The following is a 67,096-nucleotide window of genomic DNA, read 5'->3' as shown; positions in this document are numbered from 1 at the left end:
AGAGATCACAAGCAGGCAGAGAGGCAGGCAGAGAGAGAGGGGCAAGCAGGCTCCCCGGAGCAGAGAGCCTGATGCGGGCTCGATCCCAGGACCCCGAGACCACCCCAACCCTAAGGCAGAGGCCCAACCCACTGAGCCACCCAGGCACCCTGGGTTGTGCTTTTAAAGGATGTTTGGGTCTGTTAGTAAAAAATTGTGGTGATTTTAATCTGTTTCAAAGTTTTCATGGGTAATCATTAAAGATAGCTTTCAAAGTCTCTAGTAGAGGATATTTGGGTCTGTTGGTAAACAGGATGCAAACTGTTAACCCAAACTCAGGAAGAAAACACCAACCATTTTCTTAGGAAGATTCAGAGAGTCTCTCATTAAATACATAGCTATCTCCCCTGGTTCTCCTGAGGCCAAGATCATTCTTTTTTTTTTTTTTTTAATATTTTATTTATTTATTTGACAGAGAGAAATCACAAGTAGATGGAGAGGCAGGCAGAGAGAGAGAGAGAGGGAAGCGGGCTCTCTGCTCAGCAGGGAGCCCGATGCGGGACTCGATCCCAGGACCCTGAGATCATGACCTGAGCCGAAGGCAGCGGCTTAACCCACTGAGCCACCCAGGCGCCCGAGGCCAAGATCATTCTTAAAGACCCAATTGGCTCCAGTCACTTGGAAAAAAATGCAGAAGTTGGCTGTTGGCCCCTGGGGGACCCAAGAAGAGCTCTAATAAGCTGCCAGCAGGTCATTTAAAACTGGGACCAAGTGAAGAATAGAAACTAAAGAAAATGTCTAAGGCTTTAGTTGCCATCTTGCCTGCTGTTGCCAGCTTGACCTTCTGAGGCTCTGGCCTCCGTGGCCACCCAGGACACTGGACTTGAGAATGCCCCCAGCGGCAAAAAGCAAGGCCCAGTAACCCTTGTCTGGCTGGTGGAGAACACCAGAAATCTGAATGCCCTTGGGGAATTCAATCTGCAAGGGCTCAGGTGGCCAGTACCCCTGATCAGTACTGATGGGGCCCCGGGGTTCTGCATGGTGGCTCCTCTGAACCGCTCACCATAGGGAACCAAGAGCCTCAGGTGATTTTTGGAAATAGAAGGAAAACCAGTCAATTTCTTTCTTGATACTGAAGCCACCTTTTCTCTTCTACTCTCCACTGTGGGCCTACTGTCCAACTGCAGTGCTGCCATTAAGGGCATCACTGGGGGCACCCAATAGTCAAACTTTTTTCTCGCTTTCTGGGATACACCTGGGGAGATCCAATTTTCTCTTATGCTTTCTTAATGCCTGAGAGCCCCACACTTCTCAATTAGAGATACTGATGAAGTTCTAGAACCTAGGTGAGGTTCGGTGGGCTGAGGTCCGGAGCCGATGACCAAGAATGAATTCTTGAGACATCTTTGGTGCAAAATGGTGGTTTATTAAAGCACGGGGACAGGACCCATGGGCAGGAAGAGCTGCTGCCCTGGGTTGTGAGAGATGGCAGGTTATATACCTTGCCGTTGAGGAAAGGTGAGGGGAAGGGAGGTTTCAACGGAGCTTTCATATGCTAAAGAGGGCCTACAAGGTGTCGGGATACAAAGGCCTTGCGGCTTGATTAGTGTTGTCTTTTGGCAAGCCATTCACATTTCTGCTATCAAGCGTCTTTGTTAGTGAGATTTAGGTTTAGAAGAGATTTAACTATATTTACATTTCCTCCTACCTCAGCCTCCTCGGTTTTGTTTATGGTGGGGAGGGAGACATTAGGGTTTGAGGAACTGAGTTATTTGCCTCTGGAAATTCTGCTATTGATAAGGTAAATTCTTTGTTTGTAGATCTCTAGGATATTTGTAAACCTAGGGAGACTCCTGTCTTACAGGATTGTGATCTCTGCAAGTTAACTATTTGTTTATCGTTTATGGCAGTCAGGGGTGCCTGAGGAATGCTACACGTATTACCGAGGGGGAGCGGATAGAGAGGGGGTGCAAGGTGTCAGCTTTTGCTTTGTCTTCAGCCAGCCTCCTGCTCCCTCATCAATACCAAGTCTTATATGTTTAGTCCCTGGGCAGACTAGCAATTGCCTCCCCTTAATAGAGACTAATATTAATTCCCAGGTCTGGGCAACTTAGGCTGAAGTGGCTTGGGCCTTAAGAGCAGGGCCCATTCCCATACCTCTTAAGGACCCCACAACTTTCCCTTGTTGGAAAGGATTTTTAGGCTTCACAGGACACTGTCACTGTTGGAACATGGATACCAGGATATGAAGAAATAGCACACCCCCTCTATCAGTTTATCAAGAACACCCAGGCAGCCAGTACCTGTCTAGTAATGTGGGATCCAGAGTCAGAAAAAGCTTTTTAAAAATTTCAGGAGGACCTTACTCCGTGTCCCAGCTTTAGAGGGAATGGTTTTGGGTGTCCTAACCCAGGCGCTGGGGGCCAGTGCAACAGCAAGTGGGGTATTTACCAAGTGCTTGTTAGAGCCTTTCTGGGAAGACCCACATACAGTGAATGCAGCCACTCCAACAGCAATCAAAGTGCCTCAATTTGAAGCCCAGATCCACCATTCCAGAGTCAAACCCTGGTGCCCAAGGGGGGCTAAAAAAACAAGGAACTGAAATCACTCTCTGAACCCAGAAAGGACCTCAAACAAGACATGGGTAATTCTTCTTAAATGTTACTTTCCCTATATCCCATCAAAATCATAATCCTTATTGCATTCCTTTTGCCCGCCCCCTAGGAGTTCACTAAAACATCCTGTGTCTCTTGGGACACCTGATTGGCTCAGCCAGTTAAGTGTCTGCCTTCAGCTCAGGTCATCATCTCAGGGTCTTCATCAGGCTCCTTGCTGAGCATGGAGCCTGCTTCTCCTCACCCTCTGCCTGCTTCTCTCCCTGCTTGTGTTTCCTCTCTGACAAGTAAGTAAAATCTTTAAAAACAAAACAGCCTTGGGGCGCCTGGGTGGCTCAGTGGGTTAAGCCGCTGCCTTCGGCTCGGGTCATGATCTCAGGGTCCTGGGATCGAGTCCCGCATCGCGCTCTGTGCTCAGCAGGGATCCTGCTTCCCTCTCTCTCTGCCTGCCTCTCTGCCTACTTGTGATTTCTCTCTGTCAAATAAATAAATAAATAAATAATCTAAAAACAAAAACAAAAAAAAACAAAACAGCCTTTATCTTTCCTTGGACTCCTGACTGTACTCTATCTTGCATCGTGTTTTGAGCCTTGCCTCCTAAATCCCCTAACCTTTGTATCTTCCAGAGTAAAGGTCATCAAACACCAAATTGTGGTTAGGATGAAGTCTCACATAGAGGTCAAGCCTGTCATCTACAGGAGACCCCTGGATAGATCAGAACGTGAGGGCCCAGTCCAATGCCCTGGCCCCTGGCGAGCAGGAAGTAGTTTTGATGAGGGAGCAGGAGTCTGGCTAAGGACAAAGCAAAAGCTGGCGCCTTGCACCCCCCCTCACCCCACTCTCCATCCGCTCCCCCTCTGTCATATGTGTAGCATCCCTCAGGCAGCCCTGACTGCCATGAACAATAAGCAAATAGTTAACTTGCAGAGCTCACAATCCTGCTAGACAGGAGTCTCCCTTGGCTTACAAATGTCCTAAATCTCACTAACAAAGACGATTGGTAGCAGGATTGTGACACCCCACCAAAAAGTCTCCCAACTATCTTAATGTTAATGGCTGGTCTAAAGACAACATTGATCCACATCCTGGCACCTTGTAAGCCCTCTTTAGCATGTGAAAACTCCACTGAAACCTCCCTTCCCCTCACCTTCCCCCAACCGCAGGGTATATAACATGCCTACCCTCACAACCCAGAGCAGCCGCATCTCCGCCTGCCCCGTGCTCTAATAAATCACCTTTTGCACCAACGACATCTTAAGAATTCTTTCTTTAGGGGTGCCTGGGTGGCTCAGTGGGTTAAAGCCTCTGCCTTCGGCTCAGGTCATGATCCCAGGGTCCTGGGATCGAGTCCCGCATCGGGCTCTCTGCTCAGCAGGGAGCCTGCTTCCTCCTCTCTCTCTCTGCCTGCCTCTCTGCCTACTTGTGATCTCAGTCTGTCAAATAAATAAAATCTTTAAAAAAAAAAAAAAGAATTCTTTCTTTAGTCGTCAGCTCTGAACCTCCTCATCCCACCGAACCTGACTTAGGTTCTGGGACTTCATCAGTTTGATCAATCGTTGCCCTTCTTCCCAATAGCAGTTAGGATTACCTTTTGGGGTGGGGGGGTGGTAAACAAAGAAGGATAGTTTGAAGGCAGGCAGGGACCAACTCCCAAGGCCCTAAGGGGAACCACCCTTAAGAGGATTTTATACCACCTTGGAAGGAGCCCTCCACCCTGTCCCTCATGACAAAGATCTGATTGGATGAGAGGCTCAAGGTGGGTTAATCAGGTTAATCAGATTAAAACAGCCCACCAACAAGCCCATAAAACCCCCTAGACTTTGCTATAGATCACTTAGTAAACATGACTTTGCTGCCCACCACTCTAAAAATAAATAATAATAGCTCCTGAGTCTATTACTGATTCTTTAAAATATTCACATGATATGTGGAATTTAAGGGAAAAAAACCCAGATCAACATATGGGAAGGGGGAAAAAAGAGAGGGAAATAAATCATAAGAAATTTTTAAGGATAGAGAATAAACTGAGGGTTGAGGGAGGGAGGGTGGAGGATGGGATAAATGGGAGATGGGCATTAAGGCATTTGTTATGATGAGCACAGGGTGTGACATGTAAGATGAATCACTAAATTCTACTTCTGAAATCAGTATTACACTATATGTTAACTAGAATTTAAATAAAAATTGTAAAATAGAAAACTCATGATAAATTTTCATTCTATGCAGTCACATAGAATTTGCATATACGTTCTTAGAGAATTTGCTTATTTTTTGTAAGCCCATCAATGCAACAAAAACTGTGTTTCAGGGGACCTGGGTGGCTCAGCTGGTTAAGCCTTCGACTTTTTTTTTTTTTAAGATTTTATTTATTTATTATTTATTTATTTTTAAAGATTTTATTTATTTATTTGACAGAGAGAGATCACAAGTAGACAGAGAGGCAGGCAGAGAGAGAGAGAGGGAAGCAGGCTCCCTGCTGAGCAGAGAGCCCGATGCGGGACCCTGAGATCATGACCTGAGCAGAAGGTAGCGGCTTAACCCACTGAGCCACCCAGGCCCAGGCACCCAAGCCTCTGACTTTTGATTTCAGCTCCCGTAATGATCTCAGGGTCATGAGATCAAGTCCCACATCCCGATTCTCTCTCTTCATTTCCCTCTGCTCCTTCTCCCCCTGCATTCGTTTCCTCTCTCTCTCTCTCTCTTTTTAAAATATTTTATTTATTTATTTAACAGAGACACAGCAAGAGAAGGAATGCAAGCCCAGGGGCAGCGGGAGAGGTAGAAGCAGGCCTCCCGCTGAGTAGGGAGCCGATTCAGGGTTTGATCCCAGAGCCATCCTGACCTGAGCCCAAGGCAGACTTAACAACTGAGCCACCCAGGCGCCCCATTCTTTCTCTCTCTTAAAAAAAGTGTTCATTCAAGAGGACCTAATAGTGAGTCCTATAGAGTGACGCAGTGGTTAAATGCATGCCTCTAGAACCAGACTATCTGGGTTCAAATATGAGTTCTTTTACCTATTAGCAGTGCAACATTAGGAAGTTATTTAACTTTGTACATGTCAGTTTCCTCAACTATAAACTTGAGAAAAATACTTTATGGAGCTGTTATGGGGATTATTCAAACACACACATGAACATAGTATATATTAGCTACTGGCAAATAGTAACCACTATAAATGTTTGTTATTACTGTGTACCACACAGTATAAATTTTCAGGAAGTGGAAAAGCCCAAAAGCTTGTAAGATTTAACAAGGTGATGCTTCATTTTTTGTGGTATCAGGAAATTCAGTTGTTCTACAAAAGTAGTTTCCAGAAAATTCAATTTTATTACCTCTACTTAAGCTCCCAAAATTAACATATTAACATTTTGATCTATTTTGAGTAGAAATCTTCATAAGAAAGTATATAGTCTATCTTTTTTTTTTTTTTAAAGATTTTATTTATTTATTTGACAGAGAGAGATCACAAGTAGGCAGAGAGGCAGGCAGAGAGAGAGAGGAGGAAGCAGGCTCCCTGCTGAGCAGAGAGCCCGATGTGGGACTCGATCCCAGGACCCTGAGATCATGACCTGAGCCGAAGGCAGCGGCTTAACCCACTGAGCCACCCAGGCGCCCCTATAGTCTATCTTTTTAAAAAACAGAAATAACACAATTCAATTTCTTTTTTAGATGTATCGGGAATGCAATTATGAACACCAATGATTATGGTAGTATAATAAAATGGCAACCAGGGTTAATACAATATATAAGAAATCTGAGCAATACCAAATAAATTTAGACTATATACTTTCGTTGAGTTCCTGGTTCCATTTTTCTCTTTCCTCCTTTTTTGTCTTAGGATACCCTTGAGCTGTGGTTAATTTGCCTGTTTCAAGTGCCTTTCTCCTTTCCAATATACTCCCTAGTGGAATGGGGATACAAATGCGTAAATACTCTGAGTGAGATTCTGAAGGCCTAGGTAAGAACAAAGTACATGAACTTTGATGTGCCAGCTTGGCAACATCTATTTTGGTCTTTTCTTCTTATTTCGTCATTATTCATTAATTTATCAATTACTGATTTACTACTTTACACACAAAGCCCCGTCGGTGCTTGTGAATAAATAAATATTGCTTGAAAGGAATAAATGGTTACAATCATTCCTGAAGTAAATATCACTCTAGATAATAATATTATGGCTAATGCAAGTTAACTGCAAACTGAAAAGGACTTATAAACCAAGGGTCCACATCCTCTCTCTTTCAGTTTTTCTTTTTTTCTCCCAAGTTTTGTTTTGCTTTGTTTTTTAAAGATTTTATTTATTTATTTGACAGTCAGAGATCACAAGTAGGCTGAGAGGCAGGCAGAGAGAGAGGAAGGGGAGCAGGTTCCCTGTGGAGTAAAGAGCCCAATATGGGGCTCCATCCCAGGGCCCTGGAATCATGACCCAAGCCGAAGGCAGAGGCTTTAGCCCACTGAGCCATCTCAGGCGCCCCATCTCCCAAATTTTTATTTAAATTGTCTTTCAGGGGTGCCTGGGTGGCTCAGTGGGTTAAGCCTCTGCCTCTGGCCCCTGGGATTGAGCCCCTGCATGGAGCCCCTAATCCTCACCCCCCAACCCTTATGGAGCTCTCTGCTCAGCGGGGAGCCTGCTTCCTCTCTCTCTCTCTCTCCCTCTCTGCCTGCCAAATAAATTTTTAAAAAATCTTTAAAAAAAATTGTCTTTCAGTTTTTCATTAGAAATCAAGCAAACTCCCTACAGTACTACGGTACAATGGAGTAGGTGAGGACATCAACAAGCTGACTAGGAAACACAACTAAAAAATGGGTTTCTTTTACAGGCATAAAAGGAAAGCCATAAATTACAACATTGTACAGTAAAAAGGAATCATTATTATTTATTAAGCACCTTTTGTGTGCTATGGGTCAAAGAATAATTTCTTCTTACATTTACCCTAGGAGGTCAAGAACACTCTTAATTTTTTGTTGGAAAAACAGGCTTACAAAGTTATTGCCAGAAGTAAACCAGCTGGATGGAATCCACATATGAGTCCTTCTACCTGACATCTTCGCCCTTCAGAAAATACTGAACAACCATTTCCTAGCATGACTTCAAGGTTTGGTACACCAGAAGTTCCAAATAGATTAGCTTTAAAAGCTTCCCTTCACCTGTGCCCAACTCCACATAGCTTCAAAGAGGAAACAGTGGTAAGTTAGTGCCATCTGCTGACCATCTTCCTAAACATCAGGTTGGAGGACTGTCCTCGAATCAAGGACAAAGGGGGCCTTGTGCTATCTGAGGTCACCACCAGCCCCCAAGGACAGGCCCAGGAGGATGGTGAGTACCCACCTGTAGACCCCTTGGTCTCTCTCCTATACCAAGGCTGGGCAGCGACCTCCTAAGTGAGAAAGTGGTGGCAATCGGAGGCAGTCTAACCGAGAGATTTAAGAAATAAAGGCACAAAGTTCTACCACCACAGTGAAAATGCACTTCATTCATTTCTGCAAATAAGCCTTATCACCTCCTGAGTCTAGCAATGAAAATACATTCCTGAGCCTTACTCCAAACTATTTTATCAAAATCTTTAGGGGAAGGGCCTACATAAATTTTAACAAACACCTAGGTAGGTCATTCTTAAGAGGAGGGATGGGGGATCACTGCCTTCATGGAATGACAGCTTTTTTTTTTTTTTTTTTAAAGATTTTATTTATTTATTTGACAGAGATTGATCACAAGCAGGCAGAGAGGCAGGCAGAGAGAGAGAGAGAGAGAGAAGGAAGCAGGCTCCCTGCTGAGCAGAGAGCCTGATGCGGGACTCGATCCCAGGACCCTGAGATCATGACCCGAGCCGAAGGCAGCGGCTTAACCCACTGAGCCACCCAGGCGCCCCAGCTTTTTTTTTTTTTTTAAATAAACATATATTTTTATCCCCAGGGGTACGGGTCTGTGAATCGCCAGGTTTACACACTTCACAGCACTCACCAAAGCACATACCCTCCCCAATGTCCATAACCCCACCCCCTTTCTCCCAACCTCCCTCCCCCCAGCAACCCTCAGTTTGTTTTGTGAGATTGAGTCACTTATGGTTTGTCTCCCTCCCAATCCCATCTTGTTTCATTGATTCTTCTCCTACCCATTTAAGCCCGCATGTTGCATCACCACTTCCTCATATCAGGGAGATCATTTGATAGTTGTCTTTCTCCGCTTGACTTATTTCGCTAAGCATGATACGCTTTAGTTCCATCCATGTTGTCCCAAATGGCAAGATTTCATTTCTTTTGATGGCTGCATAGTATTCCATTGTGTATATATACCACATCTTCCTTATACATTCATTTGTTGATGGACATCTAGGTTCTTTCCATAGTTTGGCTATTGTGGACATTGCTGCTATAAACATTCGGGTGCATGTGCCCCTTCGGATCACTACGTTTGTATCTTTAGGGTAAATACCCAGTAGTGCAATTGCTAGGTCATAGGGCAGTTCTATTTTCAACATTTTGAGGAACCTCCATGCTGTTTTCCAGAGTGGTTGCACCAGCTTGCATTCCCACCAACAGTGTAGGAGGGTTCCCCTTTCTCCGCATCCTCGCCGGCATCTGGGAATGACAGCTTTTTAATCTCTGATGTGAGATATTTCTGGATAGGGCATGGAGATTCTGCAGACCCCTAAAATCTTACCAAATAAGGTAGACAAGTAATGAAAACAGTTGTGGAGATTAGGGTATGAGTCCTGGTTCTGCTGTGACCTTGGACAAGTCACTTAAACCCTCTATATCTTAATTTTCTCAGCTGCCCACACCAAAATGCAAATAATATCAATACCTCACTGTGTTGCTCTGAGAATCAGATAGAAAATGGATGGGAAGTCACTCTGTAAAATTCTATACAATGTTTTAGCATAATTTTGAGTCTTATACTACCTATAAACATAAGCCCCCACCTTTTTCATTTTGATCCTTATTTTTTTTAAATATAAATGTTGAGTTCCTGTTACCTGCCTGGAAGGATCAATGTCTGCTAATCTGAAGGACTGGTGTCCAGCCATGAAAATGTAAGGTCTTTATTTAGAAGATATAGCGATTCCCAAGAGAATCATGGATCTCTAAGAGGATGTACCAGAATCTCTGGTAAAGAAGGTGAGACTTTGATGTTTATCAAAGGGAGCCTGAGGTTTAAAAAAGCAATGACTGAGAAACACAAATTTTAAAATCAAGAGACCTGGGCTCTATTTTTCTCTCTGTTTCAGACTCATTATGTGACCTTTGTAGAGTCCCAACTTTTTATTTTTTAAGATTTTATTTATTTATTTGAGAGACAGTATGAGAGGGAGAGGGTCAGAGGGAGAAGCAGCCTCCCTGCTGAGCTGGGAGCCAAACCTGGGCAGGTCCCAGGTCCTGAGATCAGGACCTGAGCCAAAGGCAGACAGACGCCCAACCAACCAAGCCACCCAGGTGTCGAGATCTGACTTTTTAAAGTCCTATTTCCTCATCTGAAAAATCCACTGCTTCATCAGATGACTCACTGAACTCTTTAACCTATAAAAATATTTTTCACTTAGTAACTCACAATGTTCAAAATCCTGGCAGATAGAATCAAGTATAAAAGGGGTTAAAAAAAAAAAGTTTTACCCAAAATGGAGACAAAGAAAGATATATGCTTTCAGCTATGTAGGTCATAAAAGGTAAATAACACAGGACAAGGAGTCAGCTCCTCTAATTAAACTATTTTAGCTGAAAAATTACACTTGACTTTCTTTTTTAAAGTATCATTAACCTGTCAGAAGTGAGTTGAAAGTAGGTGTGATGTGGAAATTTTGTTCCAAAAAGTTGGTTTAAGTTATGACCATAGGATGATATCACCCTCCTGATAGAAGATCCATTTTATCACAGGGAAGGTCTCAAATGGCTCTCTGCTTCCAAACCCAAAACTTGAAGGAATGGTTTGAGAGCAACCTGACCAGAGGTTATCCATGCAGTGCCAAGTGAGAGAAGGTCTTAGTGTACTTCCTGAGCCTCCTAGCTCTTTGGCCGGACAGCAACTTCTGCTCCATCTCTTAACTATCTGGCCACACCTTGGAGCAAGAACAATGTCCCAACTTGTGAATTTCAGGTCAGGGAGCCTACGCTCCTAAAATGGAAGATGCTCCTTTGTCAAACAGCCAAGTGGTTCCTAAAGAATGATCCTTTATAGGTAACTGTGTGGCTCAGTCACTGGGCGACTGGCCTCAGCTCAGGTCATGATCCCCGGGTCCTGGGATCCTGGGATGGAGTCCCGCAGCATTGGGTTCCCTGGTCCGCGGGAAGCCTGTTCTCCCTCTCTCACTCCCTGTGCTTGTGTTCCTTCTCTTGGCTGTGTCTCTCTCTATTAAATAAATAAATAAAATCTTAAAAAAAAAAAAAAAAAGGAATGATCCTTTACATTTGAACTCTTTCCCAAACAGATGTTATTGTGCTTAAACTTGACAACCCTCTGTGCTCCAGTACCAAAGAGGAAGTCTCCGTATATCCCCACAGTACAAGTTCCCCAATTTGAACACCACTCTAAGACTTACACTATTAAAGAGCCTAGCACCAAGTTACTGTCCCAATCCATGTTTATTGGGTACTGAGCCTAATAATCCAGGTATATTCTGTCCCATGTAGCATAGCTTTGGGATGATGCACTGAAACTACCAAATTCATGTTGCCTGTGTGATGAAACCATCACCCGTCTGATGCCAAAGCCACATGACCCTTGTTCACATTTTTGAGAAAAAGTCAAACTGAGTTGTGTACAGCTCTCCTTGTTTTGCACTCTCTAGGGCAAAGTCTATACTTTGCTAATCAGGCATCTCCTCAGAATTCCTTCTGGGACATTCATCAGTTGGTTAGGACATTCATCAGTTGGATTAACCATTGTATAAATTTATAGAATTTGTGTCTATTAACACCTCTTTGTGAATTATAATTTGTTCTGATTATATGTAGGAATTTCTAAAGACACCACCCCAGGTTTCTACCAAGCAAAAGCATTGTTGGAAAATGACTATTTAGTCATGTACTTACTGATTTTCTACTGTGTATTCAGCCCAAATGTATAAAGAAATACTTGCCTTCAAAGAGCTCAAAGTACAATTGGGAATACAAGCTAAACATAAAACATCAATCTGTAAATAAAATTAAATGCTTAATCATCCTGGGAATAATATAAGGATATATTATTACACAACAATATAAGGATATACCTGTTGTCATACCAGTGGAATATATTTTTGTTTTATTTGTTTATTGTGTCTTATCTTTCCCCACTAGAACAGAAGTTCCACAAGAGAAACTTTTTTTAAGTTCAGTGTTATTTCCTCAGCACCTGGCATGTAATTGGTCCTCAGTATTTGTTGACTAAATGAATGAGAAGTCAAATTCCTAGAATAGTCAGAGAAAAGGTAGTCTTCAGGTGAACCTTAACCGTACTTTATTCAGCTTGCGATCTATGGGTTTAAAGGAGAAACTTCTTTATTTCTATAATAAGAAGGAAACTGCATATAACTGAAATAGAAGGTGGGGTGGGATGAGAGGAATTTAAACAGGGTCCATGTGATCTGCTTAGCTCACTACTAAAAGAGCTTTATACTAAAATCTATGGTTTTCTTTTTTTTTTTTTTTTTAAGATTTATTTATTTATTTGACAGAGAGAGATCGCAAGTAGGCAGAGAGGCAGGCAGAGAGAGAGAGGAGGAAGCAGGCTCCCTGCTGAGCAGAGAGCCCGATGCCGGACTCGATCCCAGGACCCTGAGATCATGACCTGAGCCGAAGGCAGCGGCTTAACCCACTGAGCCACCCAGGCGCCCCAAATCTATGGTTTTCGAACACTGTTTTAAAACAGAATAATTCTATTTTCCAACAAAACCCCAATAAATATAAAACAGATAAAAGCAATAGCCACTCCAAGTTAGGAGTGCTGTGGAGGAGGAAGCGGGGAGTCCATTTTAATCTTCTCACTCCCACCACAGAGTGATGGCTTCTGAGGGATTCTAGGAACACGGTTCGAAAACACTGGGTTGAAGGAACTTTAGAGTCTCTCCTCTCTCAAAATTCTATTAATAGAGGCAGCTAAAGAATACCTAGGCTCCCTCCTGTTCTCTGCCACTTTCAGCTGAAGAAGTAGTGGGAGTCAGCTCCTTCAGAGAGAAAAACACGGAACACCTGTGTCCTGGGCCAAGGCCAATGCTCCTTCTCATGGCCAGACTCAGGGAACTAGATGCCACATTTCTTTGATCCATGACTGATGAGGGCAAAATCACTTGTGTGACTAGGCGAGACTCTAGATTTTCCCTCCTCTCCTTGCCCCCCACATAAGCTCAGAACTAAAGGCATCCCAGCTCACCTGGCAATTTCTTTGGGCTTTGGAGTTGATCAAAATCTTGCAAAGTAAATACCGTCTGATGCCAAGATAGTAAAAGAATCTGATTCATTTATCACCATCCTCCTTTTGTACAGCTGGTCGACCAGCTTTTAGCTGTCTGGAGAGGAACCAGCCCGGCAGACAGACGTCCAAAGGGTAAGAGAACTAGTTAACAGGGTGTGGCCAGGTTAAACCCTTAAAGGAACCCACAGAGAATCATAAGGCACGCAGGGACTAGCTAGAGCTGGAAGAGTTATCACCACTTGGCTTGAAAGAACAAGAGAACTGTCACCCATTAGCTGTACTTCAAGGGAATAGGTAAAAATACCGCTTCCACGTAACAAGTGTGGAAACTAAGAGAAGAAGAAGATAAGGTACATAAGATGTGGAAACCCCAGGGGAAGGAATTTATTGAATCTGAAGCATCTAGCAGCAGCCAAAGGATATTGAAGAGTACTGGGGCTGAGTAAGCCATCGGTCTCACTTTGACCTTCCCCCGCTACCAACCGAAAAAGGCGGGGACTGACCGCGACCAGTTGGGACTACAACTCCCAGCATGCACCTCTGAGCGTCCTTAGCATATTTTTCGATGTTGGGATAAGTGGGCTTTCTGGGAGAATTGCATGTCGGGAATTGTAGTTGTCCCAATTGGGGCTGGCCGCCGGCCGTAACGTGCTCATTGGCGCCCAGGTCACCGCCCCCTTCCCCTCGCCGCTCGTCGGTGTATCACGCATGTACACGCAGCGCGTGCCCACGCCCCCTCCTTAGGCCTAGGACGCAGGCGCGCGCACGCTCCCCGGGCCCGGTAGGCGGAGGGGGGGGGGGGGGGGGGAAGGGGGGGGGGGAGGGGGGGGAGGGAGGGAGGGGGGTTAAGTGTCTACTCTACTGAGTAGACGGCAGTCGGGTACGAAGAGCGCGAAGGCCTGGCTGCCAGACGGGTGAACTCTGCACTGAGCCTAGGGTCGGAGCCAAGTTAGCGCGCCCTGCGTTTAGGAGTCGGGCCGCTGAGACCCGGAGGCCAACAGGGGGCAAAGCCCCGGCCTAGGCCCAGCGGAGATGTCCGGCTGCGGCGCTTGTACTTGCGGCACGGCCGCCGCGCGGCTCATCAGCTCTTCGCTGGCCTCCGCGCAGAGAGGTAACGAAGTAGTTCCTCACCTGAGCCAGTAGTGGCCCGCGAGTATACCAACCGCGGGGGGCATCCCGGGGAGGGCAAGAGGCTGGCCCCACCCTGAGGGTGTGAGGGGACGCGCGGCTTTTCGCCTGCCCCCCCCCCCCCCCCCCGCCTTCCTCGTGGGATGGGGCTTTGCCAGCCTCTGGGGCAGCTGGTTCTTAGATTCGAAGTAAATCCCTTGTGCTCCCCCGCCCGCGCGCATTCAGGCCTCTTGACTTTGGGGCCGGAATGTGGCCACTTAGCAGAAACCCTCGAAGAGGTACGAAATGCTCCTTTCCTTAAAAAGTGTCCCCACACCCTACTCGGAGGTCCGCCGGCTACTGCCTCCCAGCCCGGCGGCGGCTTCTCCTGCGGAGTCGGGCCGGGTTCCCTTCCGGCCTGTCGGGTGCTCCGGGAAGGACTCGGGTGAGGGGCTGCCACTGTTGGGGCGCCCCGCCGAGCCGGCCGTCCCGGGCGCAGGCCGCGCGAGAGCCACCGTGTCACTGTCATTGTGCGGCCGCTTACGCCGGGGCATAAGCAGGGCTCACAACCAACCCTCTCGGCGCCGGGGAAACCTCGCGGCCCGCAGGGAAGCGGCCGGGGTGACTGGGGAAATTTTATCGCAGAAACTGTTTTTGAAGTACTTAAATGTCTCAGCAGTCTTTGGCCCGTTTTCCCAACTTGACGGTCCGATGTAGTTTATTAAGTGTGGCGCTTGTTTACCTTTACTTTCTGTTGATCAGGAGCTGTTAAACAGTGTCATCCCAGCCAAGAGATTCCGGAAAAGAAACCATTTTCTTCTTCCCCAGATCTATGAATATCAGACTAGAGGCTAGATGTAATCACTTTTAGACCAATTAGTTTTATTTTGGCTTGTCAATTTAGGATGTTTGGGTAAATAAAAATCCCATTTTCCTGTATTTTAGGTTAATATAAATGCCCTTAGCATTTACTAAAGGTGTATTTTGGGACAGTTTAGTTCACAAAGCGGGATTAAATAAAGTAATGTGGGCAGAAGCATTTGTAAAGTAATACAGAAAAGTAGTTTCAAGACATTGTTAAACCTCAACAAGCAGATGTCTTTATTCCAGGAATTTGGGTTGAAACCGTTTGAAAGTGACATTTAAATTCATTTATTTGACATCTTTTTTGGGGACTCTACTATGTACTGGGCCCTGTTTTGGTGCTAGAGATAGAGTGGTGAACATTTCCTCATTTGCAAGTTTAAAATCTACAGAAGTAGGCAAAGAATAATATCATTTCTAGAAGTGGGTGAAGTGTGTTTGTGTTCCGTTTGGGCAGGGAAGACTTCTTTGACAGAGTTCTTTATCTGTTGGAGTGAGTTGTGCCATAAAATTGAATCATAGGGGGTGTGTGGTAATTCTTTCATTTTCAGAACAGCCACTGATTTAAAATTTTAATGTATAATTAGGTGAAGCAACAATTTAATGGCTTTAGATATGATCATTTATTATTATAAGTTTGTCAGAAGTTTTCAGAGATATTGAACCATTGTGTCTGCTGTAAATTAAGCTTAAAATATGGGACATTACTTCATATCATTGTGGAATTTAATATTTTTATATAACAGTGAAACAGCAAATGGTTTTCACATTGATTTAAGACTTTCTCAGAGCTTCATTAACATAAAATGTTTATTGTCCATAGTAGAAACTCTTAAAGTGTAAACTAGTCTGCAATATAGAAATAATTTTCTTTAAGGTTAAAAAACTCCAGGAAGGTTATTTTTATTTAGGATTCTTGGAAAGAGGAAGAGAGGCAAAAGAAAAAGAAAAATCAGAATTGAACTTTAGCTAGTTTGTTATTATAGAGTTAAGAATTTTAGCAATATAATATAGGTAAACAAAAAATTTAATCAAAATAGTCTTATACCATGAAATTATACAATGGAGTAAAAATAAGATTTCAGACCTCTCTTGAAGTGTAGTGCTATTCTCTATTTCCGTTTGTTAGACTTAAAAAGAAATTTTTTTAAAGTTTTTAAAAAACTTGACAGAGAGAGTGAGAAAGAACATGAAAGGGGAGAGGGTCAGAGGGTGAAGCAGGCTCCTGGCGGAGGCGGAGCAGGGAGCCGGTTGTGGGTCTTGATCCCAGGGTTCTGGGATCATGACCTGAGCTGAAGGCGGTTGCTAAACCAGCTGAGCCACCCAGGTACCTTAGACTTTAAAATTTTTAAATGCTAGTTTGAAAAATTATTTGGTAGATTGTCATGCTTGATACAGGATGTTTTCTTTTCCTGGTTGGCTATGTGTATCTTCAATTTAATGTGTTTTCCTACTGTTCTCATTGAATATGAAACCTATAGTACAGTAGAAACTTTAAATATTTTCTCTACCCAAATTTCTGATACTTTTCAATCTGCATGTATTTTTGTACATATGTATAAGTATGTATATATTTTAATGCACTTTTCATAAATGTAAATTTGCATTCTAAATATGTACATTTAGGAATGCTTGATTCCATTTACAAAATTCTGAATGATAGTACTTGGTCTGAATTTGGTTGTGAGAAGTGTGGAATCACATGTAACACCCTTGATTTTTGGTTCTGTTCTGTCCATGTCCAGTGAAAGGGTGTCACCTCATGAGGGTGTAAGTGAAGATGTGAAGATGCTCAAACATGTTGATGTCCATAATTTTCATGATAGTTGTGTAATGTGCTTACCTTAACAGCTTTTAGCCAGAATTTAAGTCGTCTCTCTCTTTTGTTAAATACAGTACAAATTAAATAAGGCAAAGTGAATAAATGATAGCGCATCTTTATTTCTGCAATTGCAAACTTTTTAAAAAGACTTTACTTATTTATTAGAGAGGAAGAGCCAGCACAAGCAGGGGGGAAGGGCAGAGGGAAAGGGAGAAGCAGACTCCCCACTGAGCAGGGAGCATGATGGAGCAGAGCTCCATCCCAGGACCCTGAGATCAAGACCAGAACTGAAGGCAGCCACTTAACTGAATGAGCCACCCATGCACCCCTGCGAACTATTTCTTAAACATTTCTCTTTTCTTGGCATATTCCTTTTCAGACCAACAGACTAGCCTTAGTGAAAACTCATCAAACATTTTTGAACTTGAGGAAAGCTGTTATAGGAGTGATGTTATTTTTCTTCATTCAGAAGTACTCAGGGGTGCCTGGGTCACTCAGTCGGTTGAGCATCTCACCCTTGGTTTTGGTTCAGGTCATGATCTCAGCATGGTGAAATCAAGGCCCTGAGTTGGAATTTGCTTGAGATTCTCTCCCTCTGCCCAGTCCCCTCCCCCGCCCTCAGTACAGGTACATTCTCTCTTGCAGATAAATCTTTAAAAATACATATATCATTTAAAAAGTATTCAGAATTCAGGAAATAATAACTTGGTCATAAAGTGAAAATTTGAGGGGCGCCTGGGTGGCTCAGTGAGTTAAAGCGTCTGCCTTCAGCTCAGGTCATGGTCTCAGGGTCCTGGGATCCAGCCCAGAGTCCAGCTCTCTGTGCAGTGGGGAGCCTGCTTCCTCCTCTCTTTCTCTGCCTGCCTCTCTGACTACTTGTGATCTGTCAAATAAATAAATAAATCTTTAAAGAAAATTAAAATCAAATGAAAATTTGAAATTAATAAAAGCAATAAGTGTGTAAGTTGCTGGCATTATTTGTTTTTGTTGAAATTTTTTTCAATTTTTGTTAGAAGTTAGAGACCAGGTGGTTAAGCAAGCATTTAACTTGATTTGTCATTTCATCAATTATTATACACTTAAATACTGTCACTTAAAAAAGATGGTAATTTAAAATTTTTCATTAGCTCTATTTCTAAAATTTAAAGGCCAGTTCATCTTTTAAGTTGAATCTTTTTTTATATTTTTATTTTTTAATTTTTATTTTAAAGATTTTTATTTAATTAAGAGAGAGAGAGAAAGAGAGCATGAGTGGGTAGGGGGAATAGGCAGAGGCAGAGGGAGAAGCCAATTCACCCCTGAGCAGGAACCTGACTGGATCTCTATCCCAGTATCGTGGGATCATTACCTGAGCCAAAGGCAGATGCTTAACCAACTGAGCTACTCCGGCGCCCCTGTTTTTTAGAGAAAGCTTAGTTTAAGGTTGAATATAGGAATTCAGATACTTAAAAGTTGAATAAATTACTCTCCTAGTTCTCAATAGCCCTAAAATCAAAGTACCTTATTCTAGTATTTCTTTTTAAAAACAGCTACTCGCGGGGTGCCTGGGTGACTCAGTGGGTTAAAGCTTCTGCCTTCAGCTCAGGTCATGATCCCCAGGGTCCTGGGATCAAGCCTCACATCTCAGCAGGGAGCCTGCTTCCCTCTTTCTGTTTCTCTCTCTGCCTGCCTCTCTGCCTTCTTGTGATCTGTGTCTGTCAAATAAATAAGTAAAATATTTAAAAAAATAAAATAAAAACAGCTGCTCTAAAACTCAGAACGTTTTATTTGTATGACAAAAGTTTTGTAAATGGTTTAGCTTTTAACCATCTTCTCTTGTTGCTGCCAACTATTCTTTCGAAATATACTTTACAGAAGTACTTCCCCTTTTTTTTTTTAAAGATTTTATTTATTTATTTGAGAGAGAGACAATGAGAGAGAGCATGAGCGAGGAGAAGGTCAGAGGGAGAAGCAGACTCCCCATGGAGCTGGGAGCCCGATTCAGGACTCGATCCCGGGACTCCGGGATCATGACCTGAGCTGAAGGCAGTCGTCCAACCAACTGAGCCACCCAGGTGTCCCCACTTCCCTTTTATTATAGGGGTTTTTCTCCTGGGGTTCACAGGCCTCCAGTGTGTCCAGAGGGATAGAATTCATAAGTTGTTAATTTTATTTTCACTAATCACTAACTGAAATGTAGTATTTCCTTCAATTTTGAATGGAGCAACAACCCACAGTAGTATTTGCAGTATCTGTGAATTTGTCACCAATCAAAATCACAGATACTTTCTTACCACATTATAGTTGTGCGTATCTCAAGGTACTGTTGTGTATACTTTACACTACTTTGAGATCATGGTAGTTATTTAAAAAGCTGTTAAGGGGGCACCTGGGTGGCACAGTCTGTTATGCATGAGCCTTTGGCTCAGGTCAACCTCTTTATCCATTCATCTATTGTTGGACACTTGGGCTGCTTTCATAGTTTGGTTATTGTAAATAGTGCTACAATAAAACTAGGGGTGCATATATCCATTTGAATTAGTGTCCTTGCATATTTTGGGTAAACACCCAGTAGTAGTGGGTACTGGATCATAGGGTAGTGCTATTTTTAATTTTTTGAGGGAACTGCATACTGTTTTCCACAGTGGCTGTACCGGGTTGTATTTCCACCAGCAGTGTAGAGGGTTCCTTTTTCTCCAAATCCTTGCTAACGCCTGTAGTTTTCTTGGGTTTTTGATTTTAGACATTTGACAGGTGTGAAGTGATCTCATCATAGTTTTGATTTAATTTCCCTGATGATGACTTATATGGAGCATCTTTTTGTGTGTGTATTGGCCATCTGGATGTCGTCTTTGGAGAAATGTCTGTTCATGTGTTTTGCCCATTTTTTAAATTTAATTTTTTAATTATTCATTTATTTGACAGAGATCACAAGTAGGCAGAGAAAAGGGGAAGCAGCCTCTCCACTAAAGCAGGCTCCCCGCTGATCAGAGAGCCCAATGCGGGGCTCCATCCCAGGACCCTGGAATCATGACCTGAACCGAAGGCAGAGGCTTTAACCCACTGAGCTACCCAGGCACTCCTGTTCTGCTCATTTTTAAATTGGATTATTTATTTTTAGTCTTGAGTTGTATCTGTTCTTTATATATTTTAGATATGAACCCTTTATCAGTATGTGATTTGGGAATGAAAATCCTCTCCCATTCATCAGGTTGCCTTTTAGTTTTGTTGATTATTTCCTTCACTGTGCAGAAACTTTTATTTTGATGCAGTCCCAATAGTTTATTTTTGCTTTTATTTCCCTTGCCTCAGGAGACATATCTAGAGAAATGTTGCTATGGCTGATGTCAGAGAAATTATTGCTTGTGCTCTCTTCAAGGATTTTTATGGTTTCAGGTCTCACATTTAAGTGTTTAATCCATTTTGAATTTACTTTTGTGTATGGTGAAAGAAAGTGGCCCAGTTTCATTCTCTGAAGTGTTGCTGTCCAGTTTTCCCAATACCATTTGTTGACTGTCTTTTTCCCATTTTGTGTTCATTTCTGCTTTATTGAAGATTAATTGACCATATAATTTGGGTTTATTTCTGGGTTTTCCATATTGATCTAAGTATTTCTTTTTATGTCAGTACCATACTGTTTTAATTATTGCAACTTTGTAGTATAACTTAAAGTTTGGAATTGTGATACCTCCAGTTTTCTTTTTCTTTTTAAAGATTTCTTTGGTATTTGGGGTCTTTTGTGGTTCCACAAAATTTTAGGACTGTTTGTTTTAGTTCTTTGAAAAATGCTGTTGATATTTTGATAGGGATTGCGTTAAATCTGTAGATTGCTTTGGGGTAGTATGGACGTTTTAATAGTATTCTTCCAACCCATGAGTGTTTTTTAGTTTTCAGAGAATAGGTCTTTTCACCTCTTTGGTTAAGTTTATTCCTAGATATTTCATTGTTTTTGGTGCAATTGTAAATGGGATTTTTTTTTTTTAATTAAACTCTCTGCTGCTTTTTTTTTCCCCCAAAGATTTTATTTACTTATTTTGTTGGTGGCAGGGGGTAGCACAAGCAGGGGGAGCCGGAGAGGAAGAAGCAGGCTCCTTGATAAGCTGGGAACCTGGTGAAGGGCCCCATCCCAGGACCCGGGATCATGACTCAAACTGAAGGCAGACATTTAACCAACTGAACCACGCAGGCACCCCTGCTGCTTCATTTTTTAGCATACAGGGAGGGCTACAGCAGATTTCTGTACATTGATTTAGTATCCTGTGACTTTACTGAATTCATTTATCTGTTCTAGCTTTTTGGTGCAGTCTTCAGAGTTCTATATATTTAGTATCAGGTCTTCTGCAGATAGAGTTTTACTTTTTTGCCAGTTTGGATGCATTTTATTTATGTTGTCAAATTGCTACAGCTAGGACTTCCAATACTGTGTTGAATAAAAGTGGTAGGAGTGGACATCACCTTAGGGGAAAAGCTCTTAGTTTTTCACCATTGAGTATGATGTTGGCAAAAAGCAGATTTTAAAAATATCTTGATAACTACTTCAAATTTGTTTCCTTTGTTATGTATTTTATTCTGTACATTTAAAAACATTATTTTGAGAAGGGGTCCATAAATACACTTTACCAGACTCCCAAAGGAGTTCATGGCACAAAAAATGTTTCAAACTTCTAATGACTACAGTGATTTCTGTGAAGATTGTATAACCTTGATGAGTAAGTAATCATTTAAACTGTTCAGTATGGTGGCTTAAAAGGTGTAGTTCCCTGGGATGCCTAGGTGGCTTAGACGGTTGGGTGTCTGCCTTTGGCTCAGGTCATGATCCTACAGTCTGGGATCAAGCCCAGTGTTGGGCTCCTTGTTTGGCGGGGACCCTGCTTCTCCCCCTGCCTGCCGCTCCCCCTACTTGTGCATGCGTGCTCTCCCTCTGTCAGATAGATAGATGGATTGATTGATTGATTGTGGTTCCCAAGGTTGCTTAGATGATTCAGTTGGTTGAGTGTCTGACTCTTGTGTTTTGGCTCAGGTCGTGATCTCAGGGTTTGGACTGATCCCCTTGTGGGGTTCCGTGCTCACTGGGGAGTCTGCTTGAGATTCTTTCTCTGCCTCTCCCTCTGCCCCTCCCCATGCTTGCGTGCACCATGCTTTCTCTTTCTAAAATAAATAAATCTTTTTTTTTTTAGATCTTTATTTATTTTTAGATTTTTATTTATTTATTTGACAAAGAGAGACAGCGAGGGAGCACAAGCAGGGGAGGGAGAAACAGGAGTAGGGAGCCCAATTCGGGGCTCAATCCCAGGACTCCGGGATCACGACCCAGGCTTAAGGCAGACACCCAATGACTGAGACACCCAGGCACCCCTAAAATAAATACATCTTTAAAAAAAAAAAAATGTAGTGCCCAGACCATCATCATTAGTATAACCTGGCAATTTGTTAGAAATAAATTCTTTGGTCCAACTTCAGCCCTTCTGAGTCAGAACCAGGGCATATTTCTTGCAGTCTGTTTTTTTGTTTGTTTGTTTTGTTTTTTGGTTTTTTTTGCAGTCTGTTTTATTTTAACAAGCTCTTCAGGTAATTCTGGTGCATGCTCAAGTTTGAGAAGCACTGGTGTAGTATTTATGGCATCTTCTTGGTACAGCCCATAGATTACAGAACGTTAAAACTGCATCAGGGCTAGCAAAGAAATTTTTTTTAAAAAGATTTTTGTCTATTTAAAAGAGAATGAGTGAGGGAGAGAACATGAGCAGGGAGAGGGGGAAAGAGCACTGATTTTTTTTTTCTATTCAGAATAAGTAGACTTTAAAAGGCTCATGTTCATAATTTTTATTTCTCTTAAATTCCTGAAGATAATTTCCTTTCAGCTTATTTTCTAATAACATTAGATATTGTAAATTGATAAACAGTGTTTTGAAAGATATATTTTATTGTAAATGGGATATAATATACTGTGATACTTTAGGATTAAGTTTTATTAAATCTTTTATTTATTAAGATTTTATTTATTTGTCAGAGAGAGCGCATGCACTCAAGCAGGGGGAAGCAGCAGGCTCCCTGCTAAGCAAGAAGCCCGGTTTGCGACTCCATCCTGGGCCGCTGGGATCATGACCAAAGCCAAAGGCAGATTCTTATCGGACTAAGCCATCTAGGCATACCAGGGTTAAGTTTTATTCTAAAACATCTAAGTGCAAATAGTCTTATGTAAAGCTTGTTGTAATTGTAGTTTTCTTTGTGAATACATTGTAAAGTTTCAATAAAAAGTTACATTTGTTACGTAGATTATAATAAATTATTCTATTCTGCCATTCATACTGATTTATGGATATTTTCTTTTTTCCATTTTTTAAAAATTTGAATTCCATTAATTAACATATAATCTATTGATTTCAGAGGTGTAGAGGTCATTGTTTCAACACTCTTATGTAATACCCAATGCTCATTACATTGTGTCCTAAATGTTTATCACCCAGTTACCTCATCTTCCTACCTCCCTCCCTTCCAGCAACTTTCAGTTTGTCTCCTTTTTAAAAATTTTTTATATTTTATTTATTTATTTGACAGAAATCAACAGAGGGAATACAAGCAGGGGGAGTGGGAGAGGGAAAAACAGGCTTCCCACTGAGCAGAGAGCCTGATGTTGGGCTCCTGGGATCATGACCTGATCCGAAGGCAGATGCTTAATGAACTGAGCCACCCGGGTGCCCCATTCAGTTTGTTTCCTATGATTAAGAATTTCTTAGAGTTTGTCTCTCTCTCCGGTTTTGTCTTGTTTTATTTTTTCCTCCCTTCCCCTATGACCCTTTTTTTTGTTTCTTAAATTCCACACATGAGTGAGGTCATGTGATAATTGTGTTTCTCTGATTGACTTATTTCAATTTGCATAATATCCTCTAGTTCTACCCAAATGGCAGGATTTCATTTTTTTTTTTTAAGATTTTATTTATTTATTTGACAGAGATCACAAGTAGGCAGAGAGGCAGGCAGAGAGAGAGGAGGAAGCAGGCTCCCTGCCGAGCAGAGAGCCCAATGCGGGACTCGATCCCAGGACCCTGAGATCATGACCTGAGCCGAAGGCAGCGGCTTAACCTACTGAGCCACCCAGGTGCCCCAGGATTTCATTTTTTTTTTTTAAACATTTTTTTAAAGATTTTATTTATTTATTACACAGAGAGAGATCACAAGTAGATGGAGAGAGAGGCAGGTAGAGAGAGAGAGAGAGAGGAGGAAGCAGGCTCCCTGCCGAGCAGAGAGCCCAATGCGGGACTCGATCCCAGGATCCTGAGATCATGACCTGAGCCGAAGGCAGCGGCTTAATCCACTGAGCCACCCAGGCGCCCGGATTTCATTTTTTTGATGGCTGAGTAGTATTCCATAATTTATGGATGTTTTCAAACACACATAAAATAGAACAAGGGACACCTAAATACCCATCACCCAGCCTTAGTGTCCATTAACTTTCTGTATTCTTGATTTCATCTGTTCTTTCCCCCATTACTGTTTCTAGATTTGCTTTTTAGATTGACAGTCTTTAAACCATATTATGTCCTTTGAAAAACATTAACGTGTAGCTTAAAATTCATGAACTACCTTAAATCTCATTCTAATGAGAGTAATGGCTATCATTTACTGCAAAAAAAAAAAAAAGGAAATGTTACACTTGAGAAAATTTGAAATGTTTTTTGAAAACATCACTTAAGAAAACATCAAATGTAGTTTATTTTTTTAATATTAATTTCAAGTTTAATAGTGTTAAGCAAAATTTTCCAGCCTGTGAATTAAGGGCTAGTATTGTCATAAACCTTAATCCTTTTTTAGTGCTGCTTGTGAATTTATATAGAGATGAGACAATTTATTTATATCTTTCCTGATAAGTCTGATGTTTTTACTTTTGTGTTTTTTGGGATTAGAGATGTGCTAGGGCAATAAATGGCTTAAAAAAAAACAAAACCCTAGTTCTAGGGTGTCTTGGTGGCTCAGTGGGTTAAGCCTCTGCCGTCGACCCAGGTCATGATCTCAGGGTCCTGGGATGGAGCCCCACATCAGGACTCTCTGCTCAGCGGGGAGCCTGCTTCCCCTTCTCTGTCTGCCTTCCTCACTGCCTACTTGTGATCTCTTTCTCTGTCTGTCAAATAAATAAATAAAATCTAAAAAAAAAAAAACCAGTTCTAACAGTGTACACAAATGTGTTGGAAAACTGGAGTTAATAAAAATCAGTCAGTTATATAACTAAGCAGTTGCTTTTGAATAGTTTGCAGGACACTATTTATTTTGTTTCTTTCTTTCTTTTTTTTTTTTTTTTTTAAGACGGAGAGGGAGTGGGGAGGGGTAGAAGAGAGAGAGACCAAATCTTAACTTACACTCCATGCCCAGCACAGGGCCCAGTGCAGGGCTCAATCTCACAACCCTAAGATCCTGACCTGAGCTGACGTAGAGAGTCATATGTTTAACTGACTGAGCCACCCAGCTGCCTCTTAGAGGACATAATTTTAAACCAGTTTTTGTGTTTGGATACAATGTGTACATCTGTGTATAATCTCTTAAAAGACCTAACAGGTATAGAAATAAAAATTTAAAGCTGGAGTTGAGAATTTTGCAGGGAGTAAAATGAGGGAGATAAAATTAGTTTTTTAAATTTATTTAACTATCAACTTTAAAACCTTGCCCCCTTTTTGTTACTACCTGCTAACCCCTAACCGTGCTCTGATACTGCTAGGAAACTTTCTTCTTTGGCTATTCATTAAGATTCATTAATTTATATTAGTTTATGCAGGGTTGTGAGTAGTCCTACAGTACTCAGTACTGAAACCTGTGGAATTTTGTTTAACCTAAGACCATTTGATATTCTTGTGTGGGGAACATGCTTGGGAAATGCTGCCTTAGAATATGCAGTGTGACTCTTCTGCCACTGTCTGATTTATTTAGGGGTTTATTTTGTATTAATATGAGAAAAACCAGGGATCAGCCAACTGATTCCATGGACCAAAGCTGGCAACACCCATTTGTTTATGTATTGTTTGTTTTCATGTTACAGAGTAGTTAGAACTGAGACTACAAGGCCCAGAAAGCTGGAAATACTTATTATCCTGGTCCTTTACATAAAAAGTTTGCCATAGAAGTCAGTGATTAACCTTTACCTTTTTAATAATTTTAACTTCCAATATGGTAAAAGGTTAAAAAGTTGAAAGTAGGGGCACCTGATGGCTCAGTAGGTTAAAGCCTCTGCCTCTGGCTCAGGTCATGGTCCCAGCGTCAAGTCATTCTCCCAGGGTCCTGGGATTGGAGCCCCGTATCGGGCTCTCTGCTGAGTGGGGAGCCTGCTTTCCCCCTTTCTCTGCCTACTTCTGATCTCTTTCTGTCAAATAAACAAAATCTTCAAAAAAAAAAAAAAAGTTGTAAGTATAGTGGTTGTACAATATTCACTGAATTGAGGTTTTTTTTATAGGATTGAAACATTTCATTTAAATAGTTTAATCAACAGTCCATAACCTTTTAAAGAACATTTGAAGTTTCTTTTCATTGTTGCATATATTACCCCCAGTAGTCAGAAACAGCTAAGAGTTTATGTCAGTTGCTTATTTTCATTGGTAGAAATACTGTAAGAATAAGAATATATGGTATAAATGGCCTTTTTCCCCTGCAGGTGAGACAGATGTTGAGCTGCTTATCTCACATACTTTCAAAGAGCCACTCATTGTTAGAACCTGGGTGGTCTTTCCTCATTTCCAAACAACAGGCCCAAACTGAAACACCTTTATTTACCTGGAATCTGTAGGCCCAGGTCTGGCCTATTTTTTTTTTTTTTAAGATTTTATTTATTTATTTGACAGACAGAAATCACAGTCAGAGAGGCAGGCAGAAAGGGAGGGAGGAAGCAGGCTCCCTGCTGAGCAGAAAGCCCGACTAGGCTCAATCCCAGGACCTGGGATCACTACCGGAGCCTAAGGCAGAGGATTTAACCCACTGAGCCACCCAGGCGCCCCATGTCTGGCCTATTTTTACGGGGGCTTTGCCTTTGATGGTGTTACTATTTTCTCTACCATTTTGTTACTACTGCTGTGAAAACTAAAGCTTTTTCAACCTTCTTTATACTTAAGGAACATTTGTTTTCAGGGAATTTATTGAAGTCATATTAATATTTGATGTGTAGACTAATAAATTTCATTGTATTTCCAGGTATCACTTGTGGTCGCATTCATATACCCGTTTTAGGAAGGCTTGGGACCTTTGAAACTCAGATTCTACGAAGAGCTCCCTTTAGAACCTTTACAGAAACACCAGCATACTTTGCATCAAAAGATGGGATAAGTAAAGATGGCTCTGGAGATGGAAATAAGGTATTTAACTTTGTTGATGTCTATATACATATTTGAGTTCTTCCCTTCAAGCAATTTAATGTAATAATAGTATTCTCTGTTCTGTCAGTTTTTATGTTTTCTGTAGGAAATATGAAATATATAAAATGATATGAAGAATTTTATGTAATTATATTTTGTGTTTTAGTTTCAACCATAAAAAGTTTTATAAGCGTTGCACTTAGCAGTAGGTAAAATTCCTAACACTCCAAAGTAATAAAGAAGCTACATTAAGTAATCTTTGCAGTCAGCGCTCTGTAGGAGTAAATTAGGAATAGCCATCATTTCCTGCTTTCACACAACTCTAAACAATTCATGGTAGTATAAACCCCACTTCATTCTCTGCCTAAAAATTTTTGGTATCTATCTCAATGTTGGATTACTCTGTAGTTAGCAAGTAGATGATAGGTGATTGTATTGGGTCAGTGAATTATTATCAGTTTTATTATGAGAATTTCACTAACACTCGAGTTAATGTTATATGCAAGACAAAATGCTAGGTGCTTTCCTATCTACACTTAATCCTAACAGTGATTCTTTAAAGTATGTAAAATTATCCCCATTTTAGAGATGAGTAAAGTTAGATTCAAGGAAGTTAGGAGTCACTACTTATCATGATAATAACTCCCAATTCGATTTCACTGAAATGTACTTGACCTGTAGTAACTTTTTTTTTTGTAGTGTTTATTGAGTCATGGAAAGAAATCTGTTTATACATGCTGGGTCATACTATTTGAAGAAGAAATACAGATAAATATATGTGTTTACTAGACTGGTTTTATTGTTCTGGTAAATAGATCTTTGATACCAATGGTAGCAGAGATATAAACTGTACTAATAATTCCATTCTAGAAATTATGAAAATTGTAAGATTAATTACAACCTATCTTGCTTATATTTAGTAACATGTAAAATGGTTTCTGAAAGTAATATTGACATTCTCTCTTTGTCTCCCCTGCTAACATTAGAAATCAGCAAGTGAGGGAAGCAGTAAAAAATCAAGCTCTGGGAATTCAGGGAAAGGTGGAAACCAGCTGAGGTGTCCTAAGTGTGGCGACTTGTGCACTCATGTAGAGACCTTTGTGTGTAAGTATTGCTTCTGTTCTTTTTCTCTACCTTGTCTATAAATCATAGACTGCATAGAAATATATCAGTTATATAAGCCAGAGTAATGTTCTTTCTGAACATTACTGATTCTCTCTTATGTTCACCAGATAACTAAAAATCCCAGGACTAGTAATACTTTGCGTGGCAGTATAAGAAATAATTTAAGCAAACTATTTGCTTCTTTATTTTGTGTGTGCGTGTGTTTATTTCAAATTTTGAATTTTGTGAGTATTATGTTAAGCTGTAGGAGAACCAAGACTTATTATTTAGTTTATTACTCTATACTTGAAATAACCCATTGAGTATCTCATATTGTCAGATAGGTCAGTCATTTACACATTAAGGTATTTTTCCTCTCTGAGTAACCACAGGAGCCAAGCCCTCAATTCTAGAAAGTGTATGATGATTATGAATGATTCAGACACCAAGAGAAGGAAGAAATCAACAGTCCTACTTCTGCTGTTAGTGTCAGTGCCTCTCTCTGGATACAAGATGCTACTACTAGTCTTTTGTTTCATGAATCAGATAACTCATTTCCTACATGATCAGAGTTACTGGTAAGGATTCAGGAGTAAATTACATTGTACTACCATGTCAGCCTTCCCATATAGTCGAACTGTGAAAAGGTCAATAGTGGGGTTTGGCACAAGTTTCAGTTTCTCATGATTAGCTGGAGAGAACTCTCTGTGTTCTAACCCAAATATTAAGACTTCAGTTACAGTTTCACATTTATCATTAATATTAATTGGCCAATATATGAAAAAAAATACTGTTATATGCAGCATGGTTTTACAGTTTTGGAAAGACTTTTAAAGTAGTTCCATTCTAGGGGCGCCTGGATGGCTCCTTGGGTTAAAGCCTCTGCCTTCAGCTCAGGTCATGATCCCAGGGTCCTGGGATCGAGCCCTGCATCGGGCTCTCTGCCTAGCAGGGACCCTGCTTCTCCCCTTACCCTCTCTCTTTCTGCCTGTCTGCCTGCTTGTGATCTCTGTCTGTCAAATAAACAAATAAAATATTTAAAAAAAAATAAGTTCCATTCTATAGGTAGAATGTTTGAGATTCTCTTCATGGTGTTGCCTTGCAAGAGAGCAAAGAGAAGAATCAGTTTGAATGAAAACTAATTTGGTTGCAAAATAAAATGAAAGAACAGGATGTTATGATTTCCAAATAACGTTTGCTATTAACAAATTTGGTGTGAAATAATAGAACTCTAAGAGGTCTGAGAATTGTTCAGTTCATAGTGGCAGTGTCATATTAACAGATTTTAATCAAGAGTTTTATCTTTTGGGGGGCGCCTGGGTGGTTCAGTTAAGCATTTGCCTTCAGCTCAGGTCATCTCAGGGTCCTGGGATCGAGCCTCATGCCCAGCTACCTGCTTAGCAGGTATCCTCCCTCACCTTCTCCCTCTGCCACTCCTCCTGCTTGTGCTCTCTCTCTCTCAAATAAAAAAATAAAATTAAAAAAAAAAAAGTTCATTCTCTTTTTTCTTCCAGAGAAAGATTTCAGTCTTTGTAGATTAAAATCTTTCCTTAGAGTAAACTTTCCTTAAAGTAAACCTTAGAGCAAACTTTCCTTAGAGTAAAAAAGGAGAAACTAATATTTAATAAATGCCAGTATGTACAGTTTTATTCTCACAGTCTTATTTCTGTCAGGACAAAAAAATGAGAGTATCCTCATTTTTATAAGTGAAGAAGCTAAGATTTAGCAAGTTTAACTCATCCAAGGTTACAGAGCAGTGATTTGCTATTCAGAAGTTCCTATCCCATACTTTCCCCCCCTAACATTTATGCATTTATTTGAGTGAGAGAGAGAGCACACAAGCAGGAGGGGCAGAGGGAGAAAGAAAGAGAATCTCAAGCAGATTCTGTGCTGAGCGCAGAGCCTGATGTGGGGCAGTCTCATGACCGTGAGATCACATCCTGAGCCAGAACAGAGTCTGGATGCTTAACCTATTGCACCATCCAGAAGCCCCTCTCTCATACATTTTTAGCAGCTAGAATTGTCTAGGGTTAAACTGGCTCCTATTGAGATTAAATTTATTTTCCTTTTACATGGTGTTTTCAAAATTTGGCGGGTTGTATTAATCACTGAGAGTGGTTGTTAAACATCCCTAGAGATGAGATTCTCTAGATGTTGAGTGGTATCCTAGAATATGTATGTTTAACAGTGAGACCAAGTGTGGGCAAAACTCTAATGTTATTTAATCAACTCAAGGCTGAGGTGGTTTCCTTTGGGAATTCTAATTGGGGAGGTGGAATGTGGGAGTAGAGAATGGAGAAGAAAAAAAGAAGAGTAGGGATACTTAGAGATAATTTAGTAAGCCAACATCTGTTGAGACAGCCACTACTAGGGTCCTGAAAATAAACACAGATGAACATGACACCATCCTGTCCTCTGGAATTTAATGCATGGGAGTGATAGGCCCCCAACAGTGAGATATTGCCCCCCTGACTTGGTTTTTCTGACCCATAATATAGGTCTCTTTTGAAAGCTGAGGATCTTCTTTGTCTACTCACTGAAAATTGAAGAGTTTTGTTGAAGTGCAAGTTATTCCTTTTGTTTGAATCTACATTTATTTGGTTATTGGCTCATAAACATCTTTTTATGTACTTTTTGATCTTTTATCTTTTTTTGTTGTTGAGTTAGAAGAAAGAATTCTTATTCTGAGTACTAGACCTTTATCCAGAGATTTGATTTAAATATTTTTTCTTATTCCGTAGGTAGTTCTTTCCTTTTAAATACTGTATAGCAGGTGTCAGCCAACTTTCACTATGAAAGACCAAATAGTAAATATTTTAGGCTTTGTGGGCCCTGTAGTCTGTGTTGTCCTGTGCTGTTAAAGTGGGAAGCAGTCAGAGACTATGTGAATCAATGAGGTTCGCTGTGTTCCTTTAAAATTTTGCATATAGACACTGAAATTTGAATTTCGTTTTTTTTCCCGAAGTGTAAAAACTATTAGCTCATGGACCTTTCTGTATATATTCCACCTCACAAGTATATTTGTAGTGATTTTTATGTTCTTTTACTGCGGTATTACTCTTGTTTGACTTTGTTGAAATAAAATACCATTTTTATAGGTAGCAATATGACGCATAGAAAATCATCAGAAATTGAAATAATAATATCTAAGATTTTTTCTTTTTAGAGAGAGTGAGAGCAGAGAGAGCACAAGTGGGGAGAGGGAGAGAGTGAGACTTTTAAGCAGGCTCCACCCTCAGCATGGAGCCTGACCTAGGGCTCCCATCTCACGACCCTGAGATCATGACCTGAGCTGAAATCAAGAGTCAGACGCTTAACCAACTGAGCTACCCAGGCTTACCCATATCTAAGAAATTTTTTATTATAAGTACTCATATATACTGTTCTTTAGGTATTTTTGCCTTTTAAGTAACTTGTCAAACATGAATAGTTTCCTCACTTTTATTTAAGGTAGAACCTTTAGTTGTTCTTTATGTACATAGTATTTTTTGAAGGCTTACTGTACTTACATGTTTTATACAATAGGAATTAAACTTTACTGTTTGGTTTAGAGATTTCGTGTTGGACCCTGAAACTTGTTAAAAGTCATGAACTTTCATTTAAAGAAATCTGAGAAAGTTTTTACTGAGGTTGTCTTTTTGTTACACTATACAAGGGTGTCTACTGGGATTAGTATTCTGCATATGAAGGAATACAGTAGCATGCTTGTAGTAATCATTTAAAGGAAAGTGGTTTATTTATCCCCTGATAATTTAACAAAATTAGATTTTGCCACTTGTCTTCAGGAGTAAAAAATAAACATTGCAGTGCTCATTATTTCTTTTTTCCAAAATAGCATTTTGATAAATAAAATTGAATGTGGGTATATGTTGGACATGTTTCATTGTAAAATTGATATTGTGATATTCGAGTAGGATGTAAACAACCCTTCTAAAGTAAGCAAAGAGGGATGCAATCTGTTTAGTCTCTTTCCCTTTGACCTAATTTCTTTAGAGAAATATTTTGTTCTTGTGTTTGCAAGCCAGATATTCCTGTCATTCAGCCTGAACTAGATCAGAGGCTTCTCTGCCCTTTAATCCTTGACTTGTTTACCATTAATAATAGCTGTAAAGTGATGCTTCCTTTTAAAGTAAAGGCACTGACTATCTTTCCCATTGGTGGAGAATGATGATAAGGTATTGGGGTTTGTGTGAATCCAAAGTACTTGGAATAGCTTGGTCTTTTTCTTTAGTATTTGTAGGTGATCAGTACATAGAAAACATGGATGATCTCTCTTCTAGTTTAAAATTTGCTGCTAGGGGGACTCCTGGGTGGCTCAGTTGGTTAAGCAGCTGCCTTCGGCCCAGGTCATGATCCCAGCGTCCTGGGATCAAGTCCCACATCGGGCTCCTTGCTTGGCAGGGAGCCTGCTTCTCCCTCTGCCTCTGTCTGCCTGTGCTCACCCCCCCCCCGCCATAAATAAATAAAATCTTAAAAAAAAAAAATTTTGCTGCTAGGGGCACCTGGGTGTTGCTAGTCAGTTAAGTGGCTGCCGTCAGCTCAGGTCAGGATCCCAGCCAGGGTCCTGGGACGGAGCCGCATGTCGGGCTCTCTGCTTAGTGGGGAGTCTACTTCTCCCTCTCCCTCTATGCTCTTGTTCTCTCTCTCAAGTAAATAAATAAAACATAAAATAAAATAAAATTTCCTGATAGATATTATCCAGAATGTAATTTTGATTAACTTTGTGTTTAAGAATATGTACATAAATATTAAATTGATTGACTTAATAGATTTATTTTTGAAATACAGAATTGTCTTTTTTTTTTTAAGTTCGATTATTTCGTGAAGATATAGGTAGGTGTACTTACCAGTATAGTTTTTCTGGTAATCTATGGGTAGATAGTTACAATATTTCCAAAGGAGAGATTCTCATAGTTTTATTTTTTTAATTCTTTAATTTAAATTCCATTTAATTAACATATACTGTATTATTAGTTTCAGAGGGTGAAATCAGTAATTCATCAGTTGTGTACGACACCCAGTTCTCATTCCATCAAGTACCCTCCTTAATGTCCATCACCCAGTTACCCCATACCCCCTACATACCTCTCTTCCAGCAACTCTCAGGTCATTCATTGTTAAGAGTCTCCTTATGGTTTTCCTCCCTCTGTTTTCCTTTTATTTTTCCTTCCCTTTCCCTATGTTCATCTGTTTTGTTTCTTAAATTCTACATACAAGTAAAATCATACGATATTTGTCTTTCTCTGTCTGACTTATTTCACTTAGCATAATACCGTCTAGTTCTGTCCCACATCATTGCAAATGGCAAGATTTCATTCTTTTTTTTTTTTTTTTAAGATAATAATTTATTTATTTATTTGACAGAGAGAAATCACAAGTAGACGGAGAGGCAGGTAGAGAGAGAGGAGAAAGCAGGCTCCCTGCCAAGCAGAGAGCCCGATGTGGGACTCGATCCCAGGACCCTGAGATCATGACCTGAGCCGAAGGCTGTGGCTTAACCCACTGAGCCACCCAGGCGCCCAAGATTTCATTCTTTTTGTTGGCTGAATAATATTCTGTGTGTGTGTGTGTGTGTGTGTGTGTGTGTGTACGTGTGTACACACATACCACATCTTTATCCATTCATCTGTCAGTGGACATCTGGGCTCTTATTTTGGCTATTGTGGACATTGCTGCTATAAACATTGGGGTGCACATACCCCTTCAGAGATTCTCATGGTTTTAAAAATTATTTTTCTTTGCAGTTTTAGCTATCTAGTTAGATTACACAAAGGTAACATAAAAATGTATTACCCAGACCTACCAACATATAACTAATTCCTGTGTATCATTTGCTCTGTATCTGTTAGTAATCTGTGTGAGAGTCTCTTCTGTGCTTTCCAAGGTCCCTGGTTACATTGGTAGAGTTAAGCTTGGAGAAGATATAAGAGTATATGTCCATATACCTGTATCCCATAGGTATGTTTTAGAAGGAGAGAGAAAAAAAGGAAATGACCTTTGGCTTAACACAGGATATTCTGTAGCTGATGCATTGATACTGAGGTAACCCTTTGACCCTCACTTTTATTTTTTAATTTTTCAAAATTTTTTGCCCTCACTTTTAATTGTTCCTATGTTGTTTTCAAAAGCTGTATGATTATCTTTAAGTCAATATGAGTGAGAATGTTATTTTGTTAGTTTCTTAATGGGTTTCAGGTCAAAGAAACAGGAACTAGTGGAGTTGTTAAAAAAATGAAAATAAGGAGGGCATGAAACAGTTTTATATATTTACCAAGTCGTTTTTAAAAATGCTGATAGGTTTGAAAAGAACCTGAAGAACATATATATGTATATATATATTATTTTTTTTCCTCACATTTTTAGGGATTGAAATTGATTTCTCTCTTTTAACTTCTGTGTATATTTGAAATTTTTCATAAGAAAATCTTATAAAAATAGAAGAATTTATTCGTGGCACTTTTCACATTTTCTTCATTCGAGTATCTCAGTAAAATAAATGATTAATATTTTTCTAGTGGTTATTTCTAAATTAAATTTAGTGAATGGAAGTTGAAAGAACATCAGCCAATCTTTTCTCTTAATAAAGTATATCACAAAATGAAAGAACCTAGTGGAAAATCAACAAAATGATTTACTGAACTCGTTTATTTGTATCATCTATCTTAGGTATAAACTAAGTTGTTTGTTGTAGCTGGTGGAGTGAATTACAGCCTACTTTTTGTCAAGTACATAGCTTTCATTTACCATGAGTCTGTTAGGTTAAACACTATTTAAATTATTTTTCCTTGGCTGACCTTTCTTTCCTTTTACAGCATCTACCCGTTTTGTGAAGTGTGAAAAATGTCACCATTTTTTTGTTGTACTATCTGAAGCAGACTCAAAGAAAAGCATAATTAAAGAACCTGAATCAGCAGCAGAAGCTGTAAAATTGGCATTCCAACAGAAACCACCTCCTCCCCCAAAGAAGGTATAAGTCTTAGCTTAGTCCTTTAAGCACTTTATCTTGAAAACATTTCATTGTTCTCCTCTCCTAATTTATATTGGATCTTAATACTAGTACCTAAACAAGTCTTAAACTCTTAATATGGACTATATCTGGCTCAATTCTTTTTGATACTTGAATTTTGATACTTTGAATTTAGGTATGGAGTCCATTGTCATGATTGTGGCATTCAGTAATAATGAAATATAGTTGGATGATTAAAATAGTGTTAATACTAAATTAATCTAAAATTATATCCATAAAATGGAGCAGCTATGGATATATTTTTCTTAGTTTGGGCCCCTAAATAATACCAGCCTGCAATTTCTCCCATAAATTAGTCTACTTTATGATAAAGCAGCCTCAGTCTAACAGTGGAAGCAAGTAATTTTTTCATGACTTGTGTGCCAGGGATGTCCTGTATAGTGCTCTGGCTTTTGTGGTGGGGGCTCCTTCCAAGAGTCTCAGATTGTGATCTGGCCATATGAAACATGGCAGAGTATATCACCCGCTCCATTGGCTACTTGCTTGCTTAGATTATTTCTTACCCTCTGCCTCAGTGTAGCTTTTTTCTGCTGTATTAAGACACCAGTGCATTTATCTCTACCTCCAAATGTGCTGTGGCAGATTTAATAATTCATGGATATAATTTGTGAGGAATCAGGATTTTAAAAAACTATAATAAAATGCATACGGTCAGCAACTAAAGAATTTGTCATGTAAAAATAAATAGTGTAATGAAAAATATAGCTATTAACCTTTATATCCTCCACTGATTTGTGTAGACTTTGGACATCAGAGTTCAAAAATAGGTAATTTAACTATTTTTGGAAGTTAAGTTAATTTCTATTTAGTAAACCCCAGGTTCCAGGCTGTTAGCAGTATCCAAGTATGAAACAGAGCTTTAGTTTCCAATAGTAAAGTTTTTTTGATTGCCATTTAGATAAATGAGTAGCTTTAAAGTTAATGCCTGAGAAAAAACTGTTTGTGAATATTCAACCATACACATACTGGTAATGGCTTTAGTTTTATAATGCTTTTTTGAAAATGGTAGTTTTATAATATGTTATTTTTGTGAAGAATATTATTCCTATGTTTGAGAGAGGTATAGAAAGGATTTATTTTAATGATTTTACACTAATGGTGATATTGTTAGACCCATGGTGGCATATGTAGTTATTCTAAGTGACTTTAATAATTAACTTTTTAAAAAATTAGGATTAGGATTAATGGCATTGTGTACAGAATAGAAGTTGACAGAACATTAGAAGAGTACAGTGATACTTTGCTAAGCTGAAGAACAAATGAATTGTGTTTTGTCTGCTTAGGTTTGGGTACTCTGAATCATTGTTACATAGATACCATGCACTATGGCCATAACCTTGGCATTTGTTTTTGATGAGTCTTTGTACAAATTTAAAACTGTAAACAAATGTGCTCCGTGCATAATTAATGTGTGTGTGTGTTTGTGATAGCTCAGGGTAATTAATTAATAACCATTTTTCAGATTTATAACTACCTCGACAAGTATGTTGTTGGCCAGTCATTTGCTAAGAAGGTGCTTTCAGTCGCTGTGTACAATCATTATAAGAGAATATATAACAATATCCCAGCTAATCTGAGACAGCAAGCAGAGGTTGAGAAGCAGACGTCATTAACACCTAGAGGTTAGTGTTTTGATAACTGACCAAAATGGTGATTACTGTGCTTAGAGGAAATACTTATTTGCAACTCCTTGCTTTTGTCCTAAAATGCTTTTAGTATAGTACAGCATTTTTTAAAGTGCAGGCCTCTTTCCATTAGTGGATCATGAAAGCATTCTGGTAGATTGCCAACAGCTTTTTTTTTTTTTTTTTTTTTAAAGGTTAATAGGTGTGAATAGAAAATAGCAGAATACATTAATTTGTAGTTACATATTCTTTCATAAAACTTTTATTTTCAGTCATATGTGCATGGGTTTTGAGTCAGAGTAAAATGTATTTCTCAGTGAAAAATGTTTGAAAGTCACAAGAGTAGAGATTGAGACACCATCTTCGAATTGTAGACTTCACCACAACTAATTCCTCATGACTGAATCATCATGTGTCTTGGTCAGAGATATATGAAGATAGATGATAGATGATAGAGATATGTGAAGATAGAGATATGTAGAAGATAGACAATAAGATAGATCATAGAACATATCTCGCATTCTTTGCTTTTTAGGGCCCAGCTGCAGAGTATAAGGCAGATTTGCATAATTCTTATTAATAATAGATTCTCATATACCGATACATTTTATAATCTCAATTCACTGTAGATAATAATATGTTATATTAATAAAATGATAATTTTAAAAATTATGAATAGAGTAAAATGCAAATTTTTTAAGGTGTGTTTATTTGTAATTGGTGAGGAGCCCCGATTTCTTACTTAGGCCTATGATCTATCATTTTATTTTATTTATTTATTTAAAAAAATTTTTTTTAAATTTATTTGAGGGAGAGAGTACAAGCAGGGGGAAGGAGGGGCAGAGGAAGCAGCACTCTTCCCACTGAGCAGGGAGCCAGATGTGGGGCTTGATCCTAGGAACCCGAGATTATGACCCAAGCTGAAGGCAGATGCTTAAACAACTGAGCCGCCCAGACACCCCTGTAATCTATCATTTTACATTCTTTAAGTCATCATTTTATAATTTGGGGGAATTCTGAATAGTTACATATTATAAAAATATAATATCTTTTGATTATTTTTGGTGACTCACTAGCTCACAGTTCACTTGTTGAACTTACTGTAAGATAGTTATGGTAGTATCAGTTTTTTATTTATAGAAAGTATAAGCCATAATAATGGAAGACATGGAATCTTCATGTTTATGGAATCCAAATAGCACTGTCTAGTCATGAAACAAAATGAAATTTTTCTGCTCCCTTCAGTCAGCAAATCAATGGTACTCCATTCTAGGTTGGGAAGGCAAATGGTGTGTTTATGGTATGAGGGATTTAAACTTTTGTTGAAGACTTAAATAAATACTACCCTTTTTTAAATACCACCTTAGTATTTGACAAGTATGAATGTTAGCAATTGGACATCCATTGTTAATACATTTGGATTTTTTTAATATAGAAAGGATGTAACATAGATTCTTTCATACTGTGAAAAGCTACAAAAACAATGAACACATTCTTATGTATATTTGAAAGAGGGCAAGAAGTGAGATATTCCTTGTTTGTTCCTCTAAACTAAACAAATACATATTTTCATGTTGTCGTTTCTTAGAGTTAGAAATAAGAAGACGGGAGGATGAGTACAGATTTACAAGTAAGTCACCTCTCCTCAGGTCCTCCTCTGGAATAATTCTTCCTTTTAACTCAATGAAGTATGTCAGCAGTAACAATGGTAGACCTCTATTTGCTCTTGTATTACCAAGAAAGATAATTGTATGTTATATGAACATGTTTATGATACGTGGTATGTTTTTATATATAACTTTGTAACAGTTTTTCATAGCTAATTTGTGTAGTTTGTGTATGTTGGGTTACTTCAGATATTTGTAACATAAACATCTTTTCTAAAGTGTAGTGCAGAGAAATAAAATACATACAGTTTTTCTCTATAAATATAGACCTGCATGCATATTAACAGGAATAGTATTTTTTTTTAATCTGTAACTTGCTATTTTATCTTTCTTTCCCCCATACAATTAGAGTTGGCCTGCTTATATGTACCAGAAATTTTAGGGGATGCAGGTTATCTTTTAGCTTTCCTTTACCAGAAACAGTTTTTATTTGTGTGTGTGTTTATGAAACCTGGATAGCCTTCCAAATTATGAATAAGCCTTAATTCACTGTTTTCAACCCTGGATTGCCCCTCTAAGCATCAGATGGTCTGATGGAGGGTATAGAAGGACCTGACCTTAAGGATTATGGCCATTCTGATGTCCTGCACCCCTTCCTTTGGAGGTGGCTATGTAGTTGCTGCACAGATGGTAAAGGTTCATAAAAAGATTCACACAGCCTTTGTTTCAGTAATTAAAATAATGAACAAATAATGGATAAACCCCTGTAAACACCTTTCACTTATACGTTTGGTACTTTTGCCTTTGAACCAAGATATATTATTTTTAAAATTAATTAATTAATTTAGAGAGCACAAATGACCTGGGGAGAGGCAGAGAGAGGCTCAAGCAGGCTCCTCAGCTAGCACAGAGCCTGATGAGGGGGTCAGTCTTTTGACCCTGAGATTATGACCTGAGCCAAAATCAAGTCAGACACTTAGTGGACTGAGCCACCTACCCTCCCCTGAGGAAAGATATTTTATATATCTATTATTTAAAGTATACTGTATATATATGGGAACGTAACTAGTTAATCAACTCTGGCATAAGAGCTATTACATGTAATAAAATTGCATTGTCTCTAGTAACACTTGAATTGTATGGAAATAATGATTATATCATACATGGTAGAGGAGCACCTAGGTGGCTCAGTTGGTTAAGTGTCTGCCTTCAGCTCAGGTCATGATCATAGAGTTCTGGGATCGAGCACCATATCATCATGCTCTCTGCTCAGTGGGGAGTCTGTTTCTCCCTCTGCCCTTCACCTTGCTCTCGTGCTGTCTGTCTCTCTCAAATAAATAAAATCTTTAAATACAATGCAGTAAAATTAGATTATATATAAGATTATAAGATCTAAAAAATCTAAGTCTAAACCTAAAAAACTTTAAGGCCATGTATTTACATTTTCTAATTCAAAAATATAGTCAGTTGTTTTGTCAGTACTATATTCAAGGGGTCCTGGGTAGCCCAGTCAGTGAAGCATCTGCCTTGGGCTTACATCCTGGGATCAAGCCCCACATTGGGCTCCCTCTCCCTCTGCAGCTCCCCCTGGTTGTGCTCTTTCTCAGTCTTTCAAATAAGTAAATTAAAAAAAAAAATTTATTTTAAATATATGTATGTGTATATATATATACACACACACACACACACACACACACACTACATTTGTAAATTTGGACAGATAGCTAGTGAACTAGTATGAATTCGTAAAGAAAAATCTTTAGTGAGTAGTTTGAAAGAAATGGTAACAAGTACCAAAAGAACTTGGGTAAAAGCATTTTGTAATTATATACATTGAATGACTTGGGAAAGTAATATTTTGAAAGCTTAAATAGAATTTATTTTCATGTATAGTTTCATCTTGTTCTGGGGAGGGTTAGGTTCTAAAGTTAGGGCATTAGGGCAAAATGATACATAATCAAAATATTCTTTAAAGTTTCTTTTAGAAATCACATGTCAGAGATCAACATATTACTCTCAGTAAGATTGATGGATTCTCCCATCATTGGAACATGTTTTTCTTCATTTGGGCACCAGATGAAACAGTTGGCTTGCATTTGGGCTATGTTACACAAATACTTAAATATTAGAAAAATAGCAATACTGATAGAAAATTCGTCTATAACATTTGTAAAACTCTGCCAGGCACAGTTCTAAGTATTTTACGTATTTTAACTGATTTAATCTTCCTAAAACTTGTGAGACAGAAACTATTATTTTCATACCCTTTTTATAGGTGGAAAACTAAAATGCAGAAATTTGAAGTAGTTTGTCCAGGGCCACATTGTCAGTGAGCTTCATGCAACCAACCATACACTGCTTACTCATAATAGAGAACTGCTCCTGCGTTGAGAGAAAAACAGACTAACTAAAAGGACAGGAAAGTTAGCTCAAGTTTACTCTGGAGTATATTTTAATGAAAGGAATGATGGACCCCCTGGGTGGCTCAGTAGGTAAAGCAGCTGCCTTCCAATCAGGTCATGATCCCAGGGTCCTGGGATCAGGCCTTGCATTGGACTCCCTGCTAAGCACAGAGCCTGCTTCTCCCTCTGCCCTTCCCCTGGCTCGTGCTTTCTCTCTCTCCCTCCCTCTGACAAATAAATAAATAAATAAAATCCTAAAAAAAAAAAAAAAAATGGAATGACAAACCTGTACTATTTATATTATTTCTCTTTGTTTTCTTTTTTCAAAAATTTTTATTTATTTGACAGAGTATAAGCAGGGGTAATGGCAGAGCGAGATGGAGAAAGCAGGCCCCCTGCTGGGCGGGGAGCCTGACTGGGGGTTTGATCCTAGGACCCCAGGATCATGACCCATGTGGAAGGCAGGCACTTAACCTTCTGAGCCACCTAGGCAGTCCTAAATTATTCCTTTTTTTTTTTTTTTTTTAAATTTAAATTAAATTGGATTCCCTGGGTGGCTCAGTCAGTTAAGCATCTGCCTTCTGGGGTCAAGCTGCATATCAGGCTACCCGCTCAGTGGAGGTGGGGTGAGGGTCATCGGTTTCTCTCTTGCCTTCTGCCCTTCACCCAACTTGTGCAAGCGTGTGCTCTCTCTCAAATAAATAAAATCTTTACCAGTTTTTTACTTAAATCATTGCTTAAGTTAAATACATTTATTCCGTGACTTCACTCTAGTTAATATGCTTTTTGCAGTTTTGTTCCAATTATTCACCTAAATAATTTTTCCCCATTAGGCCAACCTACACTCAGGCCAAAGCCCTATCCTATATTTTTACAATTTCTAACTAGATTTTGCTGAAATAAAAAGAACCAATTTTCATTTACCTAGGGACAACTAACTAAATTCATGTAGGAGATAGCATTTTTCTTCCTGATGTGGATCAGGATGAAGCGCAGCATTGTGAATTATTCACTAATAATTAACTCTCAAATGTAGTACAATTTAAATTAAAAGGTTAATTGAATTTCTTTCTTAAAAAAAAAAAAGGTTTATTTATTTGAGAGAGAATGGGAGGGAGAGAGAGAAAATCTGAAACACACACCCTGGTGAGTGCAGAGCCCCATGTGTGGCTGGATCTCGCGACTGCAAGATCATGACCTGAGCCAAAACCAAGGCACTTTACTGAATGAGCCATCTAGGCGCCCCTCCAATTCCTGTTTTGCTAGTTAGAATAACTGTTTACTTTCTAAGATAATTGAAAGTGCCAGCCAGATGGAATAGGACCATAATAGTAGTTTAATCTGCTGAAAATCTGTCTTTTGGTTTGTTTAAATTATAATGCTTTAGGAAGTACTGATACTTTTTTTTTTTTAAAGATTTATTAGAGAGAGTGTGAGCTTGTATGTCAGTGGGGAGGAGGCAGAGGGAGAGAGAATCCTCAAGCAGACTCCCTGCTGAGCACAGAACCTGAGGTGCGGGTGGATCCCAGGACCCTGAGATGACCTGAGCCGAAATCAGGAGTTGGTCTCTCAACTGAGTTACCCTGGTGCCCCGGAAGTACTGATACTCCTTTTTTTTTTTTTTTTTTTTTTAAGATTTTATTCATTTATTTGTCAGAGAAAGAGCATGAGCAGGGAGAGAAGCAGGCTCCCCTCTGAGCAGGGAGCCCAATGCAGGACTCAATCCCAGGACCACGGGATCAGGACCTGAGCAGAAGGCAGATGCTTAACTGGCTGAGCGGCCCAGGAGTCCTGAAAGTACTAATATTCTTAACCCATTTATTAGAAAAAAACTAAAAATAAATCCAGAAAACATAAATGGGATATGAACACAGGGCCTCAGATGCTGAGAACCAAGAGCAGTATGGATTTACAAATACGGATAATTGAAAAGACTCTTGGAATTCTTTACTTTTAGCTGAGTGATAACAAAGGTGGTTTGTTTTTTAGGCACCCACTTTATAAACTGGTAGTTCATCAGCAGTATCATTCCCATCTAGCTAAGCATTGTGTCTCTAATAAAGAGGGTAAAGAGAGCCAATCGAGATCCTATAAAATCACAAATTCAGATAGAGCCAACGAGTGTTACCATATTTAGTTTTTCTGTAGACTCACAGAATCATTTTTGGATGTGAAAAAGTCTAGAAGACTAGACTTGTCTTGATACTTTCACCTAATAGGTAAGGAAGCAGTCCCAGTAAAGTTAATTGATTGCTGTGGTCCTACAACTACACAGTGACAGAAAAAGACTAGAACCCAGATTTCCTATATCTCCATTTTAGTCTTGGTTCTTCTACTGTGTTCAGTGTTTTTCCCTTTCCCTGTAGTCCTACTTCATTTGTACTAAAAAATTCTATATACATTTGCTTGTTTTTTAAGGTGCCTCCAGATCAATTGCATTTTATTCTACTTTCCAACCATGTGCTTGAAATTGATTGGTATTATTGACATTTTATAGGTTTGGAAACAGAACAAAGTTTATATGACTTGCCCAAGATCATATAGCTATTTAGATACAGTGCAAAGGCCAAAGCTAAAGCTTTGTTACGCCTAGCACTATTCTTTTCCCTTACACTGCCTTCCCATAAGTGAAAGGGCTTTCCTCATACAGATTTACATAAATAAGGAGGGTGAAAAGAATCTGTTTACTTTGCTTAAGGTTCCCTGCAAAATCATTGTGTGTTGTACATTTGTTACTAGATAATTTGAGCTTTTCTTTCTTTTTAGGTGAGACAGAATGTCAAAATATTTTAAGTTTTTCTAAATATGTGATCACTCTTATATTTAGGGCTATTGGACATTTTTTCAAGTAAAATCATATGAAGCTCTAATAATTTCTTTGGCATTCTTTCAGAATTGCTTCAGATCGCCGGAATTAGTCCACATGGTAATGCTTTAGGAGCATCAATGCAGCAACAGGTAAATCAACAAATACCTCAGGAAAAACGAGGAGGTGAAGTGTTGGATTCTTCCCATGATGACATAAAACTTGAAAAAAGTAATATTTTGCTGCTTGGACCAACTGGGTCAGGTAAATAACTTTCTGAAAAAATTACTCATTAAAACAAAACAGTATAAATGATTCTGTAACCTCTGTCCTGTGATTGGGGATTCTGGCTCTTGAGAAGAAAATCTAAGGCCAATCTTCGGGATACATTATCAGTATTTCTGCATAGGCTTCAAGCTGAATTTGAGGAATTGATGCAGATCCTTAACACTTTTTTTTTTTTTTTTTTTTTTTTAGATTGATTGATTTTAGGAAGAGTACACGTATGTGCATGTGAGCAGGGGAGGGTCAGATGGAGAGGAAGAGAGTACTCAGGAAGACTCCTTACTGAGTGTAGCACCTGACATGGTCTTGATCCAGGTCCCAGGACCCTGAGATCATGACCCCAGCCAAAATCAAGAATCAGAAGCCCAACTTGACAGAGCCACCCAGGCACCCCAATCCCTAATGTCTTAATGGAAGTTAAATAAAATAATGGTAGTTATTAAAAATCACATACCATTGGGGCACCTGGATGGCTCAATGGGTTGAAGCCTCTGCCTTCAGCTCGGGTCATGATCCCCAGGGTCCTGGGATCGAACCCCGCATTGGGCTCTCTGCTCCGCGGGGAGCCTGCTTGCTCCCCTCTCTCTCTCTGCCTGCCTCTCTGCCTACTTGTGATCTCTCTCTCTCTCTCTGTCAAATAAATATAATCTTTTGAAAAAAAATACCATTAAATCTAAATAATAGTAAAGATGTACAAGTAATTTTTTATTATATACTAGATTTAGTTTTTACATTGTTGTACACAGATTGTGTTTCAACATATTTTTAGTAAACTTTTAGTTGCTGTTTCCATTTGTAGGTAAAACTCTACTGGCACAAACTCTAGCTAAATGCCTTGATGTCCCTTTTGCTATCTGTGACTGTACAACTTTGACTCAGGCTGGATATGTAGGTGAAGATATTGAATCTGTGATTGCCAAACTGCTCCAAGATGCCAATTACAATGTAGAAAAAGCACAACAAGGTATGTTTTTCAGTATAGGCTGTCTATCTCCAGATGTAGTCTATTGGGGAAGCAGTCTAATATTAAGAAATACTATAATTCTTGTTTTTTGAGTCAAGGAGTAAAATTCTGTAATTGTATAATGATAGCTATGTTAAACATTTTCTAGCATACTGAGTTTGCTTTGTCTTATTGTTGTTAAGATGACTACTAGGGTGAAAGCATGCCAAATTACTATTCCATTAGCTCCTTAATGCTATTATTGTTTTTCCTATTCCAACTCCCCTATAGACTCCTAATCCTGGGGTGGGGTAGGAGAGGGTGCCAGGACAAGTGAAGGAGGGTGCAGGATGGATCTAAACTTTTGCTAGTACCAGCACTGTATACATCCCATGCTTCCCCACTATACCTCTATCACAGCTTCCTAGAATGAAGAACCTGAAAACATTAGTGGGGTGGATAACTAACGTCAAAGAATTGGTTATCATACCCAAGTGATACTCTATATAATGGATTATAAAACATCTACACAAAATTATGAATGGGAGAGCAGTGTATTTTTATGAAGTTAAGCTCTTGTATATGTAAGGGTGAAAGATTGAATAACCTTTCTCTGTAGCTACCTAGTCTTTTAAAACTGAGGTTATCTTTGTGTGTATCTTTTTCATATTATAAATAGAATCCTCCTTAAATTATAGGAATTGTCTTTCTGGATGAAGTAGATAAGATTGGCAGTGTGCCAGGCATTCATCAGTTACGGGATGTAGGTGGAGAAGGCGTTCAGCAAGTAAGCAGTTGAATATTTTGTTCAAGCCCACTAAAAGGAAGGGAATACATCAACCTCCCAAATATTGTACGTTTGGTTTCACATTCAATTAGATTCTGTTTTGTTTATTTCTCTCACCCCAAACTCCACATACCATTTTAAAGTAGTTCAGATCCTAAGAGAAAGCTGTTGGTTATTTGAAGTAACAAATTACCTTTCTTTGGAAATAAAAATATTTGAAAAGATAGAAAAAATGGAATTTGATTTTTGTTGATTTTATTCTTTAGAGGCCCAGTTAAACATTTCTAGAAGACTCTTGAGCGTTCTGGTTCTAACTAGACATAAATGAAGTATGTACATGTATCTTATTCTTTTCACTTAGATAATAGGATAAAATAGATAAAATCGCGTTTCATTCTATGTAGAATGATAATTAAAGTCTTAATGATCAAGTGGCCAAGTTGACTTTTTATTGGTAACTAATTATGATATAAAATACAGGATAAGGAGAATTGCTTTCATTTTTATTTTTATTTTATTTTACTTTTTTTTCATTTTTATTTTGACTGAGACATAGGTCACACTCATAAAATGTGCTAGGTAATTTTTTTATAAAAGCATCTCAAAATATAGGTAGTCTAAAAGTTTAACACCAGGAATAGAATAGAATTTTAATTCTTATGGAAGACAGATCAACTATTTTCAAGTTTTGAATGTTCCCACCATGGTTGGGTACCATCTTACAGAGTCACTTCTGTCTTTAGGTCATAATTAGGTCTTTGCCATCAAAAGCAACCTTTCACATTGACTATTTCTTGAGTGCATCAGGAGTCTGTAACTATTCCAAAGAAATTTACAAATTATTAATATGATGGTGCATTAGATTTTCATGTTAGTTGTAGAAATGTGGGAGTTTTCGTTAATTATGCTCATTGACCATAACCACGTATTATTTTCCCCCTTTGAATCCCATTTTCTAAAGTAAAATAAATAATATACTTACACAATGATTCTAAGTCATTTGTTCTTTATTTAGGGGTTATTAAAACTACTAGAAGGCACGATAGTTAATGTTCCAGAAAAGAATTCCCGCAAGTTACGTGGAGAAACAGTACAAGTTGATACAACAAACATCCTATTTGTAGCATCTGGTGCTTTCAATGGCTTAGACAGAATCATCAGCAGGAGGAAAAATGAAAAGGTGAGTTTTTCTGAAGGGTTATAGGGTAGTGCACATTTGAAGTTACAGAGAATGGATAGTCAGTTTCCAGTTGTGGATTTTTAATGTAGATTTTTTTAGAGCATACCAGAAATATATTCCTAGGTTGGTGGTGGTCGTTTTTTTTTGTTTGTTTGTTTTTAAATTTCAGAATGGTGAATTGAAAGATTTCTAAAGATCATCTATTTAAAGTTCATTTTTAAAGTGTAACTTAATTATTCAGTTTTATATTTTATCTGAGGAGTTCTTTTATAATTTGAGGTAGCTGATTCACATCAGTAAAATTTCTGTTCAGGCCTTTCGCCCAGTTCACTGGAGCCTAATAAAGAGCTTCTCTCCATTTCCTCCACCCAGGAGTTTTCTCAGAGGTCACCTCTGACATTCACAAAATGAGGCAGCCAGTTTGGGGGTTAGGGGAAGGGTTGTGATTCCACTTAGGTTTATAGATGTTTTTAAACATTCTTGATTTGGGGACACCTTGGTGTCCCCTTGGGGGACCTTGGTTAAGGGTCTGCCTTTGCTTGGATCATGATCCCAGGGTCCTGGGATTGAGTCCCACATGGGGCTCCTTGCTCAGTGGGGAGTCTGTGTCTCCCTTTCCATCTGCCCCTCCACTTGCTTGTGCTCTGTCTCTCTCTCAAATGCATAATCTTAAAAAAAAAAAAAAAAACAAAAGGAGTACCTGAGTGGCTCAATGGGTTAAGCCTCTGCCTTCGACTCAGGTCGTGATCTCAGGGTCCTGGGATGGAGCCCCGTATTGGGCTCTCTGCTCAGCAGGGAGCCTGCTTCCCCCTCCCCCCATGCCCATCTGCCTCTCTGCCTACTTGTGATCTCTGTCTGTCAAATAAATAAATCTTTTACAAAAACAAACAAAAAAACCACATTCTTGATTTTAACTTAAATAGTCTTGATTTTAACTGGAACTTATTCTTCATATCTGCAGGTACATGCTCAGTACCTATGTTGGTTTCAATAAAATATAATGTCAACATAGTGTCAAGAAGCCCAAACACACCAGTATTTTCTATGTTTTGTGTTTTACATAATAGCCAGCCACAAATGATTTCTTTTATATATATTCTATCTAAATAAATTTGTCATAGATCAATTCTGCTGTATTGTTTGCTTTAAGTCTCCTTGGCTTTGCACCCACTTGTTTAAACAGCAATTTATTAGCAGTAAAAAAGTAATACTGCTAATGGAATGGTTGCTGTGGTAGTTCCTTTGGATACCCTAGGTGAGAAAACACTCTTGTATAAATACTGACTGAGCCATATAATGCTGCTGTTCCTTAGTACCAGGCCTTATTCAGCATGGATAAGGTTAGATTTTAATTTTTCACACTAGTTAATTTATGTCATTATTGCTTTTGAAATTTCACATTAATTAGCCTAACTAATTAGAAAGAAGAAATTGTTTCTTTGTATGTGAGAGAGAGAGGGAGGGAGATAACTTTATATTCAAAATTCTGGGGGCGCTTGGCTGCTCTCTCAAGAGCGTGCAACTTTCGATCTTGGGATTGAGAGTTTGAGCTCCATGTTGAGTGTAGAGTTTACTTAGAAATCTGTAACCAGAGGCAAGGATCATGTTCTGCTACCTAATTAAAATTAGTGCTTCCAAAAAGAATTTGAAACTAGAAACATGTAGAGAAAAAAAACAGTTAAAAGTGATGTCAAAAAAGAGATCAGAAACATGTAGAAGGCAGGTTTAGGTCATTAGAACTTCTTAATGAAAAGTAGGGAGAAATCATGGGCTCTAGTTATTACTACCTGAAAGGGGAAGCATATGAGGTTGGTCTTCAGGAAACACAGATTTAAAAAGAATTTATCGGGACGCCTGGGTGGCTCAGTTGGTTAAGCAGCTGCCTTCGGCTCAGGTCATGATCCCAGCGTCCTGGGATCGAGTCCCACATCGGGCTCCTTGCTCAGCAGGGAGCCTGCTTCTCCCTCTGCCTCTGCCTGCCATTCTGTCTGCCTGTGCTCGCTCTCTCCCCCTCTGTCCCTCTGATAAATAAATAAAATCTTTAAAAAAAATAAAAATAAAAAATAAAAAGAATTTATCATATAGATCTTTATGGAAAAGACACAGAGGTAAGAGAGTCTTCAACAGTGATTTTATAGAGAATTAAATACGTGCATGTGACTGTTGTTTTTTTTTTTTAAAGATTTTATTTATTTATTTGACAGAGAGAGAGATCACAAATAGGCAGAGAGACAGACTGAGAGAGAGATGAGGAGAAGCAGGCTCCCTGCTGAGCAGAGAGCCCAATGCGGGACTCGATCCCAGGCCCCTGAGCCGAAGGCAGAGGCTTAACCCACTGAGCCACCCAGGCGCCCCGTGACTGTTGTTTTTAATCAGCCCTTGTTGGAAACCAGGGTACAATATTAAATAATGCACTTATGTTCCAACCATACCAGGCTGCTTGCACTCCTAAGTTTTATTCCTCTTGCCTTTGCTCATGCCCTCCCCTACTTCAATTCAGTTAGCAAATCTATATTCATTTTTTAAAACTTGGTGAAGCTTTCGTGATCACCTCCTGCCCCTCCTCCCCATCCTTTCCCTCTTGTCTACTGCTATAATTTCCTGGATGGTTGTCCTTCATTGCACCTGTGATACTTTAATTCCTTCATGTGTTCTCACTCTAAATAAGCCCCATTAGGGTAATAGCTATCTTTAGGTTTGTATTCCCAGTGTTTTATAATAAGGCTTTGTAAATGTTTATATTATATAAAATAAATATATTTTTAAATTATATATGCTTATACATAATAAAAGCTTACTAATGTTTAAATTATTGAATGGAAGTATTTTTCTTTCTGATATACTATTCATGTATACAGCTTAGAGCGTCAAAGGAATGAATTTTTGACTTAAGCAGTTTTCTTACATATCATGAGCTGCTTTTTTCAACAAAAGCTATAGGACATATTAAAATTAAACTTTCTGACAATTGCCTAGAGTATAGTTCTTTTATATGAACCAAAGTAGGATCCATACACCTTAAGATATCCAGCCTTTTTTTTTTTTTTTTTTTTTTAAAACAATGGGTATGTGTGTGGTTTGGGGTGTGTTTTTTTGTTGTTGGTTTTTTGTTTTTTGTTTTTTTAAGTAATCTTCACATCCAGTTTAGGGCTTGATCTCACAATCCTGAGATCAAAAGTTGCATGCTCCACCAACTGACCCAGTCAGGATCCCCAATACCCAGACATTTGCAGCAAAGTTAGCCTTCTTTTTTAATGTCATTCTTATATGTTTTTTTATAAAATCAGAATTATTCTAACGTAGGTTGATGTGTGGAACCTCAAATCATGATTTTAATAGGATGCTAAGCAGTGACTTAAGACACTTAAGCATAATTTTCTTATAAGGGCACTTGTTCCATAGGCACTAGTACTATTTACAGTGTTACAAAATTAATTTTGGTTACAAAATAATTACTGTCTCCATTTTAACACATTATAGAAACCACATTTTAGATTTAAGTTCTTACACATTTTAGAAACCACACTAGTTTAGAAGTTTCAGAAAATCCCTACAGCATCATCATCCGAGTTCTAAGGGACCTCCTTTCGTAGTTTTTACCTATCTATTTATACTAGAATTCATTCTTTGAGAATTGGTTATTAAATGGTGGTTTAGTTCTCAGTTCTAAAGGCAGATAGGTCTGAATTCAAATCCTAACTTTACCACTTACAGCAAGGAGAACTTGGTCAAGGTACTTAATTTTTCGAAGCTTATTTTCTTCATTTGTAAAATACGAATTGATATTAGGACTTTCATATATTGCAAAGGTCACATGAGGCATGTATGCAAAGTACTTAATACAGTGTAACTTCTTTCTACTATTTTTAATATCTGTCTTTTCTTGGTAGTATCTTGGATTTGGAACACCTTCTAATCTGGGAAAAGGCAGAAGGGCTGCAGCTGCTGCAGACCTTGCCAACCGAAGTGGAGAATCAAATACTCACCAAGACATCGAAGAAAAAGATAGATTATTACGTCACGTAGAAGCCAGAGATCTCATTGAATTTGGCATGATTCCTGAGTTTGTGGGACGGTTGCCTGTGGTAGTTCCTTTGCATAGTCTCGATGAGAAAACACTTGTACAAATACTAACTGAGCCACGTAATGCTGTTATTCCTCAGTACCAGGCCTTATTCAGCATGGATAAGGTTAGATTTTTATTTTTCATACTCAATTTGTGGGGTTTTGTTATTGAAACTCTGCATAAATTAACTTAAAAAGCAAAAACAATCCTGCTTATCTGGAATACCAGCCTATTTCTCACTAAATATGGATCTAGAAAAGAGGGAAAGCAGATTGTGTTATGTTAGACATTTAAGAGCTGGCTTTGTTTTTTTCCTATTAAAATCATCATTGGGATATATAGAGAGGGAGATTATTCCAGCAGCCTATTCTCAACCCTTTAAGTCAGACACATAGGATTGTCCTTTCAGCCTTAAAGTGTTAAATGCTTTTGTTGCAGGATACTGTGTATACTTTTATATACTTCTGTCTTAAGTTCCCTCACCTTCCTCATCTACTTCTCTGCAGCCAGACATCCAGTCCCACAAGCCCAGATGTCCAGTCATACAGCATACGTTTTGGGTTTTATGAACTTTGTGTCTTTAAATAATTAGTTTCATTCTCTTCATTTCATTCTGCTCTCACTACCTCAAGCTCCTTTATCATTCTTTACCTTGACCCATGCTTTTAGCTCCTAAAAAGTCTCCCTGTCTCAAGTCTGTTTCTGAGCACCACCACCAAAATACCATTGTCTTCCATTTTACTTCCAGAATGGATCATTTTTATATGTTGAACATAATGCCCAGAAAATAGATTTTAAGTTCTTAATAAATATCTAATGATATTAATAAATATCTTATTATATTCTAAATATTAATTAAATATTCTAAATATTAATAAATATCTTAATAAATATCTAATAATATTCTAATGAAATAATAAACACAAAGCTAGTTATTTTACTCCTCTCCTTAAATCCTTCATTGGTCCCCTTGCTTTTTTTAATGTCTCCACATTGGTGCTCCCTTAGCACCACTGTGCATACACTGCTGTAAATGCTAGTTTGCTAATTCGTCACCACCCAGTAGACTTAAGTTCCTTGACAGCAAAGATGGTAATTCCTCATTTCATCTCTAGTATACAGGTAGGGGCCCAATAAATGTTGAATAAAGTCTTGGAAAGTCCATGTTAATCTAGAAAACCTCTTCAAGGACTAATGAGAAACTTGTGATTCAAAATACTATTACTTCTCTTAGGCTAATTGACAGAAACAAGTGCTTGAAGGCAAGGGTGTAAAGCACCATGTGAGATAATTACCTTGCTTAAATTTTACACTTTCTGGAAGTAGAAATTCATAACCATAATTTGCTTCATACCAAGGTCTTGTGAATTGTAGTGTTCCAAAGAATGTTAATCTTTCTTTTTAGTATATTTATAAAGTATCAGTAATTTGAACTCTTGTTTTGAAATTTGTGGTAATTTAGAGAGATTTGTCTAAAGCTTTGCCTTTGTTCTTTAGGATGAGTGGGTTAGTAATACTCTTCAAAATGAGTGATGAGTGCTTTCTAGGAAGTAAGTAATGGTCAAAAAATGCTTTAGTCTGAAAGGGGACAGAGTCAGTCAAAATGTAAAGATTCTGATCCTTGGTTCTAATTATTAGTGAATCAGTATACTTAATCTGCTTGAACTTCTTTATCTGTAAAGTTAGGGCGTTAGTCCCTTTTTGTTCTACAAAGGCTAGAAATGATGATAGGTAGTAACAATTAATAGATCAAATGTTACATGGTTATATTAGGAAAACAAAAGTATTATCTAAGTTCTCATTTCTTTTTATGTATTTGTAGTGTGAACTTAATGTTACTGAGGATGCTTTGAAAGCTATTGCCAGATTGGCACTAGAACGAAAAACAGGTGCACGAGGTCTTCGGTCCATAATGGTAAGTTGGCTTTACTAGATTATTTTCTTGCTCTTGGTTTTATAAATATTAAGTCTCCATGTTACTACTTTGGAAATATATCCATGGAAGTGGCCTGGAATTGTTTCTTGTGATCATTATTATTATTTTGTCTCCATAGATTATATTTTTCTTTATTACAAAAAAGGAACTCTGAAGTATTGGCAACAGGGGGACTTGGGTGGCTCAGTCAGTTAAGTATCTGACTCTGGATTTTGGCTCAGGTCATGATCTCAGGTTGTCTGCTTAAGATTTCTCTTTCCCTCTCCCTCCCTGCCTCCTCTCTTTCTCCTCCAAGAAATAAGTAAGCAAACATTTGCAACAAAGGACATAATAACATTAAAGAAATAGAGAAAATCAGGATTCTGGGAAGGAGAATTTGAAAATTTTATTCAGGCCTTTTGACTAACCTCCCTAGACCACTTCCTCAGACCCATTGAAATTCTCATTCCTGTCTGTTTGTTTGAAATTAATTTGCAGATACCATGATATTTTTTTGCCCTTAAATTCTTCACAGTGATATGAACTCACTATTCTTTCTTTCTCCCCTTCCCTTTCTTTCTTTCAAGAGTGTGAGCAGGCGGGGTGGGAGGGTAGGCAGAGGGAGAGAGAATCCTAAGCAGGCCCCACACCCCAGGGTGGAGCCCAATGCAGCACTCAAATTTCATGACCAAAATCATGATCTGAGCTGAAATCAAGAGTTGGACCCTTTAACTGAGCCACCCAGCCACCTTGTGAACTCCCGTTTTTTGTTCTGTTAAAATTCTAGAGACCCAGCCTATTTTCAGCCATCACCTACTCTATTTATAGTGTTCTCTCCCTCGATTTCCAGATCTGGCTGTACAGTGGGTTACTATTTTCCTACGTGCTCCCAAAGCAAGCATATGTTCCTATTCTCTTTTAAGGATTTCATTGCTAATTATTACTTCTCTCATCATAATACGACTTTTTGATTGGAACTACACATTTACCACAGACAGTTTGAGATTGTACTCTCTAATGAATTCCTGGACTTCAGGTGTTACTGATTAAAGACAGATTTAAAAGCATGCAAACTATAAGAATAGGTCATATAGTTAACATTTATTTCCTTTTTATTTATTTGACACAGAGACAGTGAGAGAGGGAACACAAGCAGGGGGAGTAGGAGAGGGAGAAGCAGGCTTCCCACTGAGCAGGAAGTCTGTTGCAGGGCTCCATCCTAGTACCCTGAGATCATGACCTGAGCCAAAGGCAGACGCTTAATGACTGAACCACCCAGATGCCCCATAGTTAACATTTTAAAAGAAATTTTTACGTACTCCAGTATTTTCCTTAAGATCTGCAGCTCTGTTGAAACAAATGCTTATTTGAAGTCATAGTTCAAAATTGAAGAGTTTGGTAGAGATGGTTTAGGATTAAATCACTTTCAAAGTAAGAATTACCATTCGACCTCTGTGGTAATAAAATATGCCAAGAATTCTGAGTAACACCGGAATCCAGAGGTACAGTCTTACTATATGTGCATGGTGGCCTAAGTAGACAGAGCTATAGATAAATAGCTTTCCCTTACAGAATGAATTCTCTCTGAATTTAGTTAGCAGCTGCTTTAATATGAAGAGTATGAAAGCTTTTTATATTGATTTTTTTTTTTCAACATTCAGTTCCTGGTGTACAGAATTAGGGACTCAGTAATACTTGTTAAATTAATTAATTTGATTAGTGGCATATAGAGCATAAGTATTATAGAACATAAAATAAAAATCTAACACTTTTCCATATAATTCATTACTTCTTACCTCTTTAGGAAAAGCTGTTACTAGAACCAATGTTTGAAGTTCCTAATTCTGATATTGTATGTGTGGAAGTTGACAAAGAAGTAGTAGAAGGGAAAAAGGAACCAGGATATATCCGGTAAAGTGTTTTGTCAAGCTTGAACAAATCTAAAACTCAAGATCAGTTCTTTATTGCTATGGTTTATTGGTCTGTCACAAAAATTTCATGAGCATCCTTATATTCATAAAAGTGCCATAATCTCATAAATTTTCTGTGGAAAAGATGTTCTAATTTTGGTTTACAAAATAATAGTATTTTGTGAGTCTTTGAAAATTTCTTTAAAATTAGCCTTCCCCTAAGGAAGAAGTCTCAAAAGAGATAGAGAAGTCATCCAAATGAGATTTAAATTGCTGCTAATTCTGTCATTTATGAGTAACTGGTTTCAGATCTTTCACAAAATTTTCTCTTGGTATTATCTTGTTGGTTGACAGATTGACCCATCTTTCACTGCTTCATCTGTTTATCCCAGGGGTCAGCAGAGTTGCTTATAAAGGGCTAGATGAATACTCAAGGGCCACACAGTCTGTATTGCAGCTGTTCACCACTGCCCTCAGAGCACAATAGCAGCCACAGATAATTAGCAGTGAATGAGCATGTCAGTGCGCCATTAAATCTTTATTTAATAAACCAAGTGATGGGCTTTATTTGGCCTGCAGGCTGTCGTTTACTGACCCCTGATCTTTTCAATGAATATAATACACCACTTGATATTAATGTTACATATCAGAAATTAAATTTGTTTTAACTAAGTCACAAGGTGTGATATTTTGTTTGCTTATCTTTTGAGATAACTTAGGAGATAGTTGATTCAGAGACATAATCTTTTATTGGTTGATGACAATATATGAAAAATTTTATTCTGATCATAATTTTGGCTAACTTGAGTCAAGCCAGATTTGCTCAGAAGCTATTGACTTCTTTACTACAGATATATGCTAAATGTCAAGGATTTGAGTTGAAATACTAAAAATGGTGGAAAAATGGATTTTTAAAGACTTTGCAGTTGAAGCCTTGTCAATTTATGTCAGTAATAAATTTGTTAAGGAAAATATTGGGAAAATTACAACTCTTAGTTTTGCAGTTCTCAGTATTTCCTGTATTTCACTACTAAGAAATCTGAATGTTAAAAATGCTCTTAATATTTTCCTTTTTTGCGTGTTTTTTCTAGCTAGGTGGATTAATTTATTATTTTGAGTCTAGAAAACATGTTTACCCCTAATTTTTATTTAAATAAAAAAAACCTAATGGCTTTTTATGCTAGGGCTCCAACGAAAGAATCCTCTGAAGAAGAATATGACTCTGGAGTTGAAGAAGAAGGATGGCCTCGCCAGGCAGATGCAGCAAATAGCTAAACTGTCAGACTTCTGTCTTGTATATAAAACTTTTCCTTCTTTTGTTTATGATCGTAACTGTCTCTACAGTCTGACATTAAAAGCATTGGATCTATCTGGGATATCATACATGGTCAGAAGCCTTTAGGATGTAAAAATCAGATCATGTATATTACGTAACATCACATTGATTTATACAGAGGACATTATGTGGACTTTAATGACACAGTGTTCAGAGGTAAAATGTACATTATTTTGGTTCAGTTTTTAAAAAATATGCTTTAACAAAATTCTTAGGAGTTCCTTTAAGCAATGCAGGTGTTGCAATAACTGGATTTTACAATAATGTTACTCTACAAATGGGAAAATAAATTATTTAAAATTGAAGATTGAGATACCATTTTTTAGTTTAACCTTTTTTTTTTTTACCCATATCTGTTGCCTGAAAATATTGGAATTTTATTCATCTTGAAAATTGCAATAAATAATCTCTAAGTAGTTAAAAATTTCATGGAAAAGTACTCTGAAAAACCATATTTTGCTGATTTATTTAGCTGTGTTCTTAGTCTTATCTGCTAATGCATGATACCAATTTCCCAATTGGTACTACAGAAAAGGCCATTCCCTTTCTGACTTGTCTGATTTATTTTCCATCTTTGGTCCATTTTAGTATCATGAGCTTGGCAGATAGAATTGAACTCTGCCTTAAATCTTCAGGAAAAGACCATTTAATTCTGAAAGTAGCATGCATCGTCAGTCATAGTAACAGCCATGTGCTATCCTAATACTGTGCACTTATGTAAAGTGCTCAGCTAGTTTTGTTTTGTTTTTTGGTGTTGTATATCTAATTCCTTGGTTTCATAGAACATTAAAGAAAATCTATACTTCTCTATCAGCAGAAATGACTGTGTCCCCACTAAAATATAAGTTAACCTCCATTATAGAACAAAACTAAACTGGGAAAATTTGGAGGGGCTTAATAATGAAAGTTAGTTGATTTGATTCTATAAATACCAAAATATTTGGGTACCTTTTAAGCTTAATGATGATACAAGTTTCCATACTGTGTGTTCAGTTAAACTTCATTTGAAATTGTTTAAATCAGAGTACACTTAAATATTTGTTTTCATTATTTGGTTTATAGATTCTTGAGTTTTCCTTTTGCCCCCTTTTTCTTAGGAAAAGAACTAAGCTGTTCACAAATTCTAAATCCTATTGATGAAGAATTGGGCTTTCTATGTTGTAATAACTGATGTGAGTTATCTATGGCTGGTAGGACCAGAAATGCACTTTTGCAGAGTGTTTAAGCCTGGTTGCTATAAAATGGAACAGAAACAGATATCCTTCTTAGTCTCTACTAATGGTTAAAGTTCTTCTCAGGAAGTCTTTCATATTATAACTGTTTATTATCTTTCTCTTTATAGCATCATTGTTTTCCTTTTTGTAGAGTGAAAATTGGAGTAGCTACTAAATATATAAGGGTAATCCTCCAGAAATGGACTGGGAGACATTTTAGTCACAACAGCTTACATTTGGTTTTTGAAGTTGTTAACAAAGCATAATTGATGTTTTTAAATCAAACAAACCGAGTATAACTACAGTTTGTATCTTGAAACTTATGTTTTGGCATTTGAATAAAACAAAAGTACTAAATGAAAGCCAGTGTGGTGGTATATCCATAGCAGTACTATTTTTAAAAGGACACAGTTATCATGAGCTGCTTTATTCTAGTGATTGGTTAATCCTTGGCACTTTCATATCTCTCTAATAAATGCTCCTATTTATATATTCCACAAAGTTCTGTTATTAAAGTTTATGTTAAACATTTATTGAAAACCTCCACTTAAATGTCCTGCATGGGCCCCACACTAGATCAAACCGAGTTTTTCAAGAAGATTACTAATCTACTAGGGGAAGTAAACACAAACATTTGTGCATCATAATTACGGAAATGAGGTAGGTACCAGGTGTGGTGGCACAAAAGGTGGTGGGCCAGATGGATCTGAAAGATCAAGGAGGAATTTGCCAGAAAGAAATAACGAAAATTAAATCAAAATCTTGACAAATATGAAATAACTACGGAGCTTTAGGAGTTGGAAAATCCCAAGCTTATTTTTCACATGTCTTTTCAGGTATACCATAAGTCCCAGTAGGGTGAAAACTGTATTCTGAGGGCATCTTGGTGGCTCAGACGTTAAATGTCTGCTCTCTGCCTACTTGTAATCTCTCTGTGTCAAATAAATAAATAAATATTTTTTAAAAAATTTATTAAAACAAAACCAAAATACCCCCTGTATATTCTGTTAACTATAATCAGCACTTAGCATACATAATGTCTCCGATATTGGACACATCATATATAATGTCTCCATACATTTTAAAACAATAGAATATCTTGTATGCCATATTAAGTTGTAATTTTAGGCAGGAAATAGTGGGGAATTATTAAAAGGGTATTAACCAGGAGAGTTGCACATCATTAGATGTGTATTTTAGATTGTTGGGAAGGGAAGGCTCTGAGGAAAATGGAGGGAAACATGACTAGCGGCCTCATGGTAGACAGTCCTTCAGCACGTGCCCCTCTCTTTTTTTTTTTTTTTTTAAAGATTTTATTTATTTATTTGACAGAGAGAAATCACAAGCAGGCAGAGAGGCAGGCAGAGAGAGAGGAGGAAGCAGGCTCCCTGCTGAGCAGAGAGCCCAATGCGGGCCTCGATCCCAGGACCCTGAGATCATGACCTGAGCCGAAGGCAGCGGCCTAACCCACTGAGCCACCCAGGCGCCCCACGTGCCCCTCTCTTACCTCATAATTTTCCTCCTGTTTTTCAGATCACTTCTCATCATGCAGACAAAACCCCTTTCAATTCACATCCACTCCACAGTAAACTAAAAGTTGTTTTTCCTATTTCTAGTTCGCTTCCAGACTTGGATTCTGGGCAAGGTGAGAAGCTATTGGGAGGTTTTTGCACAGAGAAATGACGTAATCTGACTTGTTTTCAAGGACCACTGAGGTTGCACTATAAGCAAGCACTATAGAGCAAGGATTGAGTTGGACATACTTAGGCCTTTTTATTTATTTTTTTATTACTTTTTTGAAAGATAACGGATTGGACTAAGGTGATAGCAGTGGAAGAGTGGAAGGGTAGGGGTTTTTGATTATCTTAAGTGGTATCCCATGTTCCTCAGTGGGGAAACTCAGTATTACCAAGATGTCTATTAACCCTTTATTAATCTATGAATGTTACAGTAAAATACGAAGAAGTTTTAAAATTGAAAATAGGCAAATGGATTCTAAAGTACATATGGAAAAATAGGAATGATAAGCAAAATGATGACAACACTCCTACAGTGCTTACTCTATGTCACTGTGTTCATTTAATGTAACAACTCTGAGGCAGGTGCTCTTATCAACCCTTCTTGTAGATAAAGAAATTGAAGCCTAGAGTGCTTAAGTAGCTTTCCCAAGGTCACACAACTTGTAAAAACAACAGCCAGGATTTAACTTCAAGGAGATTGGTTACATCACCTTTCCACTAAACAATAGCCAGGATTTAACTTCAAGGAGAGTGTTTCCATCACCTTTCCACCTAATCATGCTAAAAGAAGAACGAAGAGGGGTTCCTGGGTGACTCAGTTAAGTGCCTTCATCTTGGTTTATGATCTCAGGGTCGTGGGATCCAGCCCTGCTTTGGGCTCTCTGCTCATCGAGGAATCTGCTTGTCCCTCTCCCTCTGCCCCCACCCCATGCTCACGCTCTCTTTATCTCCCTCTCCTCTAAAAATGTTTTTAAAAAAAAAAATGAGGGTGCTGCTGCTTATATTTTAAAAAATTCATTAAAAGTATGAATAATGGGGCAGCTGGGTGTCTCACTCGTTAAGCGTCAGCCTTTGACTCAGGTCATGGTTGGGATTGAGCCCCACATTGTGCTTACTGCTCAGAGGGAAGCCTGCTTTCTCCCTCTTCCACTCCTGTTTGTGTTCCCTCTCTCAGTGTGTCTGTCAAGTAAATCTTAAAGAGAGGGGGGGGGGGAATATATATATATATATAAAAGCTTTAAAAACTTAAGTGTGTACCAGTGAATAAATGGAAAAGGAAAACCAGAAATATATGTATGAAAATATAGGAGTTAAGTATTGGAAAAGGTGACACTTCAAATAGAAAAATGTTTGGTATTTGATGTAGGAAAGATGTTAGGATTCAAAGCCAATGATCAAAAAAGAATTCTTGAGATAACTTTGGTGCAAAAAGACAGTTTTATTAAAGCATGGGGACAGGACCCATGAACAGAAAAAGCTGCATTGAGGTCATGAGGAGTGGCCCATTATATACTTTGAAGTTGGTGGGGGGTTTAGAGATAGGGGAAGTCTCTATAAAGAGTTTGAAGCAAGGTTTTTAGGATCTTGGGGCTAGCTATTGTTGGGAAAAGTCACTTATTACTGTCTAATAAAACCTTAGGCGTGAGACCCTTCAGATGTGTACCAATAGGTCATATGCTTGGAGGATGATTGCCAACGTGTATCTTGGGGAATAGAGATAAATTTCCAAAGGTTTTTTTGTTGTTTTGTTTTTAAGATTTTATTTGTTTGACAGAGATCACAAGTAGGCAGAGAGGCAGGCAGAGAGAGGGGAGGAAGCAGGCTCCCTGCTGAGCAGAGAGCCCAATGTGGGGCTGGATTCCAGGACCCTAAGATCACGACCTGAGCCTAAGGCAGAGGCCTTAACCCACTGAGCAACCCAGGCGCCCCTCCAAAGGTATTTTTATATGTTAAAGTAGACTTACAGGATCCTGGGAAGTTGGGCTAAAATTGAAATTGCCTTTTTTTTTTTTTTTTAAGATTTTATTTATTTATTTGTCAGAGAGAGAGCAAGCGAGAGCGAGCACAGGCAGACAGAGTGGCAGGCAGAGTCAGAGGGAGAAGCAGGCTCCCTGCTGAGCAAGGAGCCCGATGTGGGACTCGATCCCAGGACGCTGGGATCATGACCTGAGCCAAAGGCAGCTGCTTAACCAACTGAGCCACCCAGGCGTCCCTGAAATTGCCTTTTGTCCTTAGCCAAGTATTAGCATGGAGGCAGCGGAGTTCCTAGAGGAATGTCACTCTGCGTTAAGGACTTGTCAATGGGCTGTAGGTAGTAAGGACATTTTTCTTTTGTCTTTGTTTCCCATGTCATTATTGACAACTGAGTATCTAGAAATTACGTTATCTTACATAATAAATTTAAGATAAAAAAAATGAAGGCTTTTATGTACAGTATTTAAAATGATACAAGTAAAATGTTATTTAAAACTTCTGAGAAATTTGGTTGTGAGGTCAGACATTGATCAGCTCTTGGGTATATAATATAGTTTTGGGATGCTGGTGAGGTCCGAAGCCAAGGGCCAAAAGAATTCTTGAGACATCTTTGATGCAAAAAGGTGATTTTATTAATGAAGTACAGGGCCAGGACCCGTGGGCAGAAAGTGTTCAGCACTGGGTTTGTGAGGAATGGCTAATTCAATACTTGGGAGTTGGGGGAGGTAAGGAAAGAGAAGTGTCCAAAAGGACTTTGATATGCTAAAGAAGACTCTCGAACTGGAGGCCTGGTTATTGCAAAGCTAAGGTGGTTTTTCCCTCTAGCAAAGCATTAACATTAAGATAGTTGGGAGTGTCCAGACAGATGTTGGGGAGGATGAAGGGAAAGGGGAGCCCTCCTACACTGTTGGTGAGAATACAATCTGGTGCAGCCACTCTGGAAAACAGTATGGAGGTTCCAAAAAGTTGAAAATAGAACTACCCTATGATCCAGCAATTGCACCACTGGATATTTACCTCAAAAATGTAGTGATCCGAAGGGGTATATGCACCCCAATGTTTATAGCAGCAATGTCCATAATAGCCAAACTATGGAAAGAGCCCAGATGTCCATCGACAGATGAATGGATAGAGAAAATGTGGTGTGTGTGTGTGTGTGTGTGTAGTATATATGGTGTATATATATATTGCAGCCATCAAAAAATGAAATCTTGCCATTTGTAACGACGTGGATAGAACTAGAGGGTGTTATCCTAAGTGAAATAAGTCAGAGAAAGACAATTATGATATGATCTCAGTGATACGAGGAATCTGAGAAACAAGACAGAGGATCATAGGGGAAGGGAGGTAAAAATGAAACAAGATGAAACCAGAGAGGGGGACAAACCGTAAGAGACTTAAATCTCAGGAAACAAACTGAGGGGTGCTGGAGTGGAGGGGGGTGGGACAGATGGGGTGGCTTGGTGATGGACACTGGGAGGTATGTGCTATGGTGAGTGCTGTGAATTGTGTAAGACTGATGAGTGACAGATAATACATTATATGTTAATAAAAATTAATTAAAAAATTAATTTTAAAAAAGTTAGTTGGGAGTTTCTTAGAGGAATGTTACACTCTGCCTGCCTCAGTATTTGTCAGTGGGCTTCAGGTTATAAGGAAATTTTATTTACATTTCCTTTTACCTTTGTTTTCACCTCATTATGGAGGGAAGGGTGATGTTAGGGCTCCAGGCAGTTGAGTCTATGGGTTTCCAAAAGCTAGGTTAATGATAAGAATGCTTTTCCCTGGGGCATTTGGTGGTTCAGTGGGTTAAAGCCTCTGCCTTCTGCTCCGGTCATGATCCCAGGGTTCTGGGAGCCCTGCATGGGGCTCTGCTCAGTGGGGAGCCTGCTTTCTCCCTGCATCCCCCCTCTGGCTCAGCCTGCCTCTCTGCCTACTTGTGATCTCTGTCAAATAAGTAAAATCTTAAAAAAAAAAAAAAATACTTAAATGTTTTTCCTTGTAAATCACTAAGACATTGGTAAACTAATGGAGACATGTCTTGCAACTATGGTCTCTATTAGCTAACCATTTGTTTTCTTCTTTTAGGGCAGCCAGGAGGAATGTGAAACAAATTTCATTTGGGAGTGGGGGCAGGTGGGGTTTGTAGGGTGTCAGTTGTGCTTTGTCCTTGGCTTGCCTTCTGATCCTTCATCAGTGTGTATCAGGATTCTTTTTTTTTTTTTTTTAAGATTTTATTTGAGAGAAGGAGAGAGAGCATGAGAAGGGAGAAGCAGACTCCCCAAGGAGCTGGGAGCCCGATATGGGACTCGATCCCAGAACTCCAGGATCATGACCCGAGCCGAAGGCAGTGGCTTAACCAACTGAGCCACCCAGGCATCCCGTGTATCAGGATTCTTACCCATGGAGTCCTCTATTACTGCTTTCAAAAGTAAAGATCTAATGTGATGCTTTAGCAATTGGACATTCACAGTGGGGAGGGTGGCGGGGGTAGAACCTCAAGGTTTCAAGTGACACTTTAAGTTTCACACCCTATACAAAAATTAACTCAGAATGGATCACAGAGTTAAATGTAAACCTACAAAACTTTTAGAGAAAGCACAGGACAAAATTTTTAGGATGTAGAGCTAAGTAAAGAGTTCTTGATCTGGCTCCAAAAGCATGATCCATAAAAGCAAACACTGGTAAGTTGGACTTCATTAAAATTAAGAACTTTGGTCTAGGGGCACCTGGGTGACTCAGTGGGTTAAGCCTCTGCCTTCAGCTCAAGTCATGATCTTGGGGTCCTGGAATTGAGCCCAGCATCAGGCCCTCTGCTCAGCAGGGATTCTGCTTCCCCCCCATCTCTGCCTGCCTCTCTGCCTACTTGTGATCTCTCTGTCAAATAAATAAATAAAACCTTCTTAAAAAAAAAAAAGAATTCTGTTCTATTTAAAAGCAAAAACAAAAAAACCTGCCCTGTTAAGAGGATTGACAAGCTATAAACTGGGAGGAAATATTTGTAGGCCAGATATCAATGGATTTATATCTAGAATACAGGGACAACTCTAAAATATTAACAGAAAAACAATCCAATTAGGAAATAGGCAAAAGATAGGATCAGACATTTCAGTGAAGAAGGTATACAGATGGCAAATAACATAATGAAAATATGTCCAACATAACTAGCCATTAAGGAAGTACAAATAAAATTTAAACCTTGCTTTGCTGCCCACCACTGTCTGGTCTACCTCTTCATTCTTTGAAGCAGTGTGACCAAGAACCACAGGCGCCAACAGAGAAAAAAACTCCTGCAACAACATGACCCTGCAGTTGCACTCTTGGGCATTTATCCCAAAGAAACAAAGATTTATATTTACATAAAAACCCATATACAAATGTTTATAGCAGCTTTCTTCATGATACCCCCAAAGTGGAAACAACCTGAATATCCTTCAATATATGAATGGTTTTAAAAAGTGGTTTCATTTTATTCACATCTTTTTGCACACTTTTATTGCAATATAAAGAAACACTATTGATACAACCTGCATGAATCTTCAGAGAATTATGCTGAGTAAAAGCAGAATCCCAAAAGGTTATGTACTATATCATTCCATTTATATAACATTCTTGAAAGGACTAAGTTACATAAAGGAGTACAGGTTAGTTGTTGTCTAAGGTTAAGGAAGGGAAGTTAAGTGTGGCTATAAAAGGGAACCTGGAAGCAATGATATGGAAATATTCTGTATCTTGACTGTATCAATGTCAGTGTCAGAGACGTAATATTGTACCACACTTTGGCAAGATATTTCCATTGGGAGAAACTGGGTGAAGAGTACAGAAGATCTCCCTGTATTATTTCTTACAACTGCACACAAATATACAATTATCTCAGAATAGTTTAATTTTAAATACCTAATTTTGCAACATGGTCTTTCCTTCCCCTCCAGCGGTTTCCCATTGCTTTTAAGATAGGAGATCCTGGAAACCTTCACTCTGTCCTCCCAGGCTCCCTCCAGGCTTTCTAGACTCCATCAGACATGAAGAACAAAGGCAAAAGGAAATGTAGATCAAAATAATTTCCTTACAATTTGCTGCCCATTGACAAGCAGAGAAGGACATTCCTCCAGAAATTCCCAATTATCTTTTTTCTTTTTTCTAATTATTTATTTATTTGCGAGAGAGACAGTGAGAGAGAGCATGACAGGTGAGGAGGTCAGAGGGAGAAGCAGACTCCCCATGGAGCTGGGAGCCCGATGCAGGACTTTGGGAGCCCGATGCGGGACTTGATCCCAGGCCTCTGGGATCGTGACCTGAGCTGAAGGCAGTTGTTTAACCAACTGAGCCACTCGGGCACCCCAGCTCCCAATTATCTTACAGTTAATACTTTGCTAGAGGAAAAAAGCAAATTTAGCTTGACCACAGCCTGACCTACAGGATCCTCTAAGTATTCTTTAACATATGAACATCTTTTTGGAAATTTCCTGTTTCTACCCCCACTCCAACTTAAAAGTATATAACCAATCCCAGTGCGGCTCTTCCTGCCCATGGGTCCTGTCTCTGTGCTTTCATAAAACCATCTTCTGTGCACCCAAGACGTCTCAAGAATTCTTTCTTGACTATTATTAGCTCCAGGAGCCAAACATCACATCACCTCCCTACTAACACTCTTTCAGTTCCCCGACTAGACCTACTATTAAAGAGTTTTTAGAAATGCTGTTCCTATCTGAACTGTGCTTCTCTCCAACTCCTACTTGTCAGGCTGAAATCCTTAGGACAGTCTCCCCTAACTTCTTTGACTAAGTCAAAATCTGTAAGCTCTTCTTGCCCGGTGTTTTCCTCTTTGGTAGTACTTCCATTCACCGCTGCACTTCTGCATTTGTTTGCACAACTACTTAATTAATGTGTTTTCTTTACAGGTAGTTTCACGCGCGAAACTGCATCTGTTAGTTACAATGTTTGCTGTGCTCCCACCTAGAATGCTCAAGATGACTACTTAGAAATTGAAGAACTGAAGGAACGCCCACACACGCCTGGGGCTCTCGGGGCCGGGCGCATCCTGCTGGTGTCGCACGTGTATACGTCACTTCCTCCCCGGAAGACACTCTTTCTAGGAGAACCACTCAAATTCCTGTCACTGCTCAGACTCCCTCCGTGGTGGATATGGCTTTGCCGCCCTACTTCGCCCCAGGTCGCGCAGGCCCTCCGCCTCCGCAGCCGCCGCCTCCCGCTCCCTTCGGCTGTCCGCCACCGCCGCTGCCCTCCCCGGCTTTCCCGCCGCCTCTTCCCCAGCGGCCCGGCCCCTTTTTGGGGGCCTCCGCCCCCTTCCTCCAGCCCCCGCTGGCTCTGCAGCCCCGGGCCCCCGGGGAAGCCTCTCGTGGCGGCGGCGGTGGCGGTAGCGGCGGCGGCGTCTTCTACCCGGTGCCGCCACCGCCCCTGCCTCCGCCGCCGCCCCAGTGCCGGCCCTTCCCGGGGACCGACGGTGGCGAGCGGTCGCGGCCGCCGCCGCCAGGCCCGGGGCCGCCCTGGAGCCCGCACTGGCCTGAGGCGCCGCCGCCGTCCAACGAGCTTGGGGATGCGGCCCTGCAGCGCCTGCGCGACCGGCAGTGGCTAGAGGCGGTGTTCGGAACCCCGCGGCGGGCCGGCTGCCCGGTGCCTCCGCGCGCGCCCGCCGGGCCCAGTCTGGGCGAAGTGCGCGCACAGTTGCGCGGGGCTCTGCACCTGGTGCGGCGGCTGCGCGACCTGAGCCAGGCCCTGCGCGAGGCCGAGGCCGATGGCCCGGCCTGGGTGCTGCTGCATGCCCAGGCTGCGCCGCTGCGCGCCCAACTCGCCGAAAGACTACAGCTGCTGACCCAGGCAGCCTATGTGGGTGAGGCGCGGCGGAGGTTGGAGAGGGTCCGGCGCCGCCGCCTGCGGCTTCGCGAGAGGGCCCGAGAACGCGAAGCCGAGCGGGAGGCTGAAGCCGCGCGGGCAGTGGAGCGCGAACAGGAGATTGACCTTTGGAGGGTTAAGTGCGTGCAGGAGGTGGAGGAGAAGAAGCGGGTAAGAGCCACAGCTGTGCGGTGGCTGGGGGTAGTGATGTTTGGAACCTGAAGGACCGTGAGGCTTTGCGCTGTCGTTTCCGATGCTTAAGCCTCCTTTTCTTCATCCTTAAGATAAAAAAAAAAAAGCCTCCTTTTCTTCATCCGACCTCCTGTCTTCACGTTGATTGCATGTAAATGACGTGTAGTACAAAACACAAATGCTCTAGGTGCACTGCGAGTCCTGTAAACAAGGTCTGGGATTACGCAGTGGCGTTGCAGGGATGACAGACGTCCTGTCTCCTGCTACAA

At 39.4% G+C, this 67,096-nt stretch overlaps 2 protein-coding genes across 4 annotated transcripts in view; both read left to right on the top strand.

Moving 5' to 3' along the window:
* Positions 1-13,826: 13,826 nt before the first annotated feature.
* On the top strand, positions 13,827-57,780 carry CLPX (caseinolytic mitochondrial matrix peptidase chaperone subunit X). Of its 3 annotated transcripts, none has more exons than XM_059372270.1 (14): positions 13,827-14,092; positions 26,921-27,081; positions 28,068-28,185; positions 34,998-35,152; positions 36,675-36,834; positions 38,426-38,467; positions 43,740-43,916; positions 44,737-44,901; positions 45,579-45,667; positions 46,683-46,847; positions 50,738-51,037; positions 52,736-52,828; positions 54,633-54,739; positions 55,923-57,780. In XM_059372270.1, exons 1-14 carry the CDS (start codon positions 14,014-14,016, stop codon positions 56,011-56,013), a joined length of 1,902 nt encoding a protein of 633 aa, XP_059228253.1. In that variant the 5' UTR covers positions 13,827-14,013; the 3' UTR covers positions 56,014-57,780. The 3 variants fall into 3 exon arrangements, with proteins under 3 accessions (XP_059228253.1, XP_059228254.1, XP_059228255.1); XM_059372272.1 differs by lacking the exon at positions 13,827-14,092 and adding an exon at positions 14,297-14,387; XM_059372271.1 differs by lacking the exon at positions 38,426-38,467.
* Positions 57,781-65,850: 8,070 nt separating this feature from the next.
* The window catches only part of PDCD7 (programmed cell death 7), a 13,863-nt gene continuing 12,617 nt past the window's right edge, over positions 65,851-67,096 (top strand). Inside the window, exon 1 of the mRNA XM_059372268.1 lies at positions 65,851-66,806. Coding sequence (XP_059228251.1) covers positions 65,928-66,806 — 879 coding nt within the window. The 5' untranslated portion in view covers positions 65,851-65,927. The remainder of the gene's footprint in view (positions 66,807-67,096) is intronic.

This window comes from Mustela nigripes, chromosome 13 (genome assembly GCF_022355385.1).
Source record: "Mustela nigripes isolate SB6536 chromosome 13, MUSNIG.SB6536, whole genome shotgun sequence".
In the NCBI taxonomy this organism is placed as follows: Eukaryota; Metazoa; Chordata; class Mammalia; order Carnivora; family Mustelidae; genus Mustela; species Mustela nigripes.
This window is presented reverse-complemented; position numbering and strand designations above follow the sequence as displayed.

What these genes read in the sequence shown, in the direction of transcription:
- CLPX (XM_059372270.1), top strand. Translation starts at nt 14,014, where the DNA reads ATGTCCGGCTGCGGCGCTTGTACTTGCGGCACGGCCGCCGCGCGGCTC. An exon ending in GACGTCATTAACACCTAGAG is followed by an intron (nt 36,835 to 38,425) that starts GTTAGTGTTTTG and finishes GTCGTTTCTTAG; the next exon opens with AGTTAGAAATAAGAAGACGG. An exon ending in GAGGTCTTCGGTCCATAATG is followed by an intron (nt 52,829 to 54,632) that starts GTAAGTTGGCTT and finishes TTACCTCTTTAG; the next exon opens with GAAAAGCTGTTACTAGAACC.